Source organism: Hakea prostrata, chromosome 5 (genome assembly GCF_041222555.1).
Source record: "Hakea prostrata isolate BN-2017 chromosome 5, UWA_Hpros_2, whole genome shotgun sequence".
Lineage (NCBI taxonomy): Eukaryota > Viridiplantae > Streptophyta > Magnoliopsida > Proteales > Proteaceae > Hakea > Hakea prostrata.
This window is the reverse complement of record NC_142604.1, coordinates 107515-179603: the sequence shown is the minus strand read 5'-3', so window position 1 is coordinate 179603 and position 72089 is coordinate 107515. Positions and strand designations below refer to the sequence as shown.

At 36.4% G+C, this 72089-nt stretch overlaps 1 protein-coding gene across 1 annotated transcript; it reads left to right on the top strand.

Annotated features, from left to right (window-relative positions):
* Nucleotides 1-32669: 32669 nt before the first annotated feature.
* On the top strand, nucleotides 32670-61735 carry LOC149014232 (histone acetyltransferase HAC12-like). The gene is given in 19 exon segments (XM_089155301.1): nucleotides 32670-32853; nucleotides 34313-34526; nucleotides 34695-34803; nucleotides 35169-35379; nucleotides 35492-35595; nucleotides 35693-35939; nucleotides 36328-37754; nucleotides 46219-46515; nucleotides 46610-46888; nucleotides 48041-48169; nucleotides 48297-48497; nucleotides 48640-48782; nucleotides 49865-50171; nucleotides 57743-57882; nucleotides 58799-58877; nucleotides 59198-59590; nucleotides 61142-61368; nucleotides 61480-61582; nucleotides 61584-61735. Coding segments are annotated over 18 exon segments (4620 nt in total). The 5' UTR covers nucleotides 32670-32853; nucleotides 34313-34365; the 3' UTR covers nucleotides 61647-61735.
* Nucleotides 61736-72089: the final 10354 nt, after the last annotated feature.

Here is a 72089-nt window from a genome sequence, read left to right as displayed (position 1 = left end):
TGGGAACTCATGACTCAATTCGTAAGAATATTAGCAACTTCTATTGGGGACAAAGGGAAGATGGGAAGAAAGTGCATTGGATCTCGTGGAGCAGATTATGTAAATCTAAGGAGAATGGAGGTTAGGCTTTCGAGAGCCCGTGCTCCACAATAGAGCCCTCTTGGGGAAAGTGGCATGGAGGTTGATTCAAAATCGGATTCTCTTTGGGCACGATTCACCAAAGCTATCTATTACCCAAATACGGATTTTATGAAGGCTAAGGCGGGGAATAGGCCCTCTTGGGCATGGAGGAGTGCTTTTGTTGGTCGGGAGGTATTGGAGGAGGGTCTAATATGGGAGATTGGAAATGGAGAACAAGTTGACATATGGGACAGTAGATGGATTAATGGGCAGGAAAATTTCAAAATCTCAACTGAGAAACCGCCTCAGTGCTCAATTATGAAAGTTGCAGATTTGATTCATGGGCACACTCGTTAATGGGACTTTGAGTTAATTAATCAAATTTTCAATTGCAGGGATCAACAAGCAATCAAAGATATAAAACTAAGTTTCAACCAAAGGGAGGACTGACGTATTTGGGGCCCATCCCACAATGGAGTTTATTCGACCAAGTCTGCTTACCATTTTCTGGTTAACAAGCGGGAGAGAGAACAAGTGACCTGTGCATCTTCATCACGAATTCACAAGTGGGATGAAGTTCCAAAGAATGTATGGAAACTCATTTGGAGTGCAGCTTCGGTTCCTAAAATTAAATCTTTCTTGTGGAGACTGTGAGCGGAAGGGATGGCTACTTGTGAAAATCTCATCAAAAGACAAATCAAAATTGACCCCTCTTGTTGATGTTGTGGAGCGAAACTAGAGACAACAGATCACATTATCCCAGGGTGCCATTTTGCAAAGGCTGTCTGGTTTGGTAGCTCACTTTCTTACTTGGTCCCTACAGAGGAGCCCCCCTCGGTGATTGAATGGCTTCATTCCCTTTGCCACATCGAGATTCCATCGAAGAAGGAAAGGAAGGTGATGGTAAGTTTGTGTGTGTACATCTGCTGGTACTTATGGATTGCAAGAAATGATCGCATTTTTGGGACAAACAAGTGGAGCCCAGAGGAAGTTATTGAGAAAGCCCAAAGAGTGTGGGCTGAGTTTTGGACTGTTTGTAATCCTTCACCTTCTACCGATGAGACCCTTTATACTTTGAGAAATCATGGTGAGGAGCAAGGAGATGTTACTGGCCACCAAGCCCATAGGGTGTTCTGTGATGCGGCTCTTCCTCTTGAAGCTTCTAAGGGAGGAGTGGGTGTTGTGATTATGAATCATTTGGGCCAAATACAAGCAGCAATCTCAGAACCAATAGATTTTGGGGATGCACTTGTGGGGGAAGCTATGGCAATGAGAGCTGCTTTGGTTGAATGTCATTGACAGGGACTTCATGACATTGAAGTTATGTCGGATAACCACACTCTTATCAAGTAGCTGCTGAATCAAGAACCTCATCCCCCCATACGAATTGGTGGAATTCTCTTTGACATTGGACTCTTGAAGGAGGAATTTGGAAATTGTAATTTCTCTTATATTTATAGGGATTGCAATGGCATAGCCCATTCCCTAGCCCGAAAGGCACTCACCATTTCTTCTAGGACTGAGTGGCCACTGTCCTCCCCATGGTTTCATGAGGTGTTATCTTCTTTTGTTGGGACTTTGCCCCTCTTTCAATGAAAAATCTTTTTTACCAAAAAAAAAAAAAAAAAACTTTAAGGCCTATAACAATAATAAACATAATTACACTAGAGTGTTGAATAATGTAAAAAACAAGTGGATAACTGACTTATATCCATACCATAAGTTTACTACACATCAGTATGAACTTTGAAGCAAATCACATATATACTCGAAATTCGTGCATATGTGGCTATGTAAAATCATTTTGTTCACCCACTTTATTGTATGCATGCTAATATAATGAATTTCTATACAAGATAGAATGGAGTGAGACTTCTTTGGAATGGAAAACTTCTTTTTATAAGTACAGGGAAAATAGAGGCTAGATCAATGATGGAGGCAATTTACAAGGATTGAGCAAAGCGTAGGAACTAAGAGTACAAATCAAAGAGATCTGGTGCCATGAGAAAGAATACCTAACCATGGTCAAAGACAACAACCAAAACATATGGACTCTAAATTTGATATCCCTTATGGTTGAACTTTGAGAAATCACTAAGAATTTTAAACCATGTGATATCCTTTGAGAAATCACTAAGAATTTTAAACAATGTGACATCTGATCCAACCCTCTAGAAAAATGGTTATTTAACTAATTCCATCTAATTTTGTTGAGAGCAATATAGATATCTTCAGGGTACTTGTAAGAACTATTTTAACTAAATGCATTATCTCTTTTATCATTAAAAAATAAAAAGAAAAAATAAAAAGAAAAGAAAAGATGATTAAGCTATGAAAGAAAAGAAATGCATCTAAATTAAAAGACATAGGGGTATTTGTGGGTATTGAAATAAAATTAATTAAAGGTAATTTTATATTTTAACTATTAAGCTAATTAAAAGTATTTTGAGATTTTAATAATAATATTTTTTGAACATAATTTGGAATTTAAACTAAAATATATTTTTAAATTAGGGTAGTTTGGGATTTAAAAAAAAATATTTAACGGTAAAATTAGAACTTAACAGAAAAAGCTAGCAGAAATGAAGCATTTGATAACTTTGCTAGGTAAGAAGAGATGTATTTTGATAACTTTATTAAGGTAAGTTTGGGAATTTGAAAAATATTTAACGATAAAGTTAGAACTTAACTGAAAAAGCTGGCAAAAGGGAGGCATTTGATAACTTTTCTAGGTAAGAGGAGAGGTATTTTGATAACTTTACTAAGGTAGTTTGGGATTCAGAAAAATATTTAACAATAAAGTTAGAATTTAACTGAAAAAGCTGGCAAAAGGGAGGCATTTGATAACTTTGTTAGGTAAGAGGGGTGATAAGTGATAAGAGGGGGTCCAAGTGCCTAAGAGGCGAGGTAAATGATATTTACCCTAATAACAAAATTATACACAACTTTTTGTTAACAAAATAATTTTCATAATTTAAATCAAATATTTTTTGAGCCAGAATAAAATAAAAACTCTGTAGTTTTTGTAAAAGTTGAAATCTTTTAGTGTGAAAATTTTGAAGCCTACTCTAGTCGAAGGGATCATGTTAGGCTGGTGATTTTGATGTGATGTCTCTTGTGCAAGTGTTGATAGACGTTATGTGGATTCCATTAAATCTCAGTTGCTCAAAAGAATGGTTTGATTTGGTTCAAAGGAAAATGGTTTATTTCACTTAAGTTGGTATAATTTACCTATGTTCTTTTGTGTGGTTTAAATTTAATGAAATCCACGTGATATCTATTCAATGCTGTGCACCACAAGCACCTCCACATCAGAGCTGCCACCAACCTAGCAAGATTTGGCTGATGATTAAAATTTTTTTACCGTTGATATTTAAGAAAAAAACTACTTGGTACTAATTTAAAATCTATCTTAGCTTTTTATGAAAACCAAACAGGTGAAAAGCCACAAAACACAATGACCTTTCCACCCCGTTATCTTTACCGTTATAAAATTTCTCAGACAGGGGGAGTTACAACTCATTGTCTAGGTAGCAACACACTCACTATAGCCGTGGCAAGAGAACCAACACTAGCAAGGCGTTAATCCTATAACTCTGAAGAATTCCAACATTTCTTAGGGAGTTTGCACATGAAGCAGGAGGAGGAACTAAGAATTGCAAGTGAAATTGATTAAGAAGGGATTTCAAGGTGTATGGGGAGACCTGGGAATACTCTAGAACCAACTCACGAATTGTATAAGAAGGATGAGATCTGAATGAGAAGTTGTTATATCAAATTACTTTTGAGACTTCAGAATTGATGCGAACCATATGAACTGGGGTCAACCGAGTTCAGCTTAATCCTTTATCCAGCCGCTTGGCTTCCCTCAGAATTCAGTCTTCGGGCTGGCCCCTTAGCTTTCCTCGGAATCCATATTTCGGACTAGCCTCTTGGCTCTGGACTAATCTTTCGGCACTCCTCAAAAAAAGGTTTGCTGGCCCAGCTACTTGGCGGTAGATATTTTTTGGACACACACTTGACGCATCTCTCGGCCACCATTCGTCAGAACGACCGTACTAGAATAAGAAGCTATCCTTATACACCTATAGGCGTGCTGAGACATTAAATTCAGCATCGTACCTATGCATTTAATGAATTGTGCTTATCGAGGGATAAGCCAGAAGGCCAAAATTCCTTTGCAAATTGCTTCTAGCCATTTTGTCGGGGGATCAAAGCAAAATGTGTCCCATTTGAATTCAGTCCATGATATAGATATATTCAAGATCGTTAAAGAGTGCTTGAATCCAGTTGCTTAGTGCACAAGCAAGCCACCTTCGCCTTGGTTCTCCCTTTAGGATTCGGATCAAGCCATCCAACATTTGGCATCCATCTTCTCTATGGTATCTTCTTCACCTATAAAAACAGTCAAATTGGACCTTGTTAGGTAAGTCGAGTTAAACCTGCATAAACTCCGGCACCTACCCAAGAGAACTTCACTTCCCCAGACATTTAGTCATCTCTACGATGATCTATGTTATCCAAAACTTGACTTTACCATCAGAGGCGGCTTCACGTCCATAGAGGTGGTTTGCTCTCACGAATTTTCTTTGATCCACTGGTCCCAGGTTCAATACACTTCTTGGTTGAATTGGAGCTGACAGATTTTGGAGCAACATAAATCATCAAAGAATTTACAGCCTATCTCTCTAATCTTTGATCTTATTCCTTTGTCTTCTACCTTCTCCTTTCCTCTGCCACGATTTATCTCAATACAAGGAGTTTTTTTTCGCTGGGTTAGCTTAGTGCTGCTACTCCTTCGAGTTTGAGAAAAATACATATGGCGATGGTGGAAGACATGAGAGCGAACGTAGAGAACTACAATCTCTCAGCAGTAGCGACAAAGGAGAAGGTGGAAGCGAAGCTCCAACGGTGGAAGCATAATCTTCTATCACAAGCAGGAAAATTGGTATTACTCAAAAAAATAAAAAAATACACTAACCTGATTCTGGGAGTCCTGTTTTTTCTATGAAAATCAGTGATGCTCTTGGAGCCTGAGAATAGCTTTTAAATGGATTGTGATTTTTGGTTGAGGTAAAAAAGAATCTCATCTGGATGTCTCTCTTATTCTGGTCCAATTCAATTGGAGTTTAATCCAATTTATTTGAATGTTCTGTAATTCTTTGAGCTTCAGTTTCAGGTTGAAAGGAGTTTGATTGACCATCCATTTTGATGTAAGTTTTTGTCACCCAGAAAACCAATTTCCATGAAAACGGTTTTATTTGTTTCTCTCACCAGCACACTCTTCCTAGTTATGATCATAACTAGTGCTTTCAACCTTACATATTATTCGATAGATTGGTCATCTGCAACTGTTAGCACTTCTACTATCAATCGAACCTCCAATATTTGATCCGTCACATCCCTCTTTAAGCAAAGGAAGACCAAGAGTATCTCTTTCTTTTTAGCAATCGTCCTAGGAATAACATCACAGCATGTCTATGGGTAATTTTTTTTTTTCGGATTCTTGTATTTCTGGAAGTAGCTTTTTACTTATCAATAATTTGTAAATAAAAATTTCTACGTACTGCAATTGTAGTAGGTTCATTCTTCGACTATAGATGACAATACACAAGGCACTCATACGGTATGTATTTAGATTTATATGGTAATACATTTTTTTTTATTTTAAATTTTATATTGTACCTTACATTCATTTGTATTACTTGCATATTATAAATAACATCTGTGCTGTAGAAACTACTGATAATTGATAGTACATAACCTGCTCAAGATTTTAATTGCATGAACTACTGATAATTTTAGAATTCATAGTATGGCTTCCACAAAAAGCAGCAAAACCAACAAGATGGAAGGCCCCTAGGAAGACAACTTAAGCGTTGAAGAGTTTGTTTATTCAAAATGCCATTCATCTTGAGCGATTAGACCTTTCAATAAAAACATATGTTTATGTGTCAATACGATTGAGCCCAATAAATAAATAAATAAATAAAAGAATTGTTTGGCCTCCCAAAAACACAAGAATTTAGACATGTTACCTATTCATTGATTTCTTCCCATGTCTCAATATGTGACCATTAACAAGCCTACATCCATCAACATACATGATATATAATGAGATTACTGGGTGTTAATTCATAGTCTTGTGGTAATCTCATAATGAATGAAGTGAACAAGTGTTGATTTTCAAGCTACTTACCTAGAGGTTGAAATAAAACATTAAACTATTATCATAAATCTCATACTGAATGCATAATAAATGTCTGGTTTGAAAGAGTTGTTCATCTCTTCTTATTTAAAAAAAATAAATAAAATTAATTGAGGGATGAAATGCTAAATACCTTTCCTAGTTTCAGAATCTAAACAAGGCATGTTCCTTAGTTGTTTGATCTTCCTTCAATGCTTAAATCTATGTTCTTAAAGGGCACTACGCAAAGAGATGTTGGAACTTATTCTAGCCATGCTTAAAACATTGTGTCTCTAAGTACTATATATATATATATATAAAGATCAACAGAACAAAATTGTTAAACAGAATGCATGCATTTTGCATGAAAAGAAAACATACTTGTTTGAGATGATACATAAGCCACTTAAGAACCTATAGAGGTCACATTTTCTTTTTTGGTAGATAAGAGTTCACATCTATAGTGTGTTATAGTGTTAGCTACATTTTATTAAGTAGAAAGTGTAAGAAAATGAGAAAAACAAGATTGAGGGTTTTTATTTTCTTACTTGTTGTTTGGAGAATTTTAGAGACACGCTAAGATATATTGCAAAAAATACGGACATCTCAAAAAAAAAATTCAATTGGAAATCACATCCTATGATGTCTCTTAAAATTGCAAGTACTTCTCGAGTTTTCGTTAATAATTTTCGTTAAGTCATGATTCAATAATTTTGTAATCTCTAAACTACCCTTGTCTACTTGTGACTTTACACGCTTGCCTTGATTTTGGAGATGACAATTTTCAATGTGGTTTTTTTTTCTTCTCTTCCATCCATGAGTTTGTGTTCTTTTATTTTTGAAATCCCTAATTTTAGGATATAAACAGCAGAATAAAAGAAACCACCATGAAAAGTAGAACCAGCTTCTACTTATTTCTTTCCATGGCTATTATGGTACCTCCCAGCTGAAATTCCACCTTACACAATCAAAACTACTGAAAACTATTCCAAATTCAAACTAGAAAGAAATCCCAATTAAGGATTAAACAAAAAAATATACTTAGGCTTTAGGCAGGTTCTTCATAACTAATCCCCATTAATGTTCCCTTCCAACTCTCAAGAAACAAACCCAGATCCCTAAAGAGTGGGGTTTTCTTCATTCAAAACATCTATTCTTTGCAACAAGAACTTCCTGTGTCAAACTTTGGAATGTCAATTTTAAGTTATGATTTGTAATATCTTGGTACACTACTCTTTTCTTCTTGTTCTTGAGTGAAAGATTCTGGTTTCTTAATTAAATCAATGCTTGCCTCTATCCCAACTTACTATGTGCATTATTTTGCATTACTTGACAAGATATGTCAAAAATTAGATTCCCTGGCAGTTTGATTCTGGAATTATGACTGAAGATTGAGTTTAAAATCCTATGATGTTACCCAGATTTTTCAGAATTTAAAAACAGGAAATCAAAATGTAACCATGCATCAGCTCTAAAATAAACAGTCAAAAATCGCTATTAAAATAATAAATAAAATAAACTAACTTGAGGAGTTGTTTATCCAAAATTAATAACAATCAAATTTTAGGAACATTCCAATATAATTGGTGAAAAAGCATAGACACCCTAAGACTATGTCAATTTTGCAATAATTCTTAAAATGTATTTTAAATTTGCACAATAGTACATTTTGCTAGTAAATTATGTTAAATCATAGTTACATAATATTATATTTCCTAATTTTTTCATAATTTTTTATGATTTTACAATGTTGTGCTTAGTAAAAGTATAATTTTAAATTTCATCTTATTTTTTTTTCTTTAAACTCCTTCTTCTTCCTCTATTTTTCATTTTATATTAGAAAAAAAAAAATACAATATCAGTATATTTGTCATTTCATCTAACCAATTAACAATTCTACTATTAAAAAGGGTAACTATCACTTTAACATAGTTCTTCTAGAATTCTATGTTTCTTGTCAATTATCTTGATACGTCACTAAAGTTTTACAAATTAATTTTATCTTAGTAACTTAGACTTGCAAAGATAATTCATAAGTTAGTTGTTGAAAGATTCAATTAGAGGATGCAACATATAGGTGGAACACATTTCTAGTTGTTGGTTTGTCTTCTAAAGGTAGAACAAGAAACTACAATTCAGGCCCTGAATCCATGTAATTAAATGGTTTTATAGTTGTAACCCTAGAGTCCTAGACACAAGGTATTTTATTTAAAATCCAAACATGACCTTCTAAATCTCTGTTTATCATATTACACTACATCCTCTTATTATAATCTCTTTCACTTTTTTTAAAAAAAAAAAAAAAAACTTCAAATTTTCACCTTTGGGCCTCACATGTTTGTGTGGTTGAAAAGCCGTCGGGAGCAGTTCTGTGCCCCCCGACGGGGTGAGGATCCGGACTTTCATCAAAATATCATCAAGAAAGCAAATATAATAAAAAAAAATGACTGCTAAACTAAAAGGGCTTCTAAAAAGTTGGAATCATGAAATCATAATTGGGAGGTGGTGGTGGTTTTTGTCAAGCTAGAAATCTCTTGGGGTTTGTAAGTCAAGATTTGATAATAGAGAAAGTAATTCTTTGGAACCAATTGCAATTTCTTATGACAATATAAAAGCTCTTAATTTTGTCAAAACATATCGACTTCAATTACAAGTTGGGCTATCAAGCTATTATATCCATTATGGTTCAGATCGCCCGACCAGAATAGACATACGAATCAGTCCAAGGGTTCAAAATTGGTCTGGTATGGCTCATGTGGCGCTTCTCGACTAGGCACTTCTCGAGGGGATGCTTGCTGAGAAGTGGATATTGTAGTGACACCCAGCTATCATGTTGGGACTTCTCGGCAAAAGTAACATCGAGAGATGATCCAGTGTATCTGCGTTCTGACGTCAATCTTCGTATTAATTTTAGTATTGAATGCACTGAGAACCATGAAATGCCCAGTACCATCAAAGAGGCTTCTTATTCGCTCAAGCCACCCTTGAGTGCCACGCCCCACGTTTTGTCTACCCAGCTCGGGATCAGTGTCCCATCAATGTCAACGTGAGTTTGATTTCGTGATTCGTTGAGATCACGCCCAGCTGTCTTGCACATCATGTCCTTAGCTTGTTGATCAAGCTGCAATCTAGAAGTCATCCTGACCCTCCAATTGAGATAAAGAGATCGTAAGGTTGGGGAGCATCCACTAATTTCAGAGGTATGGACCTACTATATATCCCATCGCCTATTATCACTAAGGGTAAGACTCTTGAGCTCCAGCCATTACTCACCTGCAATCACCCAAAAAGATATTCTCTTTTTCGTCTTCTTGAGCATTTATTTTTCTAAAGGAAGACCCTGAGTTCCTCATTTTTATTGACTTAATCATTGGATGTGGCTTCCCGTTCTCAGAGGCGGCCCACTCTCATCCTTGTTTTGTCATCAGGAACCAAATTTGAACCAAGAGCAAACCAAGGGGACTTCAGTATTCTTTTGAAACAACACAGGCCAAGGCATGTGAAATGAAGATATCCAAATAATACATGAAACCTTTTCACAAGGTCTTAATTTTCTTTTTAATTAAAAATATTTACAAGAACGCCCGAAAAACAAATAGAAGTAGTTAATTTGTATTATAAAATTTATTCTAAAAATACATAACAAAACATAACCTAAAAATTGGTGTTTCTTTTTTCTTCTATTCTGATAAATTCATAGTTTTATGAAAACCTCAAACCGTTTCCATACTTTGAAAATGGTAATTAAATTTATGAAAAAACTGTCATTTTAAACATAAAATCAATTTTTGTCATTTTATAAATGTTCCTTACATTTTAATAATTGCTAATATAATTTAATTATAATAATTTGACCCTATTAGGTAGTTGGGAAGAAAGACAACAAGAAAGTTAAAAGAACAAAACATCATTAGTAGAAGATGGATTATATTTGCAACTTCAGTGATGGATTACCAAAAGCTACCTTATTAATGTTACTACTGATGGATGATTATAAATTTAAGGGCTATGTCAACCATTAAAGTACCAACTCTTGTGGAGGAATCTTAGTTCCAGACCCGCCGGTTCGACTCATACGGAAAAATGTAGAATTTAAACACGTCCGCCAAGCAGCCTCGTCTGACTTTGGGCCGCCCATGATAGGCGGACAAAACTTGCCTCAACCTTCGAATTAAGGGTCTGATAGAGCTATGGGATAAACAATTAACACATGTTGTCCATTCATTGATTTCCTCCCATGTTTCAATATTCCTACGTCCATCAACATAGAGAATATTGGGGTGTTAATTCATAGTCTTATAGGTGATCTCATAATAAGCGAAGCAGACAAGATTAATTTTCCAAATACTTGTTTGATTTGAAAGAGTTGTCCATCTCTTCTCATTTTTTTATAAAATTCTTTAATTGAAGGATGAAATGCTAAATACCTTTCCAAGTTTCAGAATTCAAACAAGGCATCTTCCTAATTATTTGATATTCTTTCAATGCTTAAATCTATGTTTTAAAGGGCATTGGGCAAAGAAATGTTGGACCTTGTTCTAGCCATACTTAAAGCATTGTATCTCAAATTATTTTTTGCATGAAATCAACATAACAAAATGGTTGAACAGAATGCATGCATTATTTATGAAAAAAAAAACTTACTTCTCAGAAATGATACATAAGTCGTTTACAAAATCTATAGAGTTCACATCTAACGTGTGTTATAGTGTTAGCTACATTTTATTATTAGTATTTTTTTTTGGATTTGAGGTTCATCCGGACCATCTTGCGCGCAGCCCCGAGGGGATTCAAACTCTAACTTCATATGTGGAAGCATTGGTCTTTTGCCAACTGAACCACCCGTCGGGGAGTTAGTGTTCTCTACTTCTTTGAGATTCTTAAAATTTTAGGATTTGAACAGCAGAATAACAGAAACCTCCATGAAAATTCCACCTTGCACAATCAAAACTACGAAAAACTAACTGGAAAGGAAACCCAATTGAAGATTAAACAAGAAAACATACTTTAGGCCTCATGCTGCTTCTCCATAATCCAATTCTGAAGAAACAAACCCATATCCCAAAAGAGTGGGGTTTTATTCATTCAAAACATTCTTTCTTTGCAACAAGAATTTCTTGCGTCAAAACTCAGAATTCCAATTTGAAGTTCTGATGGTAAGTATATATCTTGGTTTGCAATTCTTCACTTGTCAATATTTAGCATTACTTGACAAGCAAATGTGAAAAATAAGATTTCTTGACAGTTTGATTATGAAATTATAACTTGGGATTGAGTTTAAGATCCTATGATGTTACTCCAGATTTTTCAGAATTTAAAAACAGAAAATCGAAATGTAGCCTTCAGCTCTGAAATAAATAGTCAAAAATCTTAAGTAAAATAAATGAATACAATAAATTTAATTGAGGAATTATATATCTAAAATTTATTTTAACGATCAAATTTCAAAAACACTCTGAGATAATTGGCGAAAAATAAAGACACCCTAAAACTATGTCAAATTGACAATGATCTCCCAAAATATCTCTTAAATTTGTACAATAGTATACGCTCTGTTTCTAAATTATGTTAAGTCACAGTTAGATAATCTTATAATTCCTAAATTTCTATTACTCTATTGTGATTTATAATGGCGTCCTATGTAAAATACGATCATAAATTTCATCTTATTTCTTCAATTTTTTTTTTTGATAAAGTATTTCTTCATCTTTAAGTTCTTTCTTTTTCTTCTATTTGTCATTTTGATATTATAAAATATAAAGAAATGCAATAAAGGTATATTTGTCATTTCATCCTACTAATTATTAAATCTACTAGAAAGAGGGTGACTGTAAATTTAACATAATTTTGGAGTTCTATGCTTTTTGCCAATTATTTAGGAATGCCTCAAAAACTTTTTCAACTTAATTTTTACTGAAGTGGCTTCGACTTGCAAAAGTAATTTATAAGTAAATTGTTGAAAGATTCAACCAACAGATGCAGCTTTTAGGTAAAACCCATATGTTTTTGTTGGTTTGTCTTCCAAAGGTAGAACAAGAAACTACAATTCAGGCCCTGAATCCATGTAAAGGGTCTTGTAGTTGTAACCCTAGACACAAACAATTTTATTTAAAATCCAAACATGCCCTTCCAAATCTATTTTTATCATATTAAATTACATCTTCTAATTAATTAATCTCTTCCTATATCGATATAGTATTAACACCTAAAGTTAACAAAAAAAAGTCAAAGTTTTTTCATGGAAAAAGTCAATGTTTGAATTAGAAGTAATATAATCCCCACCAAGTCTCTAAATTGCGTAATTGAGGCACTTTGAAAACCTTGTCTAGTTTTTTCTTCTACTTTGAAAATGCAAGGAATGCCATCAAATCTTTTACCAACAAAGATTTTCGTAGCTCACCCAAAAGCTAAATCTACACTAAAATAAAGAGAAAACACTAACCCCTGAAAAGTACTAAAACGCTCCCATAGAAAGTGTCTTTGACCACCTCTCAACACTTGATTGACTATAATAAATTGGTTTGAAGATATGGATCATTTAAACATAATTCGATGCCATTGAGGTTGATGTTCACCTTATTTTTATGACCCAAAAGCATTTAGACAGCGAAATGGACCCCCAAACAAAATGGTCTCTCTTTCATGGAAACTGATTCAACTTGTGACATTATTCTCTTGCCTTGCACTTTATTTGCATTATCAAAAGTTGAGGGTGGGGGAGGTGATGCACCCTCTTTCCTTGTTCATGTTCATGTTTCTTCCTATGGATGCTATTTTTTTCCGATTCTACGTTAGTGTCTTAAATAAATTTCTTTCTCTTTGACCCTAAGTAAAATTTATACAAGGCAGAGTAGGAGAGATAGTGACAGTAAACATCGATGGGCTCTGAAGGTGAAGATTGACAGAAACATCCGCGTAAAGCAGTGTAGAAGCAATCATCAAAATATCATCAAGAAAGCAAATATATAATTAAAAAGAGTGATTACTAAATTAAAAGGCCTAATGAAAAGTTGAGCTCATGAAACTCATAATTGGGTGGTGTTGGTTTTTGTCAGCAGGAGAGATCTCCTGAGGTTTGTAAGTCAAGATTTGATAACAGAAGAAGGATTTCTTCTTCTTCTGATCCATTTGCAATTGTTTATGATAATAGAAAAGCTCTTCACTCCTCATTTTGTCAAAACATATTGACTTCAAATTACAAGGCATTTACGCCAAGGCATATTGAAATAATACAAGAAACTTTTTTCTTAAGGTTTTAATTTATTTTTTTTAATGAAAATATTTTCAAGAATGCCTGTAAAACAAATTCTATTCACTTTGCTTCTTGTGATAAAATTCATAGTTTTATGAAACCTCAAATTCTTTTTTATTAAGCACTGTTTATTCAAAACATTTTTATACTTCCAAACAATGAGTTTTTCCTTAATTCTCTCATGCTATCGAGAAATTTCATTTATTTTTGTTCTTCTCTTTCTTTTTAATTATTTTAAGTTATCATTTAGTTGCTTAGCTTATTTAAATTCAATGACATTACCCCATAAATCAACCAGTGAAAAAACCACAACTCTCTTATAAAAGAAGTATATACATTGTTCTAATATTGGACAATATTGAATGAAACTTTGATTCTCCATCCCTAAGGGCCTGTTTGGTTATATGAATCCAAAGATTCCAAATCTCTGGATTCATAAATGGGAGATTTCTACCCATTTAGTTTTGTGAATCCCTAGATTCATGAAATTTAGAGATTCACCTTTTTATACTAAAAACATGAATATGTAGATTTATGGGTACGAGGTGAAATCCAGAGATTTCACGCCTACTATAAAACCGTTGAATATTTGAACCATGACTCCATAGATATTTGTTCATGATGAATCTATAGATTTCATTCAAAAGATTCTAGCTAACCAAACAATTAATTTTATGAACCATGATTTTATAAATTTGAGGTCTATAGATTTGAAATCTCTAAAATTTTCAATTCTCCAGACTCAAGTAAGCAAACAGGCTCTAAGAAAATGAAACTTTGAAGTGACTTTTAAGTGATAAGGGCAGACTTAATATTAAAGGCTTCTTTATAAACAAAAGGATTAAAGGCTTCTGTATAAACAAAAGGAAAGCCGAAAAGAGGAGGAGAACACGATTATTTGTTCTAGGCAACCTTAACCATTTGCTCCTGAAAAGTTTTTTCAGTATCTTGATCTTAAGTTACAATTGTAGTCCACTGACCATTGTATTAAGGTTTATCCCTTGACTTTAAATAACTCTACCTCCAGTAATTTATATAAGAATTTTTTTATTTTCAATAGTTTTTTCTGTTGTAGAAAATGTTGAAATGGAATTTTAATTTTTTATTTTATCCCATCTTTTCTATGGAACCCATCTATATCTTGAAACTATTGTCCTCTAAATGTAGGACAAGTAGCTATAACTCAGGGCCTGAATCCATGTAAAGGGTCTTGTAACCCTAAACACAAGTTGTTTAATTTAAAATTAGATCCTAACATGTTGCCACAAATCACTCTCTATCAGATGAATTTTTATAAGATTAAAATAATATATTACAAAACAATACCATTCTGGAAATGGGGAACCACCTACCAACTATATTGAAAAATGTTGGAATGTATAAAGACATTATTAATTAATGCATGAATCAAGTTTTTGGTTTACTTAATAATGATTGTTCACTTTTAATATTGAACTTAATTATTCCGTCATCAAATACGCAACTATCATAGAAGTATTATGTCACATTTTTTTCTTTCTTCTAGGTGTCTGAGGTTCATCCGGACCAGTTTATGCACACCTTGATTACATCCTCAGAGGGAGGTTTATCGTTCGCAAGGGTCAAATCCATGACCTCTCCACTGAGAAGTATGGATCTTACCACTCTACCAACCTTGCATAGTTAAGATTAAGCAAAGAACACATGGACGGGCAAGTCCAGTGCTCAAGGCTTCTGTAGAAGTAGAGTTTCGAGGGGGATTCTTCAGTAAAAAAAAAATCCTGAGAGGTTGTTTTAATGTCTTCACCTCATTAACTATGGTCCACCTGATTAGAATAAAAAGGGCAAACTCAATGCCGAAAGCTGGAGGAGAGGGCAATTTTTCTACGTAGCCTTACCCCATTACTTTTTTTGAGAAGCTATTCGATAACTTGATCTCAGGCTACAACCATGATCCACCCCCTTTTGAATTAAACAAGGAATGTTGGATCCACAAGGATCTACATTATTCATACAATAATTAAAGCATGTGTTATGAATATGATCAACGGAAGCGTAAATAAATAAATACCTTTAGTGTTCTTGCTGTAGGTTTGCCTTCTCTTCTTTCCTTGAATCTTCAGAAGTATTTCACTATTTGAAATATTTTGCTTGAGAGTGTGTGGAAACAATCTCAAACTCAAATATATCGTGTAAGAGTTACGAATACCCAAAAAGTTATTTATAATATAAAATCCTAACATTTAACCACAACCACAATGGTAAAAATTAGTAATATCCTAACTTAATAACCATAATGAATATGAGCCCAGATAAAACACCAATGTTAGTTAAACCTATAACCCAATAAGGAATGCCAAGAAAATTTCTGCTCAAAGCTGCCAGTCAAAATTGATCTGGTCTCATTCTCTGTTCCATCATCTCTTCTCTTTCTGTTCTTCACATACTTTGTTGCTTGCAAGGCTTTTCATCTCTTCATTTTTCTAAAGTTTGGCGAGGTGATCTACCCTCTTTACTTGTCCATTTTCAAGTTCCTTATTTAGATGGAATCCTTTTCGTTTTAATGTTTCTTAAATAAAAATTTTCCCCCTTTTGAGACAAAAATTAAAGCCAGAAATACTGCAAGACAATGATGGGCTTAGCTGAAACGAAAGGACAGAAGTAGATTCAATGATATGCTTTTAATTGAAGATCTTATCATCAAAGAAGTTAATTCTTCAGATCTAATCACAATCACAACTGACAAAATAGAAGTTCTTAGACTTTAATAGGAGACAGTGAAATGCAAGAGAGACCCCATGGACAGTATTTTCACAGGATTCAAATTCAAGAACAGAGCAACAAAAATGAAAACCCAGAAACCAAAATCTAAAGAAGAACATCATCAGGGAAAGAGAATTTGTATCCCATTGAAGAACTGATTGGTTACAGATGAAGTAGTACATACCAATAATTCAATTTTTTATGTACAATACAAAGAAGAATCATAGAAAACTAGAAACTCTGCTTCTCATATCCTAACTCTATAGAGTTTTATTGGATCAAAACTCAGGCTTTCCTGCCACTAAATCGAAACCAACTTGAAAGAGAAGAACTCTGCAGCAGTGACTGTTGTTGTTTCAATTGTGATTGGAATTCACAGCTGAGTTGTGTCCCTTGGATGGACCAGATGAAGGACTCGAGGTTCCTTTAGGGAAGTAATTGAAAACCAGTCCTCGAATGCGAAAACTTTTCGTGTATTTGGGCACCTCAAGCTCCGAATTCTGATCCATTGAACTCATCTGAAGCTTTTTGCTGATCATTTCTGTTCTTCCCAATCGAGAACCAGTGCAAAACCCAATGGAGAGTAGCAGAAGTAAGAAGAAGAAACAAGAAAAGCAAGTAAATTTTGAAGGAGCAGAAGAAAAAGAAGAAGAACCCATTTGAGAGGTGGGAGTTTTTGATGGATTGAACTCTTTTTCCTGAAAGATTAGAGATTTTATACGTACATGGGGGAAGAAGAAGAAGAAGAAGAAGAGTGAAGGAAGAGAGCAGATGAAAGGGAGAAAAAAAGAGTTATAAAAAGGCAAAATGCACACCAACTACTATTGAATTTTGGATGTCAACGGTTGAAATTGGGAACCGCCCAAGTTCTTAGAATCTTAGCAATATGAAATTATAAAAGTCCAAGTACTCTTTTCGTGTAAATTACATCTCCATCCCTATATTTATATACTATTATATTTACATCCTCTTCAATTTTTTCTATTACAAATGTCCTCTATACCTAATATGGTTAGTTATGAATAGAAATGGATACATTTGCATTTATTAAATCTTCATATAACTAACGAAAAGATTGGAAAATAGTATAACTGAGTGCAGTGCACATATATGCCAAATAATTGGTTGAGAAAGCAAATAAACTATGAGACTATTTTGAATTTTTCAAAATTTAAAATCAAGCTTTAAATTTTTCTAAAAGTAATTAAGAATTTTTTTTTTTTTTTGAGGTTCATTCGGGCCAGCTTGCACACCCCTGATTACATCCTGAGAAGTTGCTTTGTCGTCCACAAGAATAAAATCCATGACATCTCCATTGAGAAGTATGAATCTTACTACTCTACCAACCCTGTATTGAAGTGAACGTAAACTGTCCTGGAGGAACCATCGTTTCAAAACGAAAGCCTTATAACCATTGGATGATCATCTTAGTGGGACCCATTTGACAGTGGTGCCAGATTGTTATTTGCTAGTGGTTTTGACAATTAAAAAGGTCCCGTGTGAAGTGCACGGTTCCTTTTTGGTGATGGAACTCATGGAAGTGAGGTGTGCACGGTTCAACCCTTGGGGTCCCTTTTAATTTGAAGTGGAGGGAATGTCTAGCGTGTGAAGCTTAACCATATATATATATATATATATATATATATATATAAAAGTCAAAATTTGAAACAAATGAAAAAAGAAAATAACTAAATGGGGTCCACTGAACGTTTGGCTTAAATTATGTTCTCTATCTCTCCACTTGAAGGTGACAGATTTGATATGGACTAGACATTCATCAATATCTTTTAAGTGTTACCACTTCTCATCTCTTCCTTTCCCCCCTTTCTTCATCATTTATGCTCTGATTTTTCAACATTTTGGTTGCTTAAATTAATGGAACATGATTGAATTCATGAACGAAAAGATACAAAGATTCCTAAGAAAAGAAAGAAACAAAACCCTACATTCTAGATTTTCAATTACGTTGCTAGGGTTCCAAGCATTGATTTTCTTGAGTTTCTTCTTTCGTCAAGCTTGAATATTCTCGACTAATTATCTCGTTTCAGGGTTGAATTCTCCAAAATAATCAAGTACTTTGATTGAAGGTTACGGATTTATTTGGATCACCGACTAGAATTTATATGACACAACTAATACGAGTAGGTAATAGTTGTAAACATCTAAATGGAAGCCTAATTTTGTTAAATCATATAAATTTTTGTTTTATCATAGTACTTTATTTAAATGCTTTACGTGCATTCACGTATATATAGATAGATGATCTATCTACCCTTTACTTTCCTTTTTTTTAGAAAAATAAGAATTTTTAGAATTCTAAAATAATGTTTTAGACATGTTAGGTTTATTAGAAAAGGTTGAGAATGTTTGGTATAAATGAGGGGACCCATTGACCATCAATTTTATGAAAAAATAAAAAATAAAAATTGACCATCCAATGAAAATTAGAATTTATAAAGGGCACGTGTTATTTATTAATATTTAGATGAGTTAGGAAAGGAGATCCATGATAAAGGAAATAATATGAAAAAATAATGACACCTATGCTTGACCAGTCAACACTCAACACCCAAGCCAGGGGAGCCATGGAGGTGTTTGGATGTTCAGATTTTAAGGAATGGGAACTCACAAATCCCTGATTTGCAGGAGAGAAAAAGTTTATGTTGAATGCTTTTGTCCTGATCAATCAATAAATTATGTTTCGCCCTAAAAAATATAATAAAAAAAAGCTTATAATTACTATTACCTCCTGTGGAATAGTTAAATTACAACTTTATATTTTTAAAATAATTTATCAAACCTTAATACTTTATCTGTTTTCATAATTTTTTTTTTAATTTTTTAGGGATAATTGTTATTGCCTCCCTTACTATAGTTTAATTATTAAAAGGACTTTATTTTTTATGAAATTATTCTTGCCTCCCTCAGTTGTAACAGTGTTAAGAGATTACAAAGGAATGTTTTAATGTTTATTTTATCCTTTTGAAATTAAATTCAAAACAAAATACTCTCTTCATTTAACAGAAAAAATCATATCAAATACTAATTTAAGAATTGTATTATTTTAAATTCTAAAAAAAATTACATAAATTATTTTTTTCGGCTAAAAAAATAAACTTTCTAAAATTGATAGCGCCAAATTAGATAGTAAATAAATAAAAATCTAATAGAAATTGAAACTTATTAAAATTGATAACATCAAATTGAAAAGTGAATAACAAAAACTAAAAAGCAACACCAAATTGAAAAATAAATATAAAAATCTAAAAAAAATAAGGAGTTACCTAATTCGGGTTAGTTTTTTATAAAATATAAATAAGTAGAAAAACCTTAGGGTTATTTTGATATTTTTAAATAAATAAAAATTGTTACGGCATCAGTTAGTTAATCATAGGAGGCAACAATAGTTATAGGTAAATTTTAAAATTAGTAGTAATTAAATTATAGTACAGAAGGACAATAGTAATTATCCCTTTTGTATATACTAGGGATAGGATATTTTTTTATTTTTTAAAATGTTAAAAATAATCTTAAATATTCGTTAGTATTGATGAACCTCTTGTGAAATTACTTTTATAACCTTGATAAGTAATAGGTAAATAATATGTAAATCCGTTTGACATTGGATATTATGTTTGATCCTAAGTATGATAAGCATTGATAGTAACACCAAATATGATACAAGAATCGAATTGATTCTAGAATTGAATTCAAATCAAACCAACTCGGTTCCAATTCAATTCTCAATTAGTCTTAAAATATGATTTTAATTAGGTTCATAGAACTTAGTTACTATATGATTTAAGAAAAGCTATGAGAATTTGAGGTTAGACTAGGTTGTTGAAAATCACAATCCAATTTTGTAACCCTAAACTAATATTACAAAACTATGATAATTGTGCAATATATGAAACTTTCACTCTCCAAGTGACCACACACACCATAAGTCTAAAGTTGTTGGGTATTAGATTCTTTTTAGAGATGTCATGGTAGAAGTTAGTTATCAGTTACTTTTCAAACTTAGAAAAAGTTAGTCTAGACAATAAAAAGAAAAGCATTAATCCTCATCTAAAGGGATTTTAACATCGAAAATAATAATAATAATAATAATAATAATAATAATAATAATAATAATCCAAAGGGTTGGTGAATTTTGTCACGTGTCATGCATCTCGCAGGAAAATTTATGTAAGGGAAAATTTTTGTCTCCTCCGTGCTTATTCTCCTTTTATTTTTCCTCCCCTCTCATTTTCTTGATATTTTAAAATGACCAAGTTACCTTTTATTTTTAACTCTTTGATCCATTATAGTGATTTTTAATATTTTTTCTTTTTTTATTTTTTTTGTAAGAATTCATTATTGGATTATTTTAATATTATTATATATTTTCTTCTTCTTTTGTAGAAAATTTTTATTCATTATTTTTCCCTTTTTTTTTTCTTTTTCTTCTAGGAATCCATTATATGTGATTGAATATATATATATATCATATCATATCATACTACTATAATAAAAGCATGTACTCTACATTTTTCGCAAATCTTTTTCTGTCCTTTTTTGTCATTATCTTTTTTCTAAATACCAATAATGTTGTACTATTTGTTATTTCTTTAGTTATTTTTGCAATGATAATTTGGATATTGTAGTCATTAATTATTATTAATTTATCCTTAATTTTAATCCCGATTTCTCTCTTGACCTCTTTCAATCTCTCTCAAAGTCTGTCGCTCTCAATATCCCTCTCCCTCTCGAACTCTCTCTGAATCTCTCTCTAAATCACCACTATCTCTAACGACCTCTTTCAATCTCAGTATCTCGCTCTCTATATCCCTCTCCCTCTCGAACTCTCTCTGAATCTCGCTCTAAATCCTCTCAATCTCTCTGAATCTATGTATTTGTTCTCTCATTGCAAAGAAGCCGAACGATGGTGAGAAGAAAGACAGTGGGGGAAGAAGGCAGATGGATCGATAATGGTTTCTGATTTTTGATAGTGATGGTTCTTCTTCATGCATTGTACACCAAGAAAATAAAGCGGGCTGTCAAGTGTTTTCAAGGTATTAATCTCTCTCAATCTCCTCTCCCAATCTCTCTCAATCTCTTCTTAGGTGAACTTATCATATATTTTAGGGTTTCTGATTTCTCATAGTGATAGTTAACTTCCTTTTGCAACCTATTCAGGAACCTTAGAGAAGCAATGGTTCTTTGTCACCCTTCTCCAGACCAGATGCAGCAGATGTCACAAACACAGTTTGGAATGGATAATTGTCACCCTCCCTTTGGTTCTTTGTTAGAAGGAAGCACTTCTGATGAATCGATGGAAGATGTGGAATCCGACAATCTTGGGGGGAATTACTTGGAACCTGTTCTAGATGGAGAGACAACTGTATATTCAGGTACTAATACTCAAGCACAACCCATGGAACCGAGTTCTGGTAGATACAGGAGCAGTGATGGTTTTCGAGTTCAAGGTCAATAAGAAAGCATGAGCAGTGAGGAGCTTGACCGGACTACAAGCGATTGTTGCCGATGTAGGGGGTATCAAAATGGCAACTGAAAGGGAAAAGGAACATTCGGAATTTAACCAAGAGGCCCATGGAGGCAGTAGATGGAAAATTCTCTAATGGATCCTTTTGTTGAATGGAAAAGACATTGATCTGTCATAAGAGTTCAATGCTTCATCCTACTTGGTCAACTTTGATGATGCATAAAAGACCAACGTGCAAAAGAATCACCGTTCAGATGATTTGCTTCCTAATTAGATCCCTTTACCACCCCCAGTTTAACCTTTAGAAAATACAGTCTGCAACCTGTGTTGTTGACGCTGTCATACAATAAACAACTTTCTTTAGAGTATACCGACTACAACAAGCACCATCTCATTATGCTCTGAGGCGCAACCACTGATTTATCTATGTAAACGCTGAATTTCATATTATACTGGTTTGAAGCCTTTTAGGATTAACCCATAGCTTATTTGTCACATCCTCCCAGCCGGTACCCTGTCTGGCATACCGAGAGTGTGATCCACAGCCCGAAGATCAGGTATCGAGTAATCAACCTCCCACATAAACAATAACATAATCATGAACAATAATAATAAAAGTGCGGAAGATAAACCATAGATCCAAATAAGGAAAGAATGAATCATATATAAATCAGAGTACTAGATAAAATCAGAGTGTCTAAATCAGATAAGTAAAGTGAGGCGAAATCCCACTCTACAACCAGCGGAAAAGTAGTTCTAAAAGAGAATAAGCAAGACAGAATCTAATCCCAGTAGCAGGTACAATAGGTAACTAAATTGTTCTCAACTTTATAGACAACATCCCTATAAGTATAGATCTCATAAACAGCACAAGGGCGCTTCCACTCTATGGTCGGACTAAGCATCGTACGGAGCATAACCACTCGCGGGATCTTCAGTGTAATTGTTGTAACCGCAATCACCTTCCTGGAGATATGCCTCTTCTCCTTGCGCTTCTTCATAGGGGCCGTCATGATATTCAGTACCTGTAGAATAGTCTAACATACATTGTACAATAAAGGAATGAGTTTCAAAGAAACTCAGTAAGGCAGTTAAATCCATAATAACATAAATGGCGGGATTTCGGAACAAACATAAATGCAATATGGTATGAAACAAACAATGAATGTATGAATCTAACTCTACATATCTTTGGTCTCTATTGGCGGACATGCTTTAAGTCATAGCACCGTACTTCTTTAGGAAGGTCTCAATCACTCATCATCGGTTGGTAATGGGTCCGGCATCCCTCGGGACATTCCATGGCTGGGGGTATAGGTCACCACTCTCTCACATCACCATTGGTCTAAGTACCGGCGCATGTCGGGGTAAAGCCTAGCCAAATGCAAGTCTTCTACTTAGTTACATCAAGTCGGATCCATATACGTCCATTCCTCGTCCCACGACGATCCTTTCCGGTATCCTTCACACTAGAGTCCTCATAGTCCACGACTACGGACTCATCAACCCTATTGGTCATCCACATATGGTAAACGGGAAGCTCTCACGTCCCCTCACGGGTTGGTTACCGGTCTTGAGCGCCGTGAGCCCAAGTCTATCCATATGCAACCCTCCAATAAATGGCCCCCACAATGTGATTCCTGTCCTCTCACGGGTTGGTTACCGGTCTTGAGCGCCCATGAATCCCCATTGCTACCACGGGTCGTTCGGTCTCAATACCCCTCCGATTAGGGTCGACATAACGGGACATCCTAGCCAAACACTACTAGACAATCCTAGATATGTCATCCAACGAGTTTAGGAAGGTGTCCGGAGGGCATCTCCGGAAACATCCCATAATATTCCCGTAGTAGTCCAAGGACAGAAGTGTCAAAAGGACACCTCTCCTTTCCAAACCATACTTAAGCATACACATGCATCAATTCATATCATCACATATATGGTAACTTCATATATGGAAAGAAATCAATAACTACAATCAATTTGTATATAAGCTGGTAAGTAAATCATACATGAGTCAATTCAATATGAATAAATAATGCTACGATATCAAGACAAGTACCACGGTAGTATAACATTATAAGAATCTAATTAAAGAAATAACTTAACAAGATTCAAATATAGAAACTAAGATTTACAATTCATGTTGTTAAAGAAGTAACCATCCTTACCTTTTATAACTCGCAAAGGAATCCTAAAAAATCAAGTAAGATCTTGACAAACTTGAGAAGAAGGTCCTAAACAAGTGTATACAACATATTAGGAAAGATCCCTAATGAGAAAAGATACCAAAACATCCAAAACAGGCCAATTTTGGAGTTCTTTGTACTCATTGGTCGAGTGGATTGGTCGACTGGTTCGATCGACCAATCGATCGACCAATGCGAGATGATAACCTAAAAAATCGAGTTTTGAGATATAAAATCCGAATTTGGTGGTTCAAAAGGGTACTAATCAAGGGGTAAACTACATTAGTAGTATCCTAACATATAGGGGATCTCAAAACACTAATCAAATCAAATCATCAAGATACAAATTAGGAAACAAAAAGTTACCATAATTAGATCAATCATGGTTCTTGAAGAATTCAAGATAGAAATCAAAGACAAGAACAATAGGAGAATGGATCATTGATTCAGGTAAAGGTATCATGAAAAGCATACTTAGATCTTCAAGAAAATAGGCCTAAGAGCATAAATCTAAATAAGGAAACAAAACCTACCATATATGTAACTATCATGATTTATGAAGAAAACATGGTATGGTAGAAGAGAAACAACTAGAGATTGATAGATCATGGATCATGAAAAGAAAGCACAGCAATTGACTACTAACATGATCAATATAGTAGATCCAAGGAGATCAGAATTCAAATCAAAAGATAAACAAAGACTAGATCATGGTTTGATCATGATTCCTTCAAAAGCTTGCAATGATCATGGTTAAGATCATTGCATTAGCCATTAATCCTTAGGAAGATCATGAGAGACAAGTCCAGAGATGTTTGCAACAGAGAATGCAGCATCTCCTCTATTGTCTCAACTCAAAAAGGAAAGAAAAACAGAGATGGAGGAGAAGAAGAGAGTGTAGACATACCTTTGATGCAAAAGGAAGAGTTTTGACGAAGATTCGTCAAGAAAATCACCAAGGATGCAAGGGAGATGACTTGCAGAGGTCTTTGGTTCGTTCCAAAGAGTTTGGAGGCAGAAAATACGAAGTAGACTCGAGATTGGACTTAAATAGAGCAAGCAAGACCTAATTGCCAAAGACAGCACTCATTGGTCGAGTGGATTGGTCGACTGGTCCAGTCGACCAATGCAGACAACAATTCCAAAACAGGGAATTGAAGACCCAGATCAAATCCAATCCTAAAGGGGTTTTGCACACATATCAAGTGACTTACCTAATAGGTAGAAATGCCTTCAAACCATGATAGAGAGCACTCCAAGTCCATCAACTAATCCGATCTTCATCAAGATTCAGTTTCCATAAATAGAACTTCATCATCAACTCTCATGGATTCAAAGCCAGACACCAAGTCCTCCACTGGGATGGCCCAAAGCTGACTTCTTACTTTACTTCGGGTCACTGGACCTACAAATAACAAGGTTTCCGGGTCAAGGTTAGGGCTGGGTTTTACATTATTAATCGACAAAACTTAATGGAGATTTTTTCTTTTTTAATTTTTATAAATATCTATAGTACTCCACGTGCTCCCCTGAATCAATATTGTACCATTGGTTGAAATTTGGTTATCAAATTTTATAGTGTTGTATGTATTATTTTGCAATTAGAAGTTTTGTTATATTTACGTCGGAGCAGTATAGTTACTGGAGCCTTACAATACGTTGAGATTTGAAAGTGGTGGTAGCTTGTGCTGACAATTTGTTGAAGTTAGTTTTTTATTTCATTTGAAAGCCAATTGCAAGACACTTGATTTAATCACAAAGTTTGAAACAAGTAATCTTTTTCCTTTTTTTTCTTTGGCAAATAACAATTGAATATGTTTAGAAACTGAACAAAAGAAAAGGGGGTGTTATGTATGTGGGCCTGATTCTCGTAAACTTGGCCTTCGCTCACTTTGCATCAAAAATTATTTTTTAGTACCTGATTTACATGAAAATTCTTCATCCGACGGCCCTAATTACCCTGAGATATTGATGGTGTTGATTATATCTTGGTTTAGGGTATTTTAGTATAAATATGTAACTCTCCTCCAGTGTAATTGGTTTTTTCAATTTGCAAAAATTACTGGATTGTTTGGCGACTGTGGGTTTTCATCCCCTTGAGTGTTTCCCACGTAAAAATCTCTTGTGTTATGCGTTTTCTTTTTTTCGTTGTGCGATTGTTCTTCGATTTCGATCCTAATAGGGGGGCTTAAGGGAGTGGATGGCAATTGAGAAATGTTGAGCACTTAAACTTTATGGGTAAAGATGTCGAAAGAGGTCTAGAAGATATCTCAGATTTTCATGTATGGGATCAGTTATTATGTAGGGAATGGGAACAGAGTAAAGTTTTGACATGACCTTTGGTGGGGAGGGGTAATTGAAGGATTTGTTCCTGAAAAGAATGAAGAATTAAGAATGTAATGCCTTATAGGATAAAGGTCTGGAAGGTATCTCTGAAATTCAAATTATTCATAGGGGGTCAGTTATTGGGTATGGAATGGGGAAAAAGTAAAGTTTTCCCATGACCATTGATGTGGGAGAGGTCACATTGAAGGATTTATTCCTGGATATCTTTTCCACAGTTTGAAGATGCATGTGAAGGTGAAGGAGTGCATGACGTGGGTAAAGGGACGGGAGTTTGATCTTTGTGTTTTTGGGAGAATTAAATGGCTGGAGGTTGAGAGGGAGGGTGGTGGAGTATTGCCCATGCAAGAAACGGTGTAAGCAAGAAAAGGGGACCTTAGGGTATTGGAGACCAGAGATGAAGGAAATTTTCAGTTAAGTGACTTTAGTCTCTCTTTAGCTTGTAGATGCCAAGTTTCACTACACAGGTTAATAGAGATATTAGGTGAGCACCTAGAAATTAAGCTGGACAAAGAGTCAATTAAATGTCTAAAATAACAATAATAAAAAATTATCAAAAGAAATTAAATGAGTTTTTAACATGTATAAAACTTAACAATGGTTGCAACCTCCTTTGTAGAGATAGAAAGTCCTAAAATATCATGAGTTCAAACTTCTGCCCTACCACATCTTTCCCTTCCCCCCAAGAGTACTTATGGGCCCCCAGTCACTATAATTGGTTGATAATGATCCAAAAATAAAAGAATAAAAGTTGATAAGGACATAAATAAGAAAACAACTAAATAAAAAATTTCATGAAATGAATATTTGTGTATAAAACCTTAATGCTAAAGGTATTCTAAATCAAAAGAAATTGGTATTCACTGCATAACATAGTTTAGGGGAAAGAAAAAACATAAAACTAATAAAAACAATAATTTGATTCCTATTTATGAAAAAAATTCAGATATATTTGTTTTAATAATAATCCTCTTTATCTCTTTTTGTTTTTAAGTTTTTGAATACTATTTCCTGTACTTATTTTCCATGTAATTACTCTCCCTCTCAAAAGTTTCACTGATTATTCCCTCACCCCAAAACTTGATTGTTTATTTCAATTGTCTTTTTTCTTATTATAAAAATTTTCTTTCTATTTTTTTGACTCGATATCTTTTCTCTCTCATATGGCCACGTGCATTTGCACGTGTCTTACTTTGCTAGTATATATATATATATATATATATATATATTTTTTTTCTTCCTCCATCTTTTATCAGAATCTACTAAATATGATTAAATGTATATTTTTTTAATTTCTCCTTCTTTTATAAGAATATATCAAAGAAAAAAAAATGTAAATATAAATAAAAAAATTTTAAAAGGAGGGGAAAGAAAAAGAAAAAAAATACATGTATTACATATAACGAATTCCAATAAGTCATAAAGAAGAAGAAAAGATAAAAGAAATAAAGAAAAAATTTTTGTTCTAATACTAACTGGACAAACATAGAGGGTTATTGGCCATTTCAAAATATCAGTGAATAAGGAAAAGTAAGAATCACTTATTCGGAGAGAACGAGTGGTAAAACTTTTGAGAGGAGAACAAGAATAAATAATGGGTATAATAAAATTATATAATAAAAAAAAATCTCAAAGAAATTTGAATTCATATATCATATTTATGAGGTATTAATCTTTGTCATTTGAACTTGTTGCGTCTATCTTCCCAAGAAAACCTTTGGTTGAATCTTAGGGATTGATCCATAACTTGTTCACAAAACTAAAATTGATTTACAACAACTCTTGCATGTTCATTGTTTTTCCTTGGGCTTTGCAACTCTTAAGTTTTGAGCCCTTCATCCTCTATCTAGTTGAGACTCTAATTTAAATGTTGAACCCTGCTACCCGATTATCACACTCACTCTGCTCTCAGTATTTATTTCTGTAAACAAATTTTAAATTAATTTCGAAGGTTGTACCAAGGTTCACGTAGAAGATATAATTTAAACTCAACAGAACCAATCCTTTGTGATTGATTGGTCAAATTTCATTTCTTGATTTCAATAACTCATTGTGCATGATTTTTTTATTTTTTATTGGTTTTTGTTGAGCATGATTCCTTTAATCCTGCACATTTTATTTTGATAAAAAGAATCCTACACATGAGAAAAAAGGCTTTTAAAATTAGGATGTAATAGGGTTGGACTTTTGCAATCCCAAGTCCAACCCTATATATTGTAATCTGAGCGAATTTTTGTTTTGACCCTAATTCAGGGCTAAGAATTATTGTTCCTGACCCTAAGCCTTGCAAGATTATGTCAAGCCCATTCCTGCCCTGTTCCTGGCCCTAATTGACTTTGTCTTTGGCTCTGGCTGTCCCTAGCCCTAAGTGGTCTTGTCTCTAGCCTTGTCCTTAACATTGACCTTGATTTATACTAGGCCTTGACCTTGATTGGTCCTATCTTTGTCCCTGTTCCTAATTCATTGAGATAAATCATCAAGAAAAAATCAGGGTCAGAATCAGGACCAAAATCAGGGCTAAGGTTAGGACAAAAAAATTAGGTAAGGGTCGTGATAGGCTCGACGGGCTAAAGAGTAATCCTAAGCCTGCCTTTGGCCTTAACCCGCCCTCAGGGCTAAAATCATGAGCCCAAGCCCTATTAAGACTCAAACGGGCTTAAGGGGAGGTCAAGGCCGTCAGGGCCAAACTTGCACCCCTATTTAAAACCTTTATTCTTTTAATCCAACTCCACCTTTCTATAACACTTTGGTAAGCATAGTCCAAATAGGACAAAAATTCACAACTAAGTCTAAGTGTAAGTTTTATGTGAACATTCATAGATATTTTTCAATTATTAGGTTGCAAATATAATTCTAATACAATGGTGGCAATTTTCTCCATAGAGATACTAAGACCAAAGAAGTCTTGGATTCAAACTTCTGTCTCTCCACACCTTCTCTTTCCCCTTCCATCTCCTGGGCCTTCTTTGTAATTGTCTGAAAATAGTCTATCCTTTGAAAGCCTACAAAATGAATGTCAAACGTTGGTTAACTCAACTGTCAGGAAGCCACCTCGATGGTTAAGTCATTAAGAGCACCACTAAAGAGTTCTGGCAAGTTGCATAACTTAATTGAAAGATGGAGTGGAGGGAAAACAATTCAGTTGGCTTCTCTCTATGTTATTCCTTTAGTTATATATGATTTGCCTCTTATTTTCAACCGTTGGATAGATACTCGAATCCACTTCGTAATCGCAGGCTCATAAGGTTTTGATTCCCCCAATATGAGTTAGGCATTGATTCATTTTTAGGCACGATTGTCTATGCTAAATTTGGTAGAATCATTTTTTTTCTATAATCATCGAGTCCCTTTGTACCCAAGGTACTTCCGAAGCGGCCATGGTTCGACCCGATTGGTGGAGTCCCTTTGTACCCAAGATACTTCCGAAGCGGCCATGGTTCGACCCGATTGGTCGAGTCCCTTTGTACCCAAGTTACTTCCGAAGCAGCCATGGTTCGACCCGATTGGTTTGCGTACTTATCACTTATGATGAGGGCAAAAAAAATACTAAGATAGACAACAATTCCGTCTTTCATGGGGTGGGATGGTCATTTTGCTTCATCTTCGAATTAGACAAAGGTATGTTTTTTATTTTCATGTGTTTTCACCTATTTTTTCCATTACATGGTTGGTCCAAGTTGATTCTTATCGTTTTGGATTCTAATGCGATAAGGATTAGCAAACCAAAATACCATTGAGCAAACATAAACAACTCGTTTACACCTACATGTCCAACCACAGGTCTAATCTACCCTTAATTTTACATGAACGAAGACTCTGCTGCACGCACTTATGCTTCTGAAGGAGGGGAGGACACAAGTTGCTGCACTTTTGCTTCTCTGGCTGCCCAGCTCAGCAAACAATTTCGTATTTCATATGGTTATGGATTTTGTTTGTTTCATTTTTTATATGCGAAACAATTTATTCATCGTTTGAATTTTGGGTTTGCCTGGATTGGTTTATAAAGGACATTTTTTTCCCCCACTCTTCTCTCTTTGGTTGAACCTTGAGAAAATTGAATGAGAGAAATAAGCAGTAGGGTTGAACCTTGAGAAAATACAGGATTAGTTTGGGGTTCAAGTAATAAGTTTTAGTTTGGACCAGATAATATGAACCAATTCATCTTGAAAGAGAGAAATCAACAGGGTTGAGAGGTGAGAATTGGATTTTCTAGGAAATCAAATGTAAAAATTTGAGTAGGGGAAGTTAGTAAATTTGGGTTAAATATAAACGAGTAATAGACGAAATTGACTCAAAAAGAGGGGAGAAAAAGAAAGAAAAGAAAGTAAAATACATCTAATTCCCTGGGACTAACATCTATATGCCCTCACACTTACATGGTTAGGTTGGGGCAACAAAATCTCAATCCAGAAAAATGGGTCATATAAAAAAGGGTAAATTTGTCATTTTACTAAGTGAGAGTGGTAAGCAGGGCAAACTAGTATTTTTCTCTAATTTAGTGATTTTTTTTCTTTTTCTGTTAAGAACCATTTTTTTTTTTGATAGAAGAAAATATTCATTAAAACAGTTACAACCATGGATGTTCGAAATAGTACCCTCATCCATTGTAGTGGATAAGGATATAGCTGCTTTTTCAAAAAAAGATTGAAGCATTGGGGATGAGAAATTATCAAATATTAGACTGGGTTGCCTTAGCAACCTTCATTAGCATAGTTATGTTATTTAGAGGCTATATCCCAAAATTTGGTTTTGGTAGGAGATTTGGTAACTCTTGTAGGTTGCTCTATATCTCTTCTATATCAAAACCCTGAGCTGTTGCATTTTCTAATCCAGCTTGGATCCCAAAAAGTATTGCCTCTAGGGTATCTGTTAGCTGCATACTTCCAAAATCAATGGACTATCAATGGACTATATATATCCATTTCTATATATCCCAACGCTCCATGTTACAGTCCCTAATTGCTGTTGGGATACCCCTGCACACATTAAAACATTATTGTTAGTTCTTGGTATACTATAACACAAATGTCTGTCTAGTACTATTCCCTCATTGTGATGAGCGAGTGGGTTGTGAAAACCAACTTCCTCCTCATGTAACTTTAGAGCTACAATCCAATAATTCAATTTTTTAAGGACGTTGATGGGATTAGGAGTTTTCTGTTGGAAGGCCTTCAAATTCCTTTCATGCCATATGTAATAGCATGAGATAATAAAAACAGAAAGAAACCATTTTGACTAGGGTTTAGTCAAAAGCGACTTGAGATTATGACACCAGTTTAGGAGTGAAGAGTCACTCCAATTTTCAGTACGTAATCCCAAAGGTCCAGTAGCATGTATTCTTTTTGCCCATTTAGTGACATCATTGTCAACAAAAGTGTAACACTAGAGAGGTGATGTTGACAATGCAGAGCTATTCTAGTGGTTGAAACCAACACCTCTTAGTGAAGAGAATCCTAAGACAAAGGGTGGAGAGGCAAGCTTTCTCTTGGCTTGACAGTTCAACTTGTTTGAGATCATCATAGAGAGTGGTAATTTAAATTCCATTAGATATGGTGTTGGTTCAGTTGATAAAGCCTCGTAGTATGAGGGCAATGGTTTAAATTTCTTCAAGGTCATGGCCCTGTCATATATTTAAGTATACAAAGCGTCCCTGTGGATGTACTTTGAGGTACACATAAACTGGCCTAGATATTTTTCCTTTTTTCTTGCAAATTTTATATTTTGGTCTATCTTGTAGATAATTTAGGTTGTATTTTTCACATAGGTTCAGGTTTAAATATGAAAAATCCGCGTAAAATTGAGCTTGGTTGATTCAAATCGGTTAAACTGGTTCGATCTAGTTTGCATCGAACCGGGCTCAGCAAGGAATAAGACGATCAAATTACACCTATCTACTTTGATTTATTCATCTTGATTGGACCAAACCAGTAAAATTGGTTCGACCTAGTTTGCATCGAACCGGGTCAGCACGAAAGCCGACACAAAGTACAACTAGGTTTTCCGTGTACAACTAAACAGAAACATTCTCTTCCTCATATTTAACGTCAAAAACCTAGTAATGTCGAAGTCCTTCAATGACGATAATAGCCTTGGAAATATCCACGCACTTATCGGGCTTATTTTGCTCAAGTGGGGGACCAAAGAGTCAATATACTCATTAAAACTTTCTATTTTTGAGACCCACAGCATCACGAGTGACAGTTGACGTAGAAATGAGTAAGATAATAAGACCTTTTTAGCCCCAAGTACCCCACAAGATCTTTGCTTTGCGGCACACTCTCAGTCCTTTCTATGAGTCTATCATATAGTTCCTGTTTTTCGAACGTTAACCTCGAAAACGCGACCCTCCTTTCTCTATTTACTTCTTGGTCCGCAAGTCTTAATCGAAACCCTTTTTTTTTCTTCCTTTTAGCATTCACTGCGAGAGTTGAGGTTTTTATGATCGAGGTTTTCCGGAGTAATGTATCGTAATCGGGACCGGAACGAGGGGAAGAAACTCTCCTGCTGTTCTTGATCGTATATGGTAACCGACTCTGTACGATTCGATTCTCTACTATTGGTTTTACTTCTTCTGATCAGATGCTTTCTTTGTGACTGTTCGATTGTTTTTTTGTTTTTAAATCACTTCAATGAAGAATTTTATAGTAAGACAGCAGAATTGGTTTTTGTTCAATTTTGTTTTTGTTAATCAATCGCATTGTGAGGATTTCAGTCGTCGAATGACGGAACTTCATCGGAACTGGTTAGAATTCGTAATGAGGTTTTGTGTGATCATATCAAGTGCGTGCTTAGGTTTTGGAGATAATCCATGCAATTCTTTCTTATTACTCTATATGAAGACAATGATGTTGCGTTGTTTGGAAATTTCGAATGAATCGAGTTATGTGTTTTTGTTTTTTGGTGGTCAGTGCATCATAATGCCTTGAATTTCTGTATAATTGAAATGGTGGTGTAAAGTGAAAGTCAGTTCTGGGGGATTACTTGCCTGGAGTTGTCTAATGAATGTGGTTCCAGGAATTGAATTATGGGTAGTATTGCACATTGCCTGTTTCCACTACTTGATTTCCTTGTCTTACATTTGGGCCATCTCCACGAAATCGGTTTACCTTTCCGCCTCTGCTCACAAGAAAATATGATTTAGCATTGTTGATTTCGAAATTTATTGGTTATAAAGTATATTGCTTCTGATTTGAAAGAGGAAGGGAAGGAAAGTCCTATTCAATATATTCCACTCTGTAAACTATGTCTTCTGTATCTAGAATATTTTTTTCTTTCTCAAGAAATTCATTCTAAAATTGCAGTTCCCCTCAAGGCAGTGACAGGGGTGCCAATATGCTCTGCTATTTACCCAAGCATTCCAATAGGCTCATGCCACCACTTGGCAGTTTGAGCAGTCATTTTGGCTGGTGTACTGAGTCTTGAAATCTTGAATGAGAAACATATAGCGAGGATTTAGTTCATTGGAATTCAGTCTTGATGGTTTTCATAGATATTCTGTTGGAGTTCTTTATGAGTTTGATAGATTGTGGAGTTTTCTATGGGTAACACATCTATGGAAACCAACAATTCAAATGCTTTACTTGGTTACATTCCAGTTCTACTAAATCAATGAAGGAGCATAGTGAAAATAGAGCCGTTTAAGCCACGAAGTGCCCTATCTTAAGGTGGTTTTGCCATTCGGGCTAGATAAACTTACCTTTCTCTGCCCTAGGCATGTATGTGGTTATTGATACTGCGTGCACTTAAATTTTCAAATCATGTTATTGTATTTATCATGTCTTTGGCTTTTAATTGCAGTCTGACATCATTTGTCAGAAGAAAAAAAAACTGTAATTCTCCTTTTTCTTGTTTCATATAATGATAGAGCCTCATTTGTTGTTCATTTTGTGGTCTCTCCTTGTAACTGTAGGTTGTTACACTTGCTGAGTATTGAATTGGGAGAAAATGCTTGTTTTGTTCTATTGTGAGAATTTAATGCATCTTGGTCTATGCAGTGTCATGAGAATAAAGAAGCAGTAAAAAGCATGTGGAGAAACATTTGGGGTAGATGTCAGGGAAGTTACTGAACCAGTCCATTCAAAACTGTGGTCCAAAGATGGATGGAATCTGTCCCCCCTATCGACCAGCAGAAAGCCAAATATATCGTCAAACTGATTGGCACAATGATCCCAGGATTGGGAGTGTTCGTAAATCCATTATAAAAAGAATGTAAGTCATGAAGTTTACTTAACCTCCACTCCTTAGAGTATTCTCCCTGTCAAATCTACATGGATATTGATAGACTACATGCCATCATTATCCTTTTATCTTCAGAAGATACCAGGAGTTTTGGATCTGAATCGAGTACTCATTTAGCCCTTTAAAAATTTTTTACAGGAGAAAATTTTTTCGGGAGCATCAGAAGTCTAAAGAGTGGGGGAAATCAAAGATCTTGAAGGCTGTGATACAAATGGAGGCCCATCTGTTTGAAGAGGCTGCTACATTTGTATGTGCTCTTCTATTTTAATGGTTTACTTTATTTATTGCTCCACCCATATACAATCTTCTACTTTACTAAATTATGTTAAATAAGCATCAGTCTCTTGGGATTATTGATCCATTTTTTACTTCATTTCAAGAAAAAACTCCATCTCTGCATTGAATTTGAAATTTTCTCAGGCTAACAGACAAACCAGTTCTTGACTCTTTGGGCGTTCTGCAACGCAGATTTGGATTTGTTCAACCACTTAAAGAGTGAACTGAGAATATTCATTCAGATTACTTTTAGATTTACAAAGTAATTTGATTGTTTTTTCTCCTTGCAATTTCCAGTGCTTTGACATCTATTGTTTTCTCTCAAATTCTTTTTAGGAGGAATACAGGAACCCGGATACCCTGCTTCATCGGATGTTTATTAGGGTGAGAGCAGAAAGTGGTCGTTATCAGAATCAAGCAACAAAGAGTTTCTCTGTTCCTTGCTTTTCCAACTTTAGTGTGAGGATGCGAAGTCCAGTAGTTTCAAACAGTAGCTGCAACTCAAATTCACCTGGCACTATTTCTGATTCATTACTGACCGACAATAGTAAGCATTCCACCTGCTTATTGCTTGATAATAAGTTGGACTTATTATTTCCTGATTGATACAGCTGTCAAATGTTCAATTCTAATCTAACTGTGTCTCTTTACATTTTTAGGATACATTCCTGATGGATGTAGTCAACAGTTATGTGATACTTCCTCTGATTATGGTTCAAGTAATATGCTGTTACCAATGAACGGATTGCAAGTTAGTAGCCAGGTGATTCCTATTGTTCATAGCACTTCTCACAGACTCAACTTGTGACAGTATTTCTTGGTTAGCATTTTCTAATGATGAAACTGAATATGTGTTACAGGACCCATTAAAGCAGCATTTATTTGATCCACTGGACTCTTTGAGTAGTTCTATCATGTTTCAGAGCCAGCCAATCTTATCCCCAAATAAAGCTTTTAATGCTGGATCAGCCTTTACTGGGTGTAATTTACAATATGTTGATTGGTCAGCATCAGCTGTTCAGAGTTATCCGGGTTTCTCTGGTTCTGGCAGTCATTCAAATTCTCAGCACCTTGGCTTGAATATTCAGCATCAAGTAAAGCAGCAGGGTATACTCTTTGCTAACTTCTTTATTATGCAAAGTCTTTCTATCATGACTAACTTTTTAACTGTTCAAAAATCTGTGACTGAGTCTGCTATTACTTTTTTCGTAAAATTGGGGTAGAAGCCACTGAACTCGGCCTGAATCATCACAGAGACCATGTCTTAGTTGAATCTTCATAAGAACATTTTTCTCTTTCCCTATTAACCAACATTTGGCCAGGATAAATCATGTCATTTTGCACCAGTAATTAAACCTCTTTTTCGTCCTTCTCTGTTTTCCATGGATTTTTTCAAGCCTTAGAGATAAAATTCAATGGGTGAATGATAATCTAGTCATAATTCTTCTGTTTTCTTTTACATTACATCTTTTTTCTCTTAAAATTACTCTGGCAGGTCAGGAAGTGAATATGGCAAGATCTTTTGCTGGGGTGAATAACCAGAATATGAATCATCTCAACAGTCAAAATCTGAGTCATCTTGGTCTTCAGTCTGAAGTGAGAGAAAGTACATCGTGGCTGCACCAAAGCATTCAGACTGCACATTCTTCACAGAACATGCTTGAGACATTTGATGTTTTGCCCCACTTAAATGACTGGGAACTGAGTACTGGTAAGGGCAATTTACTGCAATCTCAAGTGCATATGCAAAACCTTAAACAGTTCGAGTTGCAAGCGCCAAATGTACTGTTTGATCAGCCATCTGATGCCTACCTAACTGAATACCATGGTGCACAAGCAGTTCAGATAGGATCAGAGAATAACAAAAGATTGCAACAAGAAGTTCTTGGACAGTATTACTTTTGTGAGTCTCAGGTCATGCAACAGCAGCCTCTGAAACAGGATCCTGGCATGTCAAATAATCTTCCAGTACAAGGCCATGATCTGTCTCAGAAGAATAAACTATCTTCAGAAGATTCCGTTGGAGTTCAGAACTTGTGTGTCCAAAACAGAGCATGTTTCTTATCTACAGAAGAAGCTGCTGGGTTCGATCATCCATGTAGCGAATTGGATTATCCGCATAATTCCTTGTTGAGTTCCCAAAGTGAAATTTCCACTGCTCCTGATTATATGAAACCTCTTCTGGGGCTTATAAATAACTGTCATAGTGAGCACTGTCACTGCTCATTGTGCCGTCATCAGTTGTTGCATCAACATAATTGTGAAAGCAATGCCTGTCGTCTTTGTGGGCCTGTTGCAAGGGTTAGAAATTCTAATACTTCTGGATGCAGTTTGAAAAGATCAAGAAATTTTCCCCAGAGTACCATTAAAAATGCAGATTCTAATAGCATTGTCAACAAAACTATTGAAGATATACATCCAAAGAAACTTCTGAGGACAGAGGATTCATCTGTTTTGTTTTCCTCCAAAAATGTAACATCTGAAGTATTAACTTCTGTCATTGACCAACCTTTTTCTTCTCAACAAGTCGAGAAAATGGAAAAACAGCCTGGTGTACATACATATGTTGGAACTGAGGCCATAGAGGTGCAGACAGAATCGCGTAAAAGCCCGATCCAAGAGAAAATAAACATTGGTGAGATAAGACTTCGTGACCCTGATGAATCTTACAGTGCGATGCTCAACGGCAATCCTGTTATTTCTGAAGAATCTGTTACCTGCAGTACACTTGTGGACATACAGGATCATATCAAATCTGATCAGCACAAGAAAGAAAAAGAGCATGCAACTATGACAGAAGTTGAATATGTCAGAGTGACAAAACTTGAAAAGCCAAAAATAAATGGTGTTGCTTTGACTGAATTATTCAATAAAGAGCAAATTGAGGAGCATATCTCAAGTCTCAGACAGTGGGTTGGTCAGGTTAGCCATTTATCTTTGTGTAATTCTTTCATGGTAGCTAATGCAATTTTTTCCTGCCTACTTGTTTGACCACAATTATATTTTATGGTTCAGTGATGATTTAAATCATGCTTTTGTTAGAAATATGTCAATGTGATAGGCGCCTCCTAGGAATTCAGGCATTTTCTTGAGGGCTGCGAAGTCAATTACTTTATTGCAAGGTGGTTTGCACTGTTTGAATAGGTGACAAATCTTGTATTGGATGGCTAGTATGATTTAGGTAAATGTTTTTTTGTCGTATGTATTTCATTTACGTAGGATACTACTAATCATAAATGATAAATTACCCCCATTTAAATCCATTAAAAATAGTTAAAATTTTTTTTTTTCCAAAGGAAATATGGCAGACTCCTTCAGTCAAGAACCAAATCTGGTTGGTGAAATTCTTAACTTTTCAATGATGAGATTTTTGTTCCATAAAACTTATAATGTCAAAACAATGCTAAAACCAAAAGAATGGTTTACTATTCATTTGTTTTTTATTTTTAAAATTATTTGTATTTAGATTGATAGTGATAGAATTTGTGGACATAAAACAAAATTTAGCCTCAACATAACTCCTTCAACATAAACCAGATTCAAGTGATCGATCTAATACCTCCCACAAAGAGTCTCATGGAAAACTGAAATTATTTGACCCAATCAATCTCTTAGTGATAATCATATCCAGATATGCTATATTGGTATGTAAAACATAGATTATTTATTTTGAATGAAAATTTTAGGAATGTTATTCTAAAAATAATACTTCATTGCACCTATGGGGGTTTGAACTCTAGGCCTCTATTTAATTAAATTTCTTTTAATCACTGGGCTACAATGCAATTTTTTTTTTCTTCGGAATATCTTGATTTGGTATGATTCTTTGATATTTATTTAGCATATGAGTAGAGTTACATAATTTTAATGTGTTTTGTGCCAATAAAATGGTAGTAAAAGAATGACACTAATATTCTTTCTTTGCCATATTGATGCCTTAAAAATTGCCCTGCCAAGGCACTTTAGAAGACCCTTAAATGCCATGGTTGTTATGAACAGCTTGATTATTATGTGTGGATGTGAAAAACATAAACTTATCAGTGGTTAACTGAGTATAGAAACTTTATTTGTACTGTGGTTAGTTGATCTAAACCAAGTCTAGGGCTATAGGGTAACTTGTTAATTTCCCTAGACTTGGGGTTTGCCCAGGAAATTCCACCAAAAGAGGGATAGGTTTTAGGGTTTCTAAGGTGATTTAGAGCCTGCTGAATCTGAATTCCAAATCTGAGTTCTATTTGAAAATGAAGTTCAGATTTGAAACTTAAACTCAAAGGCAAGTTAGGGTTTCAGGCCGCCTTTGGCTAGGGTTGGGAGAGGGATAGGGATTGCTGTCCTTCAGTTTAGACTTGAGAATGTTACTGTTCTGCAATTCAGAAATTGTTTCAGAGAATGGGGAACTGAGGTATAAGCAATAAGGACTTTCTGAAAATTGAACTCTGCAAATCATTTGAAGAAGATGAAGTGCAGGAATTTTTAAAATCCAGAAACTGGACTGAGTTTAGGAAAATAATGTTAGAACTATGTTCTAATGCTAGGGGCGACCAAAAGGGAAGGGAAGTTTGTGGGAGTCTGGGGGAAGTAGGGAAGGGACTGGGGGATGGTCATAGGGAATGGAGAGGGGGTTAGGAAAGTCGTGGGACCTGGGGAAGGCTGCTGGAGTGATGCAGCAGCAAGGCAGGAGCTTGGGGAGATTGCGCAGGGCAGGGGAGGGTTTCCTAGGGTTGCATGGACCAAGGAAAGGGGTGGGGAGTGGCTGCAGATAAGGGGGAAAGGTAGGGGTGGGCTGCTATACTTACTTGATTGCTTGGAGATTGAATGTTGGCTTTTGAAAGATGAATGCTTGCTGGAAACTGATTGAAGACTTGAATGCTTGATAACTAGAAACTCAATAAACAACTGCAAGGTCCCCCTCTAAGGAACCCTGCCACCTCTTGGCAAATTCTCAATTCATTAATCAATCCAAGCTGAAAATAACATTACATGAAGAGTCTATTGATAGCCTAAAAATAAAAGACTCTTAACTCCAACTGAGATATCCTTATTGAAAGGATCCCATTACATATTGGACTAGACTTTTATCCAACACTTGTAACAGATAAGATAAGATTCCTTATCTTATATAAACTACTAAATAGGACTCAATCAAAACAACTTTAAAATCGAACTGGACTGTTTAAATAAATCCAAACCTCACTCGAATTAACAATCTAGACTCCATGAAAATTCTGGAATATACTAGAAATAAGTTTAGAAATAAAATAAGGGCTGAAATACCAAAATACCCTCGATAGGGGTTTGGCCAGATTAGGGTGGCTTCTTGGTGCTATCCTGCGGGCCCCACTTGAGGTTTCGGCTAGGGGGTCCCTATGTTCACCTCATGAATACGATGCAGCCTTACATCTCTAAAGTTGGAATAGTTATCGTGGTCCAAAACTATTTCTTTTTCTTTTGTGGATTAATAAGTAATTCATTAACCACAAGGAGAGAGGGGGGGGGTTAGAGATCAACAAGAAGCAAAAGGCAGAGCCATGACAAAGCCAATGTGCCCCAAAGGAAAAGCAAAGAAAAAAACTAAGCGCTAAGGCTGAGAACAAAGAGCCTAGACAAACTCAAGATCAAAAGTTTCTCTTATTTTTCTTCCTTTTCTTCTGCAAAGACTTGAGCTCAACAATGAAGACTTTGTTAATGTGGTGGCACCCTTTATTAGAACAGATGCTTCTCCTGCTACTTTAAAGTGGAGGAGAAGGGGTGTCAGAATCAGAGGGTCCTCTAGCCTACCTGTAGTCAATGTGACCCACAAACACCGAGGAAGAATATGTGTCCGAACCTGAAATGAAGTAAAGGAAATTTGGACTGGCCCTGGCCCAAACCCAGGCTTAGAAGAAGGGAGAGAGGGAGGGGAAACCTAGAGGGGAGGGCTTGGGGAGTTAGGTTGAGGGATGGGCTGGGGTTTTCAGGGTTTCAAGGGTTTAATGGGCTAGGTGGGCTTGGGAGGGTTAGTTGGATAATGGATGGGCTAGAAGGGATTTGTTAAGGGGGGGGGGTGGGTTAAGGGGGAGAGAAGAGATGGGCTCGTGGGAGGAGAGGGGATATAGGAAGAAAGGGAAGAGGGACAGGCGGCAGTGTTGATTTAGTATATGGTGTATAGGATGGTTTCTGAATGGATTTGCTGATGGGCTTGGACAAGTGGATTTTGAATCCACTATTAGGGTAATTGGGATGAAATGGTCTCAAGGATGTTAGGGTGATTGTATTTTTGGTGAGATAGGATTGGTTGTTGGATATGGGTTAAAAAGTTATGTGAATGAAGTGAAACTTGGATCATTCCTGGACCTTATTACCCAGAATAATCTCCCCAAGTTTCAGTGGATTTGGATGGTGGAATTATGGATGTTAGGTTTCTTGATTTTGGAAAGGAATTGGGTTGGGGGAAAATAAAAGATTGGCCTGATCTGGAGATTGGTTGGTTTGTTTGGGCTGAAATTTGAGTTGAAGGTAAGGGGTATAGTTTAATGGTTGGAACTTGGGGTGAAAGTGGTGGCTTGTTATGGGATGTGGCGGTTCCTGGTTTGGGTGGAAGAGACATGATTGAACGAGGGAATGGGGGTCTAAGACTGCAAATAAAAGTTAATGGAGAGGGGGATTGATGTAGGCTACCAATAATACCTAAGCCTTGAGGATGGAATTTTCAGATGGAGAATGAAGATTGAACTCTGGTCTTCAACTAGCCACAGGAGTCTAGGCTTGGTTTCGCCTTTAGGACCCTTCTCAGCCTTTGATCTTCAATTCTCTATTGATAGAACTAAAACTTCCTTTTGGATGAACAAAGAATTCATTACCAAAGAGGCGAAGAGGGGCTAGGGGAAGGAATACAAGCAAGCTACGGGCAGAACTAAGCCCAAACAATTGAAGCTCAAAAATTCGCACTAAGCCTTACACTAGCCTGACCAAAGAACAAATCCATAAGCGAGAGGCAAGCCTATTTTTTCCTTTTTGTTCTTACTCTTCCTCTTCCTCTTTCTACGGGACTTGAGGTCAACGATGAAATCTCCCTCTTCTTGGTAGCAACCGTTCGGGATTCGGTTGCTTTTCTTGCAACTAACACGACCAAAGCTAGACAAAGGGGAAGGCATTTCAATCTTTGGTGTGTCCATTGAAGCATTCTTATTGCATGATGAAGAGAGATCCACATTAAGGTGCCCAAAGCGTGTGAAGGAGAAATGGCTGTCTAGGCTGATAAGGCAGTTGGAAATCCCCAATCTGGAAGGGCAAACCAGAGAGACAAGAGAGGGAAGAGCAGAAATGGGGTGAAGGGTGGTGGGGACAGGTTAGAGAGAGAGAGAGTCTATAATTAGATCAGTAGCAAGGCCGACTTAAACTTGAAATAACTACAATTACTACATTTTAATACTTAAGATGGGTTTAAACCACATGTTTAATAAGGACCATTTAAATAACATGCATCAGTCTTAATGAGGACTAAATTAAGATGCATCGAACTCTAATAAGGACCAGACAATTAAATACTGGGAATTTTCGTACTCAGCTCATGTACCCATGTTTAGGTCCATTAATTTATCCGATTACGTGGGATATACATCCAATGGAAGTCCAATACCTATATGACCCAAACCTTGGCCTATTCTTAGGGAAAAAACCTAATTTGGGGCTGGATCTATATCAGAGTATTTAAAGAATTGTTCTTGGAAAGTTAGAAGTTAAAAAAATAAAAAAATAAATAAATAATTGAATTGTTCTCAATGGAACCTCGAATGCATTTCCTCCCCCTCCATTCTTGTCAATGGCTCCCCTGCTAGGTTCTCCTCCTCCAAAGCTAGAATTCAGCTGAGCCGTCCCCTTAGCTCTTCTCCTTGTCTTTGGAACTTGGAAGTATTATTCTCTAATTTCCAATCCAAAACTGACCACCACTTGATCCCCCCCCCCAAAGTGCAAGCCTCCAACCTCACTCACCTTGCCTTTGCCAACGATCTCACGATTTTTTGTAACAATGATCTTTCCTCCCTCTCCTCCATTATGCCCTTCCTCCACTACTTCAATCCATTTCTGAACTTCGAGTTAACCTCCTCAAGCCCAAAATCTTTATCTTTGGGCCTCAAACTCCCTCATTGTCTCTATTCTTCACATCTTGGGCTTCTCCCTTAACACTCTCCCCCATGAAATACCTCGGCCTTTGGCTTCTTCCCACTCATCTTAGAGGTCACCACTGCACTCCTATGCTTGACTTCATCAGAAAGAGACACTAAGTTTTGAAAAGCAAGCTCCTCCCCTATGCGGGTAGACTTGTTTTAACCAAGTCGGTCCTCCAACCTTCCTACATCTAAAATGTCAGAATTTTTGTTGAATTATATTTGAAATTGTGCATATTTTGTGTCTTGTATATTATCTCCGCTCAAGGAGGTTAAGATTCGCAAAATATTTGAGATTTCACCAAGTTTTTGAATTATGGGATACAAACAGTTATCTACAGCCAGTAAAGATTGCACACCGCATCAGATTTATAAGGTCATCTGTAATGATGTCTCCTTCAAACTCTCCCTCTTGCCTCACAAGCCTCTTGTAGATATCCCAAGGAATAGATACATTGTTGTTACCTGGAACTTAGATCCTTCTCTTTTGTACACATGCCTAGTTTTGTCTAGTGTGTCTACCCCCCCTCGTTTCCCTCTCTTGTACATTTTCTTTCTTTCAGGATGTGTTTATAGTATTTGTTTATTCACCAAAAAAAGAATTGCACATAGAAAATATTCCATTCATCATAAATTGTTGGTTAGCTCCTGAGAGTTCATACATATTTATGGGCAGCATGCTTGTCTTGCATACAAGTTTAGAGTCTTACAATGAAACAAAGCTAGAAACTTAAGCCCCCTTTATGAATCTGGAATTAGAAACTAAACTGAGATAAGGTTTCTTAATAGGCAACCACAAAATATCTAAGAAAAGGATTCTTATATATATATATATATAAGTAAATAATAAGTAAACAAACCAGCAATATAATCTATCATCTTGTAATTTCAGTGGGGGCCCTCAGAATCTCAAATATTTCCTTGGGCTTCCCTCTCCATGCAAGATTTATGTGCCCACAGTGCACTTGCCTGAGTGCCGTTCATGGTGACAGTACTCCTTTTTGTCCTGCTCTTCGTACATTGATTTAGTAGGGTTTGGTAATGAAATCTATCTGGAAACATTTGAATAAAACTCAAGGTTAGCTTTTGTTACTTCGATTGGTTGGGGGTAAGGGGGGCTTCTTGTGTTAGTCCGCTGTAATGGTTCACCAAAATCTTTCTTGGTTGTTGATTGAATCAGGGCTGGCCACTGATTTGGTTTCTTCAATCATTTGAAGGAGGGATGGCTTGTGTCATATATTTCATTGATTTGGTCTCCCCCCCCTCTCCCTGTATTAGTCAGAAAAAGTAACAAGATTCATAGAACAAGGGAACAAACATATGAATGTAAAAACAGGGGAAAAAAATTCTATTTCAATTTGATCTAGAATGACTGCTTCTAAAGTATTTCAGGGACTTCACGTGTTTGATAAAATTCACTGTAATTTGTCATGCCTCATGATAAGTTTAGCTTAAGCTATAAACTAATGAAATAATTTTGGTTGGTGCTGTTATCCTAATATTTCTATCAAGAAAAAAATAAACATCTCAAGAAACAAAACATGAGGAAAGAATTTGGGATAAACTATGTTTGACTCACAAAGTGATATAGCTGAAATTTTATTCCCGCTGAATTATTTTTGTCATAAAATAGAAAATTAAACCAGCCAATAACCATTTCAGCACCTTGATGCTTGATGAGTCTCGCCCAGGTCCAGCTGTATAAGCTATATTATTAGGGATGCCTTAGTAGGAGGAGCAATCTGATTCTGGTGAGGAGCTAAAGGAACTAGGGCAGGCCCAAAATGATGATAGGTGAGGTTGTGAATAATGAAGCACATAATCTGGTTCTTATGCCAATTATGACCTCATGTGGTGGGAATTGGAAGGCTAGGATCTGCATTATCAACACCATGTGTTATAGATCACAAGTCCACATGTACAGGCAGGAACAAACCCCAACACCAGCGTAGCAAGGTTTTGGGATGTGAGTCATGTGACTGCTGTGACAGGCAGCCTGGTCTGATGGTATGGAGAGTTTTTGTTGGTGTAGTGGAGCACCTGTTAAGTCATCCCCTGCTTGAAGATTAGATGGGATCAAGACAGGATCAAGATAGGGTTGAAAAAATAAATAAATAAATAAAGAAGCTACTGTTCACATGAACAATACCAATTTATTGCTCACATGAACAGTGGTTTTGGGGGCTGTATGGGTGTGAAGATGCTAGATGTTGGTGGAATATTCTGTGAGAAAAGCTATTAGTAGTTCTGTTCCTACTTTCAAAAAGTATACTATATTTCAATTAGGTAGTTTTTAATTTCAGTTTCAGAAAATATATTTCAATTAGGTAGTTTCTAATTTTAGTTTGTTGCTCTTTTTGGTTTTAGGACTTCCTATTTTGATGCATTGGAACTAGAGTTATAGGAAGGTTTTATTTTAATTGTTTTTCTTTTATATAGAAGTCTTTATTTTCTTAGGTTTCCCATTTTTGAGACTTTCTATTTTTGTGAAGCTTAGACCAAGCTGTTAACAGGTCCCATAAGTTCCCATTTTTTAGACCATTTCTATTCCCTTTCTTCTTCCTCCTCTTCTCATGCTTTTTAAGTTTTTGTTTCATATGTAAAGCAAGGGGGGGGGGGGGGGTTGAGGGTTGAATGCAGTAAAAGTTCCAATTATTCAATTGATCTCCTGCCGGTTTTCCATGGTTCTAGGTCAATTTCTGCATTATCTTGTAGCTGTGATTTTCATCGGCTATTCTCTTTCCTCCTATATTTTCCATTTCTCACTTTTCTTATCTTCATCATTTCATTCTTCAGTCTACTTTCTTTCTTTTTCCTCTGTTTGAATCTCAGTTTTCCCTAGACCCCATTTAGTTAGGATAAGCTGAATTGCTTTTGTTGATCCAGTAATTTTACTATTAAATATCCATCCAAAAAAGAACTTTACTACATGGTCTGGGCCTTTGCATGGACTTACATTATTGAATTGATGAGATAGTATATCCCCCCAACCCATATTTGTTGTGCTTGAGTGAACTTGCATGATTGGAAAAGAAATTCTTTCATAATAAAATAATTCAGAGTTGTGTGCTGGGATATATGCTTCTCCAGTAAAGAACTTAAAAAATAAATAAATTATATATATATATATATATCTTACATGTTGAGTGATACATGCTTGAAATATTTTTGAGTGTCACTAGGCTTTTTGTCCAGCTACAAGCTATAATATTTTACTCTTTCTTTTATCTTTTATAAAGGGAAAAGCAAAAGTGGAAAAGAACCAAGCGATAGCGCATCCTATCACTGAAAATGCATGCCAGTTGTGCAAAATGGAGAAGCTTTTTTTCCAACCACCACCGATATACTGTTCATTATGTGGTGCCCGTATCAAGCGCAAAATGATGTACTACACTGGACCAGATGGTATTGTGCGTTATTATTTCTGTACCTTATGCTATAATGGAAATCGAGTTGACAGTATCACCGTTGATGGACACAAACTTCACAAGGTAAGTCTGCAGAAGAAGAAAAATGACGAAGAAATTGATGAATCGGTAAGTGTGACAATTTACATGTCTGTGTAATTAAATTACAAACACACAACAGGAATTCTCATCATTGACTTTATTGGCATCATGTTTGTTGCAGTGGGTACAATGTGACAAGTGTCAAAGCTGGCAACATCAGATATGTGCCCTGTTTAATCCTAAAAGGAATGAGGAGGAGAAATGTGAATACATATGTCCCTATTGCTATTTGAAAGAGCTGGAATGTGGAGAGCGCAAACCTTTGGGGGATGGAGTTCTTTTTGGTGCTAAAGATTTGCCGAAGACTAAGCTTAGTGACCACATAGAGAAAAGACTTTTTCTGCGTCTCAAGCAAGAAAGAAAAGCAAGAGCAGAAAAAAATCTACTGAATTTTGATGAGGTACTTCTTTATGTTTTTAATCTCAATTAGAAAGTCATATTGATGCCATCCAAAGATTATTACTAAATTCAAGGTTACAGATACCGGTGCAAACACCAACCTTATTGGTTGCTGTGATTACTGATGCATACCAATAAAAACAGAAGAGAAAATTGAAAGACTGCATAATGACAATCAGGCTTTTCAGAGTATGAAGTTGCCAGTTAAGAAACATCACATTACTTAGCAGGTTTAAGGATGTTGAGATGGATAACTGGTTTTAATCAGGAGATTCCACAGAGATGATATAACATGGAGAAACTAGAGTTGGCCAAGATTTCTTTGATCATGTGGGATCAATGACTTCAGTTGCAGAAAGGAGCTATTTTCTGCCTGTTAAAAATAAATAATTAAATAAACATAGGCTTGCTAGTGCCTGACTCAGTGGAGCATAAGAAATGATTTTATATCTTACAGAATGTTGCATTCAATCTTCCTAACCAGTGGGATCCCATGCAATATAGACTTAGATCCATGTGCGCACATGCACAGACGCGTGTTTACATGCATGAACCTTTAGATATAAAATCTGTACAATCCATTGTAAACATTATTGAGTCACTTTGACAGCTTCAAATTGTGTTGCACAAAGCATCTCTGAATTACAGAATAAGAAGAAACTGCATAGTATAATAGTCTGATTTACAAGCAAAAGTAGTTCCTTCTGAACAAGACCAAAGTATAATGAATTGAACATCTTTCCACACCCAACAGAACTCCCAGAAGCTTACGTGGCTCTTCCCCCTTGAATCTTGTAAAAAGAAATGGGCAAATTATTTGTTATCTATTTATGGGCATTGTACTTAATTATTAAACAGATTCCATGGGTTTCAGTGGCTGAATGGAATTAGATTCCCATTTCTAAAGTTTCTAAAATTCCTTTAGTTGTTGGCACTTGTTATATTTATTACTTTATATTTTATTTTTCTTGGCCTATGACAGGTCTCTGATTTCTCGTTCTAAAAACGGTTCTGCAACTTCCTACATTATCAACAGTTGAAAGCACACTTGTATTTCTGTGCTTTTTGAGTAACACAAGATTTTCAGTGTCAATCTTTATGGTTGCTTCGCAATAATTGTAGTATTAAAAGATAAATCTTCTCCCCTTAGCAGGTACCTGGAGCAGAAGATCTTGTTGTCAGAGTGGTTTTGTCTTTAGACAAGAGGTTAGAAGTGAGACAGAATTTTCGGGATACATTTCAGGAGGAGAATTACCCAACAGAATTCCTTTATAGATCCAGGGTGGGAATGGTTTTTTTTTTTAGAGAATAACATTTTAAGAAAGCTATTATTTTGGTGGTTTTTCTTCCTATATTTCTCTCTCTTTCACTGGAAAACTAATGTTTATCTCATATTCTGTGGTATTTAGGTCATTCTCTTGTTTCAGAGGATTGAAGGGGCAGATGTTTGCCTGTTTGGAATGTGTGCCCAGGAGTTTGGTTCAGATTGTTGTTACCCAAATAAACGATGTGTTTATCTCTCTTACCTTGATTCTGTCAAGTACTTCAGGCCAGAGATTAAAACTGTGACTGGAGAGGCTCTGCGTACCTTTGTCTACCATGAAATATTGGTAAATCACCTGGACTAATTTAATATTTGATTTGTGCTCTATTTATAAATAACTTTCCATAACTATCTTTTTTAACTGCAGTAACGCTGCCTTATTATGAGCTAACTTGTTTACATTTTCCTTCATGGATTGTTGTTGGCAGATAGGATACCTAGATTATTGCAAGAAACAAGGATTTTTGCGCTGCCATATATGGGCCTGCCCCCCTTTTAAAGGTGATGATTATATTTTATATTGCCATCCGGAGATTCAAAAAATGCCAAAGTCGGATAAGTTGCGGGAATGGTAACTCTCTCCCTTCTTCTTTGTTAACTTTGTGTTTATTTCGTATCATTTTATCCATTATATTTATCACCGACTACTGTTTTTCACTTAACGTGGATGTATGCATAGGTGATCCTGTGTTGCTGCTGTCATTTGGTATTTTGGGGTTGCAAAAGCCCATATTATTCCTTGAATAAAACTTTCTGCTGCCAGCAGTCCTTTTTGCTTGTTATATTTCTAGACATGACAAAGACTGCCTTAAGGTGGCTCACTTCCATTCCCCAAACTCTCTGGTTTAGCCTATCCTTCGAGGTCTGCTTACCACACAGAATTACTTCCAGTGTGGAGTAAAACTAGTTGAGTGTCCCCACAAGAAAAGGTTGGTAGTGGTTAACTCCAATAGTAGCGTCTAAGAATGGGAACTCAGACTTTAATAGAGCATACTAAATACAGAATCCCTCAGGTTTTGTACAAGTTCAGATACCTCTTTTTCGTGAGATCATCACCACTGACACTGCTTCAACTTTCATGCTTTAATGGAAATATACAAAAATCTTAAGCAACCAGATGCCTGAATGTTTTAAGTGTAAGTTACTAATTCATTGGCTAAAGCATGCACGGACAGGCGTCCTGCCTAAGATAGCAGAACAAGCTGATTTTTTTACGTGTGAAAGGATAATCTATGGTCATTATGAATCACTTAATGAACTTGGTGAGATCAAATATGTTGGTACCTTTATAATAGATTCTTCCCCCCTTGTACTGAAGCTGTTAAACTGTGATGTTGTTTCTTGATTTTTCAACTTCATTTAAAATATGCCAGATGATAAACCCTATTTGGCTTAAAGTTTTTGAGGTAGGCAGAGTTGGTTGGGCCCTATGATCTCACAGATTTTGTATCCCAGAAAGATGTCGAAGATGGCCCATCTTTATTGACATCTTCCCTAACTTAAAAATCTCAGTGACTAGATGTGTAATTTGCTTATTTATCCATACTAATTGGAAAGAAAATTTACTATATGACTTGGGGAGAAATTTAGACATAAATTGACATATATTGGTAGATCTGGGTGTGTCTAATGTAAGTTTGAACAACTGTGCAGGTATCTGACGCTGTTAAGAAAAGCCGCAAACGAAAATATAGTAGTGAATACCACCAACTTATATGATCACTTCTTTGTCCCAGATGGGGAATGCAAAGCTAAGATAACAGCTGCCCGGCTGCCGTATTTTGAGGGTGACTATTGGCCTGGAGCTGCTGAAGATTTGATCTATCGTTTTAATCAAGTAATAGTTGAAGGGAAACCACAGGGGAAAGGAAAGATGTCTGTATCAAGGAGGACTCTAAAAGCAATGCGCCAGACTGATATGTCTGAAAATGCTACCAAGGATATTATCCTAATGCAAAAAGTAAATCTTTCTTCGACTTCTTCATTTATGTTCATATTTCTTTAACTTTATGGCCATTTATATGTTGTTGATAAAAGCTTGGTCTGCCAACTTGAAAACATGAGTTTGAATGCCAATAAAGGCTGTAAGGTTAGGATGGATAGTTTTCCACCTGTTTTTACACCCTGAAGAAGTCGTTTACACTGGGTTATGGTCCTTTATGGTCTATGTTTCTCTGCCTGAGGAAGAGAAATATTGTTGCTCTTATTCCTTATTCACTATCTTAGTACCAGTGTAGTCACTGCAACTTTTTGGTGCTTAAATAACTATGTCCCTTATGATATCCAAGCAATTTGTGCCCAGGTGAGCCAAGCATGTGCTAAGGGTTGACCTTGGATTTCCATGTGCATAGGTTAGGTGATCAGGTGCATGCCTAGGTGCCACATTGGGCAGGTTGACCATTTAAGTATTGAGGCATGCAATTGGGTTACACAATGGAGATGCTTTTTACTTTCCCGGTATTGGTTCTGGCTTTTTTGCCACATAGTGTGTTCTACTGTATCATTATTCTAATGTGATCCTAAGAGTCTGTTATTTTCCTTTTGTTTGTTATTTCAGAATTGCTATGCATCTTTTAATGGTGGAGCCTTTTTCACATTCATTTATTGCTTTTCAAAATTTTGGAATTGTGTTATGCATGAGACGATTAAGGAGCCTTTTGTTCCTTTTCAAAGTTTTGGTATTGTGCCTTTTGAATTCTCATACTGCCAAGCAATACGGGAAAAGTGTGATCTGAAAAGTTCCTGTTTGACGCATGGCAATCAGAGGATCTTCTTTACTCGCTTTGGTACTTTAAAGTTTAAACTCATTGCCTAGAAAATTGCTGTCCTAGATTTATTGGCGAAATCACTAAGGTTGTCAAAGCATTGCCCGGGACATCCTGGCCACTTTTTGTATTGGTGCTTTGGTTGTCTGGCTCCTCATTAGTGACACCTTAATTTTGGTACTCCTTGATCCCTTTGGTTTGCCTAGCACTTCGATGACTGTGAATCATTGTCAATTAGTAGAAACTGCAAAAATATTCAATCAATATGGTGGTCCTACACAACTGATCTGTGTACAACTGATGTAGAACTATAATAGGTTAGAAGAGCATCTCAATGTCTCATTCCATATGAGGGCAATAAATCCTTCAATCTATTTATTTTTATGGAAATTTACACATACCTCCCCTAAGGTGTGGTGTAAATCCATTTCAGACACCAAAGTTTAAAATTACACATAGCACCCATGTTTTCCAAAATAATTGGCATTTAAGCCCAAAGTTGGAGAGAATAGGAGGAGAATGTGATGTCGAACCTCCCTCTCTCCTCCTCCCTTGCCTTCGTTTTCCTCCCCCCTCCTGCTCCCTCCCCAGCTCCACTGCTACGCTCTCCCAATCTCCCACTTTTTTCTCATCTAACTCCTCCCTCTCTTCTTCTGGAATCCCCCTGCGCTATTTTCCTCCCCTAATTGTCAATGGCCCTGTCACAGCCTTCTATCTGGCTGGTGTTCTTAACAGCAAAGCTTCCTATTAGAATTTCTGTTTGGTGGGAAACTTCCTTGGATAAGGGCCTCCCTTCCATGTAGTCCAAGCCACTCTTTCTAAATGGAAGCCCTCTAGCACATTGGAGATTTTCGTGTTGAACTCTAGTTTTCTAACTCTGAAGACAAAGCTTTGTGCTCTTGAAGGTGGTGGTCCTTGGTTTATTAGTAAACATCCTCTCTTCCTGCATTAATGGCACTGCCACCTTCAGCTCTCCCAGGAAGACCACTTCTCTCTCCCTTTATGAGTCTTATTTCAGGGCTCCCTCTTCACTATTGGTGCATGGAAGGTTTAAGCATCGTGGGATATCCTCTTGGAACCCCTATCTCCTCCGAGGCCAAGAAAGAGCATCTCTCGTGTACTTGTATTTGCATGTAAATTTCTTTGGATGCCCCTCTCCCTTCTTTAATCTTCATCTCTGATGAATCGGGATTTAGTTTCATCCAAGAGGTGCGATACAAATGGAAACCCCCTCCTTGCCTATCATTTAAATGCTTCAGTCATCTCCCTTGCTTGAAAGATCCTTCCCTCGGCTCCAATGGATCTCCAGCTCGTCAATCTCCCTCTTGCCTCACCTTATGGTAGCCCTATGTCGCTCCAGTGAGATGCCCCATTGGTAACCTCTGCTTGAGCTGATTTGAATCGTTTCTTAGTCTTGGTAGATGCAGTTGATTCAATCCTCCCCATTTCTAAGTTGATTCTCCTTGATCCTAAACTCCCTCCTTTGCTCTTGCTATGGGTTTTATGGTAAGCCTTGCTCAGCCTATTTCTCTCTGCCTCTTGCTACGAGCCTAGCCCCTGGCCCCTAGCCCTTGGCCCTATCTCCCATCCTTATCATCCTAGCACCATCAGCCCTACTTCTTTACCCTATTGTGCTTCCTCTCTAATCTATGGTTCTTTCCCCCTTTTCTCGTTTCCTCTTTCGTCCTCTTCTCCCTCTTCCCTTTCTACTCCTTCCCCACCGGGCTCCTCTTTGTGGGCCTCTTCCTCTACCTCTCTTTTTTTTGGGCCTAGCCTAGCCGCCCTCTCTCTCCCTTGCCCCTCTTCTATTCCTGCCAGGCATCCCTACTGCTTCTTTGTTGCCCAGTGCTCTCCCTTTGTCCCACTCCAACCTCTCTAAGCCTAGGTCCTCCTCCAACCTCCCAGCCCATCTATCCCTTCTTGATCCCTGTCCTCCTTCCCCTTTTCTGACCCCTAACCCTTTTCTTTCCATCTTGCTTGCCTCCTCAACCGCCATCCTTCCTACTGGTGCCACTATTTTTCTGGTCATTTTTTGCCCCCTTCCCTCACCTGCCCTCCCTTCTCCTTTCTCTTCCCTTGGGATTTCCTCCCCCTCTCATGGGTATACTTTCCATTCTCTCCGAGATTTGACCTCCTTGGAGGATACTTTTGTGGTTGACCTTGGGTACACCTCTAAATCTGCAACCCCTCCCCTCCTTTTAATAGGCATAGGGGTAGCAACAAGTCTACAAGAGGTTTCAACCGTCTTGTAGAAGACTACATCGTCAAGATTACGACTACTAGGAAGAATAAAAAGAAAAATAGAAAATCCTATTTCCTTGTATGTCTTGGCCTTCGGCCATTTTTCCTAGCTCACTGGTTGGCTTTCTTTGTATAGGGCCTCGCTGGCTTTGGTTGGGCTTTGCTTTTGTTTTAGTTTGATTTATACTCTCCCCCTCACCCCTCCCTTCTTCTCCTTTGGTTAATGAATTTTTCATTCATCAAAAAAAAAGAAAATCTATTAGAACTATAGCTTTGTTAACCAAAATGCCCTTAATCTCAAGATAAACATATTTTGTTAAAAAGTAATTCTTTTTTAGTAATTTAAAGTGGAAGCGAGGTCAAGTGGAGAAGGATGAAACCAAGACTGAAATTTGGGACGATGTACTAATTTTTCTTTACTTGAATTTATAAAATAAATCTAGTTTTAACAAAATAATTTTTTTTTGGATGAATAAAGAATTCATTAACCAAAAGGAGGGGGTGGGGAAGAGAACAACAAGAAAGCAAAGGGCAGGGCCCTACCAAACCAACAACGCCCTAAGAAAAAGCAAAGAAAAAGGAACTGCGCACTAAGGCCGAGACTAAATAGTGTCGTAGATCAAAAGCCCACGTATACCCATAAGAAGTCCCAAAATAAACCCTCCAAGTTTGTGGGTTGTGACTGCAGTGAGAGGAAGCCTGGTTTGATGATGTGGCAAGTCTTTTGTGGTTCTATGGAGCATCACACAAGGCAGCCCTACCTGGAAATAAAGTTGGATGAAGACCAAAAAGACCAAAACATGTTGGGAATATCTCGTAGAAGATTTGTGGGGCCTAAGATCTGATTACATGAAGAGTTTATTCTTAGGAGATTTAGGAACTGAGTTTAGTTTCGATTTTAGTTATTTATGCATGTAACATAAATATAAGGCCTAGTAGTTTCTAACTTTAATTAGTTTATATTTCTATACGTTTCTATCGCCATTAGTTACAAGGATATTAGTTTCTATTTTTAGTCTACTAAGTTTTTATTCATTATAAAGCTTTAGCCAAGCTATAAATAGGCCCTTACATTGCAATAGAAAGGGAGGCTTTGGAGAAACTGATTTGTGGCACAGTAGCCTCAGTTATGGAGTAAAATCCATGTTCTACAGCTGAAATTTCGGTTTTTTGAGAGACCCAGGGCTGAGATAGCCCATCCTGTAACCCCATTCTTCTATCGATGCTTCTTCTATATCCTTTTCTCCTTCTTGTCCTTCCATGCCCTTCTTTCATATATAAAAAGGAAAGCCCGAAAAAAAATGTCTTCATTATCGTATTGATCCTGGCCTCAATCAATCTCTCACTGGTTTTATCCGGTTTGAGGTCAACATTTGTATTAAAGAGCAAAGACGAACTCAAGGATTGAAACTAGTTTTTCTTATTTTTCTTATTTTTCTTCCTAGAAGACTTGAGCTCAACAATGAAGTCTTTGTCAAGGTGGCCCTTTATTAGAAAGGTTGCTTCTCTTGTTACCCTGAAGCGGAAGAGAAGGGTTATCAGCGTCAAAAGAACCCCCAGGCTCGGAATTGCAAGAGGTAGCCTACCTGAAGTCATTGCCACCTGCACATACGAAATAGGATCAAGCAGCAATTTGGAGGGGGAGGGAGATCAGGGAAAAGAAAAGAAGTGGCAGAATGGTCAGCGTTACAGAGAGGAGAAGGGTTTTCAAGAAGCATGCAAGGGGGAGGAGATGGGAGCTGGCTTCAGAGATCTCACAGAGAATCACCAACAAATTGGGCTTCTTTGCTTAACAGTTCAGTCATATATGTATTTGGCCCGAATGAGTTCTTTTTTCTTTCATTTCCAATTAAAGGATCCTTGGGTTTTACTTTGTAAATGTCTAATTTGGTGGGCCTTAAATATGGGTAGAAAACAGGAAAATGGGATTTGTTTCATTAATTTGGTTAAGAGCCCTAGTTTAGATGTATTTCCTTTATCATTTCAAATTCCTTGTCAATTTAGGTTACTTAGTAGGTTAAGGAATTTTTACCAGAAAAAAAAGTTAAGGAATGGGTTAGGCCTTCCCTTTTTAGCATAGGGGTCTATTTTAAAGTCAGTTTCTAATTTGAGTTTGAAACTATGTCAGCCAATATGACTATAATTATAGATGTAATTGCTCAATTAAGCCACGATTTGACGAATTGAAACTTTGATTTTTTTTAATTGCTGCTGGTGAGGTACGATGACATAACATCACCCCCCCCCTCATACGCAATTTCTTCTTCTTCTTGTTATTGGAATTTCTAACAAGATCAAATCTTCTCATCAACAATTCAACCTGCTCTTCTCTTCTAAAACTGTATGTGAATCATCCCCATCCCTAATTCTTCTTCTTAACTTGTAAATTCTCCAACCCTCCAGTCCCTTTTCTTTCTATTTCCATAAACCCTAGGCATTGAAACATATCTCCAGCCCAAGCTAACCATTAGAATCCATTTCATAGCCTATATCAATCACTCCCTTCTCCTTTCACAATGTTTGTCTATTTCTGTTGGATTTTTGGACTTCTCTAGGGATCCAAAATTCAAGGTCAGATCTACACAATATAAACATTAGATCGATCACAAACTTCAGGAACATCCTTAGTGACCTTCAATCCTAATCTCATCCCTGATAGACCAGGATGCAGGGGGCAGTAGTTCTGCATTTTGTGGCCATACAGACAGGATCCAAAAATGTGGAATCCCCATTAGGACTTGACTCACCAGGCCCTACCGGGTACTATAGAGAACACTCTCGACCATCGGACTATGACAGGATTCTAGGATAATCAACAAACACCAGAGGCATAAATCGGTTCACTGGACCATTCGTCAGAGTCTTTGGATGTTGCCAGAGTTCGAGCTAGTAGCGCAATGGAGACCTGCCTCTGCAAGGAGCTGGGTTGCTACGCTAACATTAGGGCACAAAAAACTTAGATGAGTATCACCAACTGGAGCTTGGGCAGGTGCAGGGAGCAGGAGGTGCTCTCCTTCGCAAGAGCTGTGACCAAATCTTTTGCTGGAGAGGCAATGGTTTGGGGGGGTGGGGGTGGGGTGGGGTTCCAATCATACTTCATCACTTGGTTGAAGCAAAAACTAGATTCCTCCATAGCAGAAATCAAAGAGGGAATAGAAGAATCTGCAGAGACCTCGATGTAGATATGAGCCAAGGTGAACCAATCCTTTCTCTTGGTTCCGGCATTGGAGTTAAAGGGGGTTGCCCAGTTCAGAGCCTACAAAATTTGGACCCTCAACGCACCAATAATGTAGATGAAGACCTAGAAAAGAGACTCAGGGGAAGAGAAAAATGGTCTTGTGGATTGGCTATATTTTTCAGTGCCAATTCCAAAGGAATAGGGGTCTTTTCCGACATTCCATGACACTCCTTCAAGGTCGTCTTCGTTGGAGAACCTGAATAAGAAGAAACCTTGGGCTAAAAAGGTAGGTCTCCAGGCTACCTGAGGTTTTCAAGTGCTTGTGCAGTGAAGCCTGAACAGTGTGGAAGGGAGGTCACGACCAAGGAAATGGCCTACAAGGTAGTAACTTGAGTAGGTACTTCATCATCGAGAAAACCGAGCGGGTAGAAAGCTGTGGTCTTGCCATCTACAGTGGTTGGTGGGATTAGCCTCAGCGAAATACCAGCTCAAAAGGGTTGTGGGGTTGTAGTGAAAAGGGAAGACCAGGGAGTAGGATGGCAGGTGGAGGGTGAAGAAGAGGTGGCTGGAGGGGTGGTTGTTGCCGGAGGCAGGGGAAGAGGGGAGAAGGATGGGGCAGTCATCAATCTCTTACATGATGTACATCCCATTTTACTTGGTCTAGTTTATCTAGCTTTGAGTTGGTCATTTCACTTGATTGAACAAAACAATTTCATCTTAATATTTAGGGCACTTGTTTAACAAAGTTATAATTCTAGCCGCTTGGGTAAATTGCCAATTATTTTGGAAAACAGGGGTTGTACATGTAATGTTAAAAGTTTGATGGGTAAAATGAAATTGCACTATGCCTTAGGGGAGGTACATGTAGATTTCCCACGTTTAATATTGTAATTTTCACTTCCTTAATAAACTTTCAAGTGAAAATTTCCGACTAACAATTGTCTACTATCTATTCTAAAGTTGCGACATATTTCATATACATAGATGTACCTCTTTGCCACTTGAATATTTTCCTTGATCCTGATATACCAAGTAATGTAACTCTTGGAAACTGCTACAGGATTGAATTAAATCTCATAATAGTTGTGTCAATTAAAATTTTCCCCAGGTAGGATCACAGTCTTGTTCTCTCCCATTCATATTTCAATGAAATGCTTATTTTTGCAGATATTGATATGTATCTGTATGTAAATTGTATGTGGCTACCATTTGGTTGGAGAGTTCCTTGTCTTCATTACTTCTTCACTTTTCTGATGACGTTGTAGACATTCAGTATACTTCCGAAAATTTTCAAGTTTTCTTTTAGCTTCTCTTGGTATTTATTATTTGTTTGTCGCCATTTTATAGCTAGGGGAAACTATTCTCCCAATGAAGGAAGACTTTATAATGGTCCACTTGCACTACTCTTGTACACACTGCTCTGAAGTTATAATTTCCGGGAACCGTTGGATTTGCAAGCAATGCAAAAATTTTCAGCTTTGTGAAAGGTAAGCATTTCACCTCATGCCTATCCAATGTGGTTTACCCTGTTTTTAGCTAAAATATGAATAATTCAGTGGCTCTGGTGCATCTTGTCTCATTGCTGAAAAATAATATTTTTTGCAGGGCTTAATTATTTCTGATTGCATGTTTCAATTCTTTATCCGTTTTTTCATAGTCCATTTTATAAATTTTAAGGCAAGAATCCATATTGCCGACCCCATTTAGTTGGGACAAGGCTTATTGTAGTTGTTGTTGTAGTGAAAAATGATGATTCTGAAGTCAAAATCATTTCCGTGATGGATCTGCTCTTGGTCCAATATGGTTGATTCTATGGTTCATTTGTGTGCTAATATGTCTGTGTAGGGTAGAAAGACTCATGTTGTTTCATATGTCAAATCAACAAATCCTGGGAAACCACCCACAAAGTCACTTAATCTGTGGTGATCGGCTCACTTAAACCTGGGTAACCACCGGCGAACCACCACTCTCTCTCCTGGGGTGTTCTAGGAATTCTCATTGCCCTTCTCAATGTCCATGTCTGGGAATTCACCTCCCCCTCAGTTGGTACGTCAAGAAAGGGATCTATCTACTTCCAATCATTATCTTTCTTGAACATAAAGTTTCATCAGTCCCACACAATGTTTTAGGGAGATGACAGGCATGCCTTGGGCTTTCCTAGAGCTAGCAGCTGTACCTTCATCAATTGTTTCCTTGTTTGGTAACCTAATTTAAACCTCAGAGAAAATAACATGCAGTGTTCTCTAGTTGCCGTGGGGAACTTTGTTGTGCCTGTATGCATTTTTTTTCTTGGTTGAATACTGAATAGTATGCATAGACTTTAGTTTCCAGGTCTTTTCCAATGTTCATGATAAGTGTTCTGTTATTCATTTGTCTCTGCTCCTTTTTCATTATTACGTGTAGGTGTCATGATATGGAAAAGAACCTTGATGAAAGAAAAAGGCATCCCTTCAAAAGTAAGAGGAAGCACGAACTATCTCCGGTAAAGTTAATCCCTGGAAAGATCATTTACCCTTTTTAATAACATATAGTCCAAGGAAAGGGAAAAAGAAGCCCATGATGCCACCATGCAGTGTCTCACCCATGTCCTTTCAGATCCCACCAGTCGAACACTTCTCTCAGAAATGGGTCCTACATGATGATTTGATCATCCACCTCCTAATTGGTGGGAAACTGCACTCTGGCATCATAGTGATCCCTCTCTTCTAAAGAAATGGCTCCACAGTTTTGAATCACTTTTGTTCTCTTCACCCTGTTGATTTGATGAGGGATGATTTCTGAAATTTATTATTTAATGTTCAGGTTGAAGTGAATGATGTGCCTTCCAATATAGAGGATGAATGCGACATTGTAGATAGTGAGTTGTTTGAGAATCGACATAGCTTTCTGAACTTCTGTCAAGTAAACCATTATCAGCATGACACTCTTCGTCGGGCCAAACATTCCTCAATGATGATCCTCCACCATCTCCACAATCCAACCGCACCTGCTGTCATCTTCATATGCAGCATATGTCATACTGATATTGAGGTTGGAGAGAGCTGGCACTGCAACACCTGCCCTGAGTTTATAGTGTGTAATGTATGCTACCAAAGAGAAGGTGCTGGCTTTCATGCTCACAAAATGACAATTCACTCATCCATGGGTAACCACAAGCGAGACACTAAAGAGGCCTGGAAGAGACAAACTCCATTGGTAGTATAATCTCATCCATTTTAATTATAGCCTCAAAAATATCATATTTTATAATGCGTAGTATGCTATTAGACTAAATTAAGCTCTCTGTTATATTATACGGCCCTATACATTTTCGTGGGTATTTCTGTAGTTTTCATTTTTAAGAACTCCATTTTAGTGGTTAAGCAAATTAACTGATGAGTGTTACTGGAATCTGTCAGTCTACTGATGAATTGGCTAGGCTAAATTATATATGTAGAAGCATGGTCAAGTTTATTTAGAAGATCATTAAAATCCAAGTATTCAAAATTACCAAGAATTATGCCCTTCATTTATCATCCTGACCGACATATTCCCCGACTTTTGGCTCTTCTTTGTTACCAAGAGGACCCAAAGAACAAAGAAAAAAAATTGAATCTTTGCTAGCTCCATGGCTGATTACCACTGTATAGCAACATCAAATTGGTCAGCTACATGGTTCAGGCCTAGGGGAGGTTGATCTGCTATGGTGGGGGATGGGCTTCATGGAGAGAATGAGAAGAAAGGGGTAGAGAAGGTTGCCTAAGAAGGAAAGAGGCTTTTTTATCTTTTCAATCTTTTTTCTTTTTTCTTTTTTCTTTTCTTTTTTTGGGCGGGGGGGGGTGTTGGGGTTGGTGGGGGAAGTGGGGCTGTGTTGAAGAAGAGTACAGCCACATGGGCTGTCAAACCATAAGCTCAATTCATTCTATTCAGTCTGAAATTTCATTGTAACACAAGCTATTTAAAAGAAGAAAATCCATCTAATATAGGAATTCTAGTAAATTTAGAAACAAACTTCAAATGAAATTTTCTTTTTCCTTTTTTCTTTCTTCTTCTTCTTTTAAATGTTTACATTCTTGTATACCTTTTCCAAATTACATCGATGAAATCTTCCCTAATATTTGCATTATAGTGTATCATTATTTACTGCCTCCATGATAATATGTTGGTCTTGGAAGTTGTGGTGGATTTGGTTCTAAGACTTACTTACACCCCAATACTATAAAGCTGGAGCTTGATGATTGAAAAAAAGAAAAAGGAAAAAACATATTTAAAGTTCTTCAGTATCACAAGGATCATAAGGTCACCTACATTTTTCCAAGTTTCAATAAGATCTTAATTAAGAAGAGTTATGTCATATCTGTGCATGTAAGATGTTTCTTTTTCATTTAGTTTGAGAACTCAGTCTTGGTGAGTTGTACTTTTTTCAGTTGAATCAAAGCTAGGTTTTGGTGAGAAGCATACAAATTACACTAAAATACCAAGACCTCACCATGATATTAGCTTTTCTCCTATCTCTTCTTGGAATCCCAAAAGGATGAAATGCTACCAACATTTCATTTTACATTCTTTAGGTATAAAAAGAACCGCGTAAGCTGTTTCTAGTATGTCACTTGACATGTTAATTGTGTTTTTATTGAGTATGCGCTTACATTGACTTTTGAAATGGATGCTTATAATTCAACCTAATTCGTTTGGGTAGCAATTGCTTTGCTATGTGAATGTGGCTTTGTACCCTTCGTCTAACATATGGGTTTTGGTGGTGTGCAGATAAAGCAAATGCTGGAAGTTCTGGACCATGCCGCCCGCTGCCGTCTGGGCCGCAGCAACCCTTGTAGCTATCAGGATTGTGTGAAAATCAAAAAGCTATTTGCCCATGTAAAGGTTTGCAAGATCCGTGCTGCCAGGGGTTGCGAAACCTGTAAAAAAGTTTGGTACATCCTGAGGTTGCACACTAGGAACTGCAGAGAGTTAGAATGCCCTGTGCCTCGTTGCATGTGCGTATATGATGCATCCTGTTTCTCATCTATTTTTATTGACCCATTTTCATTGACCCCAATTAATAGGGTTATCCTGGTAACACAATCTTTTATATGTTGATATTGCAGGGATTTGAAGAAGCTTGTAGCAAGGCTTCAATTGCAATCAGATTCTCGAAGAAGGGCTGCGGTTACAGAGTTTGTGAGACAACAGGCAGCTGGGGTTGCAGGTTAACAGTGGTCAACCCAATTGTACAGTAAGTCAAGAAAATGCCAGTAACAGCAATGACCTGTAGCAGCCAGAATAAAAAGGCTTTTGAAACCATAGTTGCAAACTTCGGCCAATCTAATTATAGAAAAGAATTCACTAGTTTTATTTCTGATAAACAATTTGGGGGGGGGGGGGGGGGTTGTTGTTAATATTACTCATATACCATATACTACAATTAAATTTCATGAAAACTTAGGGCACATTTATTCTCGTCCTGTTTCTCTTTCTTAGGTCCCCCTTCTTTTTATTATTATGTATTTTCTTATGGTCAATTGTAGTATTCACTTTTGCAACTATGGCTGGATGCGGAGAATCCAATTGTTGGTATTGGTATTTGACATCAATGTGACTAGGGGTTTGAATTGAAACACTGTAGGGCTTCATGGAAAATATTGTTGAGAACACACTTTTTGCTGTTCTTTGTTTTATCAGGTCCTGTCTATAGTTGTATGTTACTTCCTGAAGGGGATATTGTAAATATTGTCTTGTTCATTGAGTTAAATATTGATATATTCTCATGTGGTTTTGTTTGCCTATGTCTGAAATCATTGGTTTTATTCTATTTTTTGCCTCCTTTTTTTCTCTCCCTCTAATCGTATTTTCTTGTTATTGGTGAATAATTTGTTTTTGCCACTACCAAATCACTCAAAAGGATACGATTGGAGGGAGAAATATCTCCACAGATTTCAGGAATCAGCATTTCCACCCAATAAAAGAAATATAACTTTACTTTTCCCAAAAATGTATTTTAGAAGAAAACAAAAGAACCTTTCCTTGTCTTTTCTTTTTCTTGGTACCGGTGATATTTATCTTTTTAAATATTTTTATCTGACTTTATAGAATATTAAATTAAGAAAAACAATATCCCAAAGACTAGAGGGATTGTCATAGCCATAATGCTTCATTTTCATTTCTTTCCTCTTCAAGCACCAGTTGCTCTCCCTTTTGGACTTATTTATCTTCAGTTTTGATGAATCTCTTGAACATGAAGCCTAGGGGAAGACAAAAAGCAGATAGCGAGCAAGTTCCAAAAAAGAAAAGCCTTGGTCCCTCTATTCACATTAAGTACAATCCTTTGTGCAACTTGCATCATTGTTTTCAATGAGTTCCAGTGATAGACATTATAACTAGGGGTTTTATTTTTTGGATTTTTATTTAATCCATTTCCATCCACTTCCCACATGGATAACAATTGTTAACATTCGATATCTGATTATTATTATTTTTTTTTGGGTAAAATCCAGTAGCTGAAATTAATACAATACAGAATGTTTTTAGTATAAATCTATTTTATCTCCTTTTTTCTCTTTTCACTTTTGATGGGGAAGGGTCCACGAAGTTCAAATCTTCCTAATTGGCCCCCACCTTCGTGAGAAGATGAATGTGTCTTCTTTCAATTATTTATAGGTTTAGTTGACAGAAATTGATATTCTACTCTTTCTTCTTCATTGACTATGTTGGAAATTTATGGGTTTATTGTGTACTAGCAGTATCATAAATACATAAGTTTTAATAGAATCATCAATCATTACCTTACTTTGCTTTGTTAAAGATAATAATGGTCTTTCGCTCGATGTCCAGGACGATCACAAATCTGGCAGATAAGGCGATTGCCAATTTGATGAGGTGGCTGATGTGTATGAGAGCCACGATGAGGAGAAAAACGACCACAACCAGATCGTCCTCTAGGAAAAGAAGGCCCTCTGTAAGGTTGACGTGGAGGCCTAATAGGGGTAGGTTGGCTAGTGGCCATGTTTGCCGTAGGAGAAGAAGAATCAATAGTCATAAGTTCATCTCTTAACCGAATTTCTTAAGTCAATAACATACCTTATAATTCATCATAGGAGATGGGAGACTTGTGAGTGGTAATGACAGTCACAAGAGAAGAGTATTCAACTACCAAATCATTCAAGACATGAAGACAGAGTTCTTCATCATTCACAAGCCGTCCCACAACGGCCAATTGATCATAAATATTTTTTATGCGAAGAAGGTAATCATACATTTTCGATTATTTTGGATTTGAAAGTGAAGTTGCATTATGTGAGCAAAAGAAAAAATTGAGTAGATCCGCTCAAAGCTTGGACCAAACTTCTCTAAAGGGAAGCAATGATCTAGCACATCAATATTTGATCTTGAAGATTACACTTTTAATAGTTAGGATTTGGTCGACAGATCACATCATCATCTTTATTGGGAATGACAGCAGGTGGGCAAAGAGAAGATGTTAAATTGTATTGTGTCGGGTCATAACCCGTACCCAAGTAGAGAGGGTAAGGCAGTGGGAATAAGCCTATAAATTGTGGATCATTGTAAAACCTTAGAATCAATTAAAACTAAAATAGCCTCTTTTCTCCCGTGGACGTAGGCCTCTGGCCGAACCACGTTATCTCCTTTTGTTCTTTCTAAGTCTCACATCTCTTTCCTTGATTATACAATTAACATGGGTATCAATTAAGATTCTCGATCCGTCTCCTCCATAGCTGCTGCAAATTTTTTTTTTTCTGGTTTCATTGGAGACAACGTCGTTGCCGAAGACGTTGTTGGTGCAGTCATTGGACTATCTTGTTCGGACTATCTTGTGCTTTGGAATTGTGATTCCAAATCCTCTCTTGGTGATCCATTGCAAAGCACATAACGACAAAATGGAAGCTTTTATTTTATTTGATTGCCACCCACCTCTTCTTGCTGATCTATTGCAAAGCATATACAGACAAAAAAAATAGAGGTTGCTGATCTATTGCAACGCAATTACTGCCAACACAGAGGATTATATTTACTTTGATTGGCAACAATATTGGTGCACGTTTTGTCCTTTTTTGAGTTTTTTTTTTATTGCAAACGATGGCTGCCTCTTTGGATGCTTCGTCGTATGCCATTGACTCCAGTGGTTATCATTCACTTTATTATCTTCATCCTTTTGACAATCTGGGTATCACTCTGATCACTCAAGTCCTCATTGGCAATAATTATCATACTTAGCGACGGGCTGTGCGGATGGCTCTCTCTGCTAGGAATAAAGTTGGTTTCATTACTAGCACCTTATCTAAACCTACATCCCCACCTTCCGCAGTCGATGCTTGGATTAGGTGCAATGACATGGTCTTATCTTGGTTACTTAATGTTATTTCTCCCGAAATCTTATCTTCAGTGGCTTTTATTGATACGGCCTATGATCTTTGGAATGATTTGGCGAAGCGTTTTACTGAAGGGAATGCAACTCGCATATATAACTTGAAACGGATTATTAGTAACCACACTCAAGGTAAATCTTCTGTTTCAGTTTGCTATAATAAATTAAAAGCTCTTTGGGATGAGTTGGCGTCACTTTCTATTATTCCACAATGCTCTTGTGGGGCCTTAAGGGAATTGACAACATTACAGCATGCAAAGAAGGTCTTTCAATTCTTAATGGGCTTTAATGATAGCTACTCTATTATTAGCTGCCAGATTTTGACCATAGAACCTCTTCCAAATATCAACAAAGTGTTTTCTATGGTTCTTCAAGAAGAGCGACAACGCGAATTGCGGATTACTCATTCTGTACCTACTCATCTTGATGCCGCTACCCTTGCCGCTACTTGCAATAGTTCTAGCCGTGCGAGTCATTCTTCTAGCACTCATCGAACAAGACCTAAATGTGATCATTGTGGACGTGAAGGACACTTGAAGGCTCGTTGTTATAAACTTCATGGTTTTTCTCCTAAAGTGCCGATTCAAGTTCCTTCTTCATCCAGTGTTGCAAGTTTGCAACTTCTACAGTGGTTCCTAGCTCTAGGCCATCTCTCACCGCCAAACAATACCAGTAGTTTATGCAATTTGTTAATACTGGAAGCCCTCAACCTTCTGTTAATCTATCTGGTAATTCTATTTGTTGTTCCTCCATTTCTTTATCTCATTGAATCATTGATACATGTGCCACCAATCATCTAACCCACTCTTTGCATTTTTTAAATAATGTTTTACCTTATGCTTATTCTAGACCTATTCGTCTACCCAATGATACATCTGTCCCAGTGACTCACAAAGGGATTACTCACTTATGTTATTCTATTCACCTTCATGATGTGCTTTATGTTCCTGATGTTCATTATAATTTATTATCTATCAATCAACTCACTAAATCTCTGCATTGTGTTGTTATTTTCTTTCTTGGTTTTTGTGTTTTTCAGGACCTCACCACGAAATGGGTGATTTGGATTGGTGAAAAGCATGTTGGTCTCTACTTTTATCTTGCTCATGGTCATTTTGCTTCCTTTGTTTCACAAACTTCACATAATTTTGACATATGGCATTGGCGATTTAGGCATCCTTCTCATTTTCCTCACAATTTTTTTATCTAAAATTGTTTCTGATGTTACCATTTCACCTCGACATTGTGATATTTGTCCTCTTGCTAAACAATTACGTTTACCTTATTCAATGCATGTTGAACTGAGTAATTGTCCTTTTTCTCTTTTACATTGTGACATATGAGGTGATTTTTCTATTGCTTCTTTTTCTGGTGTTCATTACTTTCTTACCATTGTTGATGATTATTCTCGATGTACTTGGGTTTTTCTTATGCATCACAAGTTTGAAACTCAATGTCTTCTTAAAAATTTCATTGCCATGGTAAAAACACAATTTAATTACCTTGTCAAGAAAGTTCGTAGAGATAATGGTCTTGAGTTTCTCTCTCTCTCTCTTCTTACTTTAATGAGTTAGGCATAATTCATTAGCGTAGTTGTGTTGCTACTCCTCAACAAAATGGAGTTACTGAATGTAAACATCGACATATCCTTAAGGTTGCTCGAGCTTTACATTTTCAAGCACATCTACCTTTAACTTTTGGGGGGAATGTGTTCAGACTGCAGTTTATCTCATTAATCGTCTCCCTACCCCCTTGTTAAAGGGGAAAACCCCAAATGAGCTTGTGACTGGTGTTTCACCTAAGTATTCTCATCTTCGTGTTTTTGGTTGTTTATGTTATGCTAAGAATTTAACTCCTCATCAATCTAAGTTTTCTTCATGTGCTATTCCAGGCATTTTTGTTGGGTATCCATATGGGCAAAAGGCATATCGTATTTATAACCCTGTCACTTATAAGATATTCACTAGTAGGGATGTCATATTTCATGAGCATACCAGCATGCAACCTTCCCTCAATCCGTTCCTTCTCCCCACTCCTCTTCTCCACCTGTCCTTCCTTGTCCTGCAATTGATGATCCAGTATCCCCTTCTCCTTTTACCCCACCCCCTCTTTACTAGAATCACACTCTGATGATCCTAGCGTCCCTCTTCGTCGTAGTACTCATCCTACTCGACCTCCTCCTCACCTCCACGACTATCAATGCAATGTTGCTTTTCTTCCTTCTTGCCCTTATCCTCTCAATAATTACCTCTCGTATTCGGCTTTACCCCCTACTCATCGTGCTTTCTTTTTTAGTATTTCTACTGATTTTGAACCTCGTTCCTTTGTTGAGGCTTCCCACAATCCCAAATGGTGTGTTGCAATGACTGATGAGATTAAGGCTCTTGAGCTAAACCATACTTGGAGCTTGCAACCTCTTCCCCCTGGCAAGGTCGCTATCCAGTATAAATGGGTATACAAAATTAAATATCGAGCTAATGGTTCTATTGAATGCTACAAGGCTTGGTTGGTTGCCAAAAGATTTACCCAAATTGAAGGTGTTGATTACCAAGAAACATTTTCCCTTGTTGCGAAATTAGTCACTATGCAATGCCTCCTTGCTATTGCTTCAATTAAAGGTTGGCCTCTTTTTCAAATGGATATTAACAATGCTTTTCTTCAGGGTGATCTAGATGAGGAAGTTTACATGTCTTTGCCACCTGGTTTTTTCCAAAAGGGGGAGAATAATTTGGTTTGTCGTCTTCACAAGTCCATATATGGTTTAAAACAAGCTTCTCGCAATTGGTTCTCCAAGTTCTTCTGCTCTACAACTTGCTGGATTCAAACAATCATTAGCTGATTATTCTTTGTTTGTATCTTCTAGTGGGTCTAGCATCACTATTGTTTTGGTTTATGTGGATGATATAATTATTACAGGCAACGATCAAGTTGCCATTAATGCTTTGAAATTGTTTCTTCATAGTCGCTTTCATATCAAAGACTTGGGCACTCTCAAATTCTTTCTTGGCATTGAGGTTGCTCGATCAACTAAAGGTATCTTCTTTCTCAAAGGAAATATACCTTGGAGATGCTTAATGATGCAGGTCTACTTGGATCCAAACCCATCAATTGTCCTATGGAGCTAAACTTACAATTGAATAGTGAAGATGGCGAACTTCTTGCTACTCCAACAGAATATAGAAGATTTGTTGGAAGATTGATTTATCTCACAGTCACTAGACCTGATATTGTTTATGTTGTGTAAATTCTCAGCCAATTTATGGAGAAACCTAGAAAACCTCACTTAGATGCTGCATTTTGAATTTTACGCTATTTAAAATCTTGTCCAGGGAAAGGCATTTTGTTATCTTCTGCTAGTGACCTATACATCAATGCCGATTGTGACTCAGATTGGGCAAGTTGTACCACTTCTCGTCGTTCTACTATTGGCTATTGTGTTTTCATTGGATCAAGTCATATCTCTTTGAAGAGTAAAAAGCAGTCAACTGTATCCCGATCTTCTGCTGAGCCAGAATATAGATCCATGGCCACAACAACTTGTGAATTGACTTGGTTGTGCTATTTACTTAAGGATTTAGGAGTTTTGCATCCAGAACCTATGAATCTATTTTGTGACAATAAAGCGGCTATACACATTGCTACAAATCCAGTCTTCCATGAGTGAACAAAGCATATTGAGATCGATTGTCATGTGATTCGTGAAAAACTTCAGGCTTGGGAAATTCAAACAAGCTATGTTTCTTCTAAGCATCAAGTGTCAGATATTTTTATTAAAGCCTTGAGTCAATAACAATATCATTTTCTTCTTAGCAAGTTGGGCGTTCATGATGTTCATGCTCCAACTTGAAGGGGAGTCTTAAATTTTATTGGGTCGGGTCATAACCTGTACCCAGGTAGAGTGGGTAAGACGGTTGAAATAAACCTATAAATTGTGGATCATTGTAAAACCCTAGAATCAATGAAAACTAAAGTAGCATCCTTTCTCCCGTGGACGTAGGCCTCTGGCCGAACCACGTTATCTCCTCTTGTTCTTTCTAAATCTCACATCTTTTTCCTTGATTATACAATTAACAGAAGAGCCATCAACAATCTCAAATAGTTTGTATGTCTTCAGAAGAGGAACAATCTGAGATCTCCATAACAAATAATTCATCTCATTAAGTTTTGTTGAGAGGAAGCCACCAAGGGAGGGAAACAAATGGGTGGGAACCTAGAGCTCTGATGCCATGTTAAAAGCCATGAGTTGGGGTTAGAGAACCACATTTTTCGGTGATGGAGAGAGAGAGAGAGAAAACGTGGGAGAGGGAGAGGGAGAGGGAGAGGGAGAGGGAGAGAGAGAGATTGAGTTTTATGTGATTCGGTTGATCTCTGCAACCTACATCCATAGGAATATGATTTGCCTCCTTGAGATTGACTGTAGTACAGATTATATATTTATAATTATAATAAGAGTCTTGCTCAACATTAATCTTAGACTATAACTCTAGAGTTTGAATTACTGAAGCTATCTATTTGTGTTTGGTATGAACTATGTCTCTTGTGTGTTTGAGTGCAACTCTAAGTCTGATCCACTTGTGGATAAGATGTAATTTGTTGTAGTCTCTTGAGTAGTTGAGTTTGAGTCTGGTTCTTGAAGTCTATATATATATATATCATACTACTATAATTAACGTTAAATGACTTGTTATCTCTTTTTAAAACCATATATTAACATAATGTATTAAATAACCTAAAGTGCACTTTGGTCCTTTCACGTTTGAAACGACTTAACTGTGACTAACGATATTCGTCTGGTTGGGATCCACACCTAATATATTGTACTAAAGGGGCCCAACATTAATTTATGGTCCACTAAAGGAACCAACACATAAAAAAACTCTAATTTTAAAAATATGAAAATTGAAATAATGTTTCAAAAGCTAAATTACAAAAAATAATTTAAAAACCAAAATTGGAAAAATGAATTTCAAAATACCATAATTGGAAAAGTAATTTCATAAACCAAAATTGGAAAATGAATAAAAAAAAGTTGAAAAAAATTAATTTAAAACCCCCCAAATTGGAGAAAAATAGTTAAAAATAAAAAAAAAAAACCAAAATTATTTCTATCCAAAAAAAAAATCAAAATTATAAACTACATATATTGAAATTGGAGAATTATTAGATTAGAAAGAAGACCAAATTTCTATCACTCCCCATTACTTGGATCCTATTTGCTAAAATTCTCCTACTTAGACTTTCACATTCAAAACTTTCAGCTCTCTTTCTACCCCCAAAAATCCAAGCTAGGCTCTATTTCTTTAAACCCAATAGACTTCTCTCTTTCAAAATTGATTTTCATTATTGGTTCAATCTATAACTCTAACTATCTAATGATCTTTCCAAGCATTGAAATCAAAGTTAGCTTGGTTGTAAAATTGATAAAATCACAAATGGGTTCTATATTTCTTCTCAAAATTCGTCCTTTTCTTTTTTTCTTCCCCTGCTATCATATCATATTGTTGGTTTTCTTATGTTTTTCTTCTTCATTGATGGTAATTCATATCTCTTGGCTGCAAGAGTGACATAGATTTGCTCTTAAAAATCAAATAATGACATTGCGAAATTAATTTGAAACTTCATTTGCAAAAATGAATTAAAAACCAAAATTGAAAAAAATAACTTCAAAATAATAAAAGTTTGGAACTAGAAGAACCAAACTTGGGAAATTTGAATGAAAAACAATTTGAAAAATAAACTAAAAAGCTAAAATTGAAAATAAATTTATGGAGCTTGCTTTCTTTATTAACCTTTTTAATTCCATCATAGTCTTTCTCGGAAGAATTACTTTACAAGATTAAGGTAACCAAACAGTTTTCAAGAAGAATCACATAGCAGAATTTGAGTTTCGAAAGATCAAACACATCTTTACAATTCTTTTCTATCAATTTTAGAATTTTACGTAAAATTGAAAGATATTATTTTGGCATCATTAATAAAAAAAATAATCAGCATGTCATAATTTTGAAAAATTAATGAGATGGATTAAAGATCACATACCTCTTTATGAACTTGAATGCAGTAGATCTAAATAGAAGAGGTGCATCTTTGTGTTTGTTTGATCTCTCTCTATGAACTTGGATGCAACGAATCTAGACACATGATATTTCTCTTTGTTCCTCGATTTAATTTGTTGTGTTCCTGCACTTCACGATCCTTTTATATTCTAAATCGGCAAACAATGGTAGAGGTTATGAATCTACTTTCTTTCTCAAAAAGAGGTGACAAAGAGTCTCAAGAATTTCACAAGCACAAGGAAAAAAGAATTTTGATTCCTTGTGAACTAAAGGGCAAGAAAAGTGGGATTACCTCAAGTTAGCTTCCACGCCTTTAGAAACACTCCAACTAATTTGTGGCCATCTTGAATTCAAAGTATAATGAGTCTCATAGCGGATTCACATCCACTACAATTCTCACCTCCTACAAACTAAATTTTAGAGATTTATTAAGTTCGATTCTTAATCAGGTTCTAATTATGACCCTTGGATAATTAATTGTCACGTGTTACAATCATATATAAGAATTACAGGGAATTGTGTGAGGTGAGAATTGTAGAAGATGTGAACCCATCTCATAGCCACTACAATTAGCCATTGCTACAAACAGAAAAAGCAAAATATCAAAATTCATAAATTTCAAAAAAATAGAAAAACAATTAGGTTAATAAGTGATTAAATTTTTGTCCTTGTTTAACCTTGTAAAGATTTTTTTAGAATTAATTTCCTATACAGAAGAGATTCATAAGAGTTCTTTGAAGACTTAAGAACCTTCGAGAATCGTACCCAAAACTAAAAAAAGACCAGAGCAGTTCAAACCGATTTTAGATTGCTTAAAGTTATTAAATCTACAACTATTATGAACTACTTCAAAACAAAATATAAATATGAAATTTTCTTATTGAAGGATTTAGGAGTAGATTAATAACCTGTGTTGTTGCATAATTCGGTCTCTCCTGGTAGAACGTTCGAACTTGTAAAAATGTACCCAACCGGTGTGGTCGAGTTTCGTCTTCGACAAACAAAGGAATCAAGCTCAATCTCTCAGTTTATTCAATAACTTAAGAGTGCATACCTTATGATAATAACCATACCTCTTTATATAGTTCCTGTTAGTCGGTTTCTTCAAAGAATTCTTATCATAGAGTTTCGTTAGGAATAGACTTCTCTTCAGTAGGTTGAACTTCACTTGAACAATAACAATAGAGTTTGATACGAACTCTTCTTCTTAGTTCATACATTCTTGAGTTCGGTTCTAATATAGGAAACATGGTCGAACCTAATGTTTGACCAGACCTGA